The sequence below is a fragment of the Phodopus roborovskii genome, unplaced genomic scaffold (genome assembly GCF_943737965.1).
Source record: "Phodopus roborovskii unplaced genomic scaffold, PHOROB, whole genome shotgun sequence".
Lineage (NCBI taxonomy): Eukaryota > Metazoa > Chordata > Mammalia > Rodentia > Cricetidae > Phodopus > Phodopus roborovskii.
Genome location: NW_026126424.1, coordinates 2725767 through 2796924, shown reverse-complemented (window position 1 = coordinate 2796924; position 71158 = coordinate 2725767). Strand labels below are relative to the sequence as shown.

The 71158-nt window shown below is 43.5% G+C and overlaps 3 protein-coding genes across 4 annotated transcripts; 2 read left to right on the top strand and 1 right to left on the bottom strand.

The window, feature by feature from the left end:
* Positions 1-153: 153 nt before the first annotated feature.
* Gar1 (GAR1 ribonucleoprotein) lies at positions 154-7942 on the bottom strand. The gene is made up of 7 exons (XM_051185517.1): positions 7830-7942; positions 7267-7492; positions 5714-5868; positions 5184-5243; positions 1976-2126; positions 796-864; positions 154-443 (listed from the first exon to the last, which is right to left on the bottom strand). The coding sequence occupies exons 2-7, from the start codon at positions 7478-7480 to the stop codon at positions 430-432; spliced, it is 663 nt and encodes a 220-aa protein (XP_051041474.1). The 5' UTR covers positions 7481-7492; positions 7830-7942; the 3' UTR covers positions 154-429.
* A 7887-nt stretch (positions 7943-15829) lies between these two features.
* Cfi (complement factor I) lies at positions 15830-47721 on the top strand. 2 transcript variants are annotated; one of them, XM_051185516.1, is made up of 14 exons: positions 15830-15898; positions 23128-23407; positions 24824-24977; positions 28436-28617; positions 31975-32088; positions 32378-32488; positions 36039-36065; positions 36212-36238; positions 38902-38949; positions 41271-41374; positions 41540-41643; positions 45243-45520; positions 46868-46972; positions 47314-47721. In XM_051185516.1, exons 1-14 carry the CDS (start codon positions 15845-15847, stop codon positions 47529-47531), a joined length of 1806 nt encoding a protein of 601 aa, XP_051041473.1. In that variant the 5' UTR covers positions 15830-15844; the 3' UTR covers positions 47532-47721. The 2 variants fall into 2 exon arrangements, with proteins under 2 accessions (XP_051041473.1, XP_051041471.1); XM_051185514.1 differs by lacking the exon at positions 36039-36065 and having other exon boundaries at positions 15833-15898.
* Positions 47722-51614: 3893 nt separating this feature from the next.
* Pla2g12a (phospholipase A2 group XIIA) lies at positions 51615-67682 on the top strand. The gene is made up of 4 exons (XM_051185513.1): positions 51615-51850; positions 61056-61132; positions 62430-62595; positions 66787-67682. Exons 1-4 carry the CDS (start codon positions 51634-51636, stop codon positions 66903-66905), a joined length of 579 nt encoding a protein of 192 aa, XP_051041470.1. The 5' UTR covers positions 51615-51633; the 3' UTR covers positions 66906-67682.
* The last annotated feature ends 3476 nt before the right edge of the window (positions 67683-71158 follow it).

Here is a 71158-nt window from a genome sequence, read left to right as displayed (position 1 = left end):
TGTTCATTTGAGTGTATCTGGTACTTTTAGAATCATGGTATCTTTAAACAAATTTCACCCACCCTACCTTTTCTCTCTGTAATCCAACATGGGTTTAAGCTTTGCTTGTTCCTCTAAATTTCAAAAAATAGGTTTGGTTCAATAAACAGTAAGTTAAAGAAATAAAACATTTATTTAAAAAAAGCCAAGTATGCTTCAAATGAAAAGTCCCGTTTTCTTTAAGCACCCACAGAGTGCCAGGTACTGTACAAAGCAGGGTTCTTCATGCTCTTTCTGAGCAAAAGCGACTGTTCTGTCCCAAGTGTTTCCACCCAATGCTGACGATTCAGCTCCACCGACAGAGCAGCATCCTCCGGGTTGCTCCAGACACAGCCTTCAATCACAGATCATACAGCGAAAACACAAGTGGTGAGTCTGTCACTGCCACACCTAATGTCCTCTTCCTGAGAAAAGGAAAAGCAAGGCTTGTAACAGAGCTAGTATCCAAATCTCAACTGTTGAACATCAACAGTTCCTATAATGTTTGATACATTTACATTACCAAACACAATTGCTATTCAAATATCCATTTTTTTTTTTTGGTTTTCAAAATATTAATACAGCAAAGAAATTTGGTGAAAAATTAAGAGAAATCAATAAAGAATGGTATAGAATGGAGCCATAAATTAAGGTAAAGCCAAAAACACCCCAATGTCTGCCATACTTGTTGGGAGGGAGATGAAACATGAAAGAAATCAACAGACATTATCAATCGACAAATCCAGTCAGACAGCTTTTCCCACACACCACACTCACCTCGGAATCCACCACCTCCTCTTCCTCCTCTGAAGCCCCCACCTCCACCTCTTCCTCCTCTAAAGCCACCTTGAAAAGGAAATACGTGTTAGATAATGAGCTGCTCATTTTCTCTAAGCTATAAAAATTGTGCAATTCCTATGAAAACTAAATATAAGTTCACACACTGTATTTTACAGAAACTTTGAAAAGATGAAGAAATAGCAGGTTCCCAAGTGAAGCAGTAGAGTAAGCTCAAGACCACCACCTTTTCCGTTTTTTACATTTTCTCTCTCTGTGTGTGTGTGTGTGTGTGTGTGTGTGTGTGTGTGTGTATGCGCGTGTGTGTGTATGCGCGCGTGTGTGTGTCATAGCATCCACATGGAGGCCATTGGAAAACTTGTTGGAGAAATTAAAAAAATATGCTTGGATATTAAGTAGATAAGACCAGCTCTTGGCATATTATCAAAATACTTGTTGATAACTAAGAAATCACAATTAAGTTAAATTCTTACATAGCCATATAATACATAATAATATTTCATGTGTAACACATCAGTCTCCTAAAATCATAATGGACCTGGAAAACTCTACTATCTCACACTGTAGAGCAAGCGACCGCTGGCACGCTCACAGCACTGTTGGAATACCTAAGTCCAGGCACCCGAGAGCACAGCACATACAGTTGTATACAGCACCCAATGCCCGACAATGGTTAAAAACAACTGTTACCGGTTTGTCTGTACTTCCCATTGTATCGAGACTACCCTTTCACAACAGGCTGATCATAAACAGCCTGCCCCATCTCTCCAGCATTAGCTTCCATCTCACTACTCTTCACCACACTAAGAAGCCATGCTGAGTCACCAAGCTTTACAAGAGACCTGTGTCAGTGCACACAACGAAACTGCCCAACACTGCATTTCTTAGAATGTATCTGCCATTTAGCAATGGTTGACTGCCTCTATTGAAATCTTCATTAAAATACAAATAACCCAAGGGTCTGAAATTCTGCAAAGACAACGTTAATTTTTTTTTCCTCTCTCCTATTTCAGCTGTGGAAACAAAGCACTTCTCCGAATATGGGCAATATGTAAGAGAAACATGGGTAAGGGAAGTCTGGGTACATGCAAAGCTAAACTGCACTGTATAAATCATCTATGGCTACAGAACATCACTAGAAACCGGCACAGTAACTTACCACCTCTTCCACCACCTCGGCCACCACCTCCTCTTCCTCCTCCTCGACCTCCCCTGCCGCCACCACCTCCGCCTCTGGGAGGTCCTTTCTCACCAGGAGGACGAGGCAGAAATCTCTGCAGTGGTAGCAGCTTATATGGATCTATATAAAACTGAAAGTTGAACAATAGTAGTTAGTGAGCTAACTTGAAGGGCAGTACTCAGCCCAAACTACTGAGGTTCAAATCCCACACCTCTCTGGGCAAGGACTTTTCCCCTCCCTCTAATTACCTAGTTTTCTTATCTGTAAAGCTGTAGACAAAAGTAACTATAACAAAGTTCCAAGAATATCTTAAGATATATAATCAATGCGTTAGATTGTATACATACAGAAACACTAAGGTCAATATCATTTTTTTAGAAATATGTGTCTCCAAAAATCTACATCTTCATTTAAGAGAGCTGTCAAGAGAAAAGTTATCAGACATGTAGCACTAAAATTCAAAATTTTAGCAATTAGCTATTTCAAGAAAGGATTCCATTAGTATTTCTCGAACATGATATTTAAAAGCTAAACCCAGCCTATATTTAGGGTTAAATAGGACATTGTATCAGTATTGAAATGTAAGGAGGTATACAGTTTTCTAGATCTTCTATACAAAACACAAATGAGGAAGGGCTTCAAAACAGAAATAAATGTTACTAAAAAGTAATTTCTATCACCATCTACAGGACCCCTTGTTAACTTCTCACACTCTATCAACTCAAAAGCACTGTGTGAACCTGCATTGCCCAGTCTACACACAATACAGACCTATTTACATTTAAGTCAGCGATTAGACATGGGATTAAAACTTAAGGTCATGAGACATGTCGGGCATTCCTTGTGTCCAGTGCTTTGTGTGACTACCTGTTATTGGACTGGTCAAGGAATTCCATCATCATAGAAAGTACAATTAGGCCAAAATGCTATCTTTAGACTTTGTAACCGCCTAGGCTGGGTAAGGGGAACCTAAACTCAAGGACAGCAGTGGTCTGGAAACCCAAACAGAAAATGGGCGATGGAGGTTGGGGAAGATATATCATTAAACAAATCTTCAAATAATCCTGCAGGGACCAGAATGACTTCAAGGGCCTCTAACAGGTAACTTCCCTTTTTAAGGTCATACCTCATGAGATGCCCTCCTCGGCACTGCTTCTCTCTAGGCTCTTCTGCTCCAAGCACACCTTTTCAGTTATCTACAACTGGTGGCCACTTGCTATCAGCAAGTTAATGTCTCCATCTAACTTCCTGCTCTGACCTGGTTTGTGGAATTACCACTCTAGCAGCTCTTATACACCCAACTACCTTGTTCCTGAACCCACTGAATACTATGTGCACCCCCCCCCCCGGAAACCACTCTACTTTCATGTCTCTATCTGTCTGGCATACTTGCGCCCCTCCCCTTTTACTGGCAATTGTGTCAGCCTGCACTAAGACACTTAAATGTGGGAAGGTGTCTGAAGCTCTCATAAAAGCTCACTGCTTCCATTCTTCCTAACCTCCGTCTGTGCACCAACAACTTCCCAGTTTTGTCTCTAGTCTACTTCTGTGAAGTCCCGATCTTCTGACTATCAAGTATCGTAACTTACTGTGTCCCAAATGAAATTCACTACCTTCCCTTAACCTATGTTCTCTAATGCTGCCCAAGTCAGTGAGTGGGATCATAACCCCCAAAGACGTTGAAATCAAACTTCTAAAAAATGGTTGGTTGAGTTAATGACCAAGTCCCTTTGACTCCTCTTCCTGTATGTTCACAACCCCACCTCCTTGTCTCCATTTCCATGGGACTCTACATCCTGCCCCATAGCATTAATGGCTTTGTACAGCCTACATGGATGAACTTTTCCAAGAGTCCTGATCCCTTTCCAATGGGCTTCTCTGTTTCTCCAGTGTTCTCTCAAAGCCCACCCTATTATTTAGAAACAATGCTAACACTAAAATCTAATCTCTTTCTCGTGGCTTATGAAGTTCCTTTCTGATGGGAGATGTCATTCTGTATATGTTTCTTATACTGGTTAATGAATAAAGCACTGTTGGCCAATAGGAAAGGAAGACAGGAGGGACTAGGAGACGAGGAGGAAGAGGAAGTAGGAAGGAGTCAAGATGGAGAGTCTGGAGAGAATAGGACGCCAGCCGGCTCTCCGGTAAGAGCACATGGAAATATTAGATAAACAGAAATGGGTTAATAATTAAGACAGAGCTAGCCAATAAGAAACTAGCACCTGGCCAACAGCATTGTATCAAATACAGAGTCTTAGTGTGTTCATTGGGGCTGGTGTGGAAGCGGGACAAGACCAGCAGCGGGAGGAAAAACCTTACTCCTTACACCTTCCTACTACACCAGCCCCTTATTTCAGAACCTTCCACACCCATCCTAAATGTTTTATGCCCATCAGGTCCTCCTGCAGGTTGCCATCCTGCTCTGTGGCTAGTCCAGTGCTAAAGTACTGGCCCAACTACACCAAAATTCTCCAGCTTTCTTTCCAAAACGAATTGTAGATGCTACTTAAGAGCAACCGAGTCAAGTTTATAAGAGGACCTAAAAGGATGTCACCTTAAGAGCCGTCCTCAAGTATCTGTGATGTAAGACTCTTCCCTGGCTATCTTTTGGCTTTCAGTTTCAAAAGCAGCACCTCAAGGAAGGCTAGGACTAAATCTGATCCCACTAGAGAGTTTCAGGGCAGCCTCTTACTATTTCAAACAGCATATACCATGTTAACAAAATACCTGTGAGGCCCTTTAGTATCTCATCTACATCTGTGACTTATTTGTTTTTGAGACAGATTATTACTATGTACCTCAAGATGACCTGGAATTCAATATGTAACCCAAGCTAAATTCAAAGCAGCCATCCTCCTGCTTCTCTGCCTCCAAGTGCTGGTACTATTGGCTTACAATAGCATGCCTGGCCAAAACATTATTTTTAAAGACTAGTAAGCTTAGACTGGGTGTGACAGCACATACCTGCAATCCCAGCAGATAGAGGAAATTAGAAGCCAACCTAATCTCAGTAAACTCTGGGCTACAGCACAGAGACAACTGGGAAAGTAAACTCAATGCCTGGGTACTACTCATCAGCTTCAGAGCTTCACTGCAACACAGTGGAGGGCTGCAAGTGCCTCAAGAGTACCCTAAGGCACACACCACTCTCTTCTGAATCTAAGCTTCAGTTGTAATTTTGACTCACCTTTTGTAGTTTTTTAAAGGAAGATGCCTTCATGTTTTCTGACAACTTAACTGAAAAATACTATTAATTACATTAAGGAACAAGTGAGAAATAATGACACAAAAAGATTTTAACTATTGAGTTTAAGCATTTTAAAAAGAATGCCTGGCTAAAAGAAATCAAGAAATTTCCTAGAGGAAATTATATTTTCTTTAAAAGAACACAATCAGTATCCTCCAATTATACCATGATATTCCTGTAGAACCATCATATGTAAAGCAACAGCAGAGACAATACAATTCTGTGGCATTTATACAAATGGCCACCACTCACAGAACTTTCCAAAAGGACAGTCACCTCCTCTTGGCGCAATACTTGTAAATGTAGATGAATGCATTCTCGCCTACAGATTCTCTTTATGGCCTGTCTGTAGCATTGCTATCTACTAAATGAAGCAACGGGTTTGCTTTAACTGATATTTAAGTGGCGGGGAAGGAGAGGGACAATAATTCCTCAATGAGATCACTGGCTCATCCCATTAGAAAGGATACAAAATCTCTAAGTTGTCCAAATATCTCATCCACTTTCCCGATCTGTTCTTTGTTTTCTAAATAAACAGGAGCATTGAAGTAAGGCACCTTGTTCTCATCTGTGGTACATTTACAAACGATGTCATCTTCACAGGAGTGCATGAACTCTCCTAATACTGAAAGAGCACAAGAAAACAAACATGGAACCATTTCAGATACTGATCAACTGTGCCAGAAGCATCCTTGACCACTTGGTCCTTACCCCTATCTGGTCTCTAAGGTAGAGCTTAGTTCTCAACACTGTGGTCCTAAGTTAGCACACCATTACTGTGGGACCTAGAAGAGACACACTCCCCTTCTCTCTATACCCTTGTACACGAAGCCAGTCACATCTAACTGCAGCCACACCTCGTACATGAGTACCCAGACAAATGAGTCACTGAGAACAGTGCCTGGCACAAGGAGATCATCCAACACATGCCAGTTACCCTGCCACGGTTCTTACAATTGCACTATCTATTTCACTGACTCCTTTCTCTTCCCCAGCCTATGAACTTGAATCAGTCTGTGTTGATGGTCTCCTCCTTCCTCAGAACTCATCACCACTATTACTCCTTCATCAATGACTACCCTCTCAGGGAAGTCTGGAATTACAAAATAAGTACCACTGTTTCTTAACCTAGAATCAAACACCATTTGTCTACAAAAGTCACTCTCCATCCTTAACAACTAGAGCCTTTTATTCTCAGTATTATTCCTTTGAAATTTCTTTTCCATCCATATGTCCAATGCATGGCCTGCAGGACAGCTATGAATGTGGCCCAACACAAAATGGTACACTTACTTAAAACAAACACACACACACACACACACACACACACAAATTAAGCTGTATGGCTCTGTAGTGTGAACTTTGTAGAGGGCAATGTCAAGGTACAATGTCAAAAGGTTGGATACATCTCCTACCTTTCCACTTTTTCTTCATGTCTGTTTATTGAACATGGCTGTCAATGTCTCATATATGGCTTACTCCAACACCCCCTTGACTTTAACCATTTTGTCCAGCAAACCAATCAAGTATACAGATCCACCCCTCACCTCTTCCAATGACTTCCATCACACCTCTCCAATAGTTAACTCAAAATTACTTTAGGTAGGCATTTTTATTGCCTTCTCCCAAGCAAATCTCCCCCTCCCCACTTTCCCTTACCTTTTGGTAACCGACAGCACAGACTAAGGAGACTAAAAACTTGGCTTTGTATTTCAACTGTATCACTAGGGATCACAGCATTCACCTTACTACAACAGCAAAGAAATTAACCCTGAGTCCTTTTCTCTCTTTCAGAACGGTCCAGGCACTCAATAGTGTCTAACTCTCATCTTTTCAGTCCAAACTCAAGCTCACCTCCAGACTCTTCTCCCGACCACTTCAGCTACCGCATGATTCTTAAGTCAGCGTGGCCTGCAGACTTGCCTTTCCGAGACTTACCGTCAGACTTGCTGGCAACACAAGCTCACTACCCGAATCCACTCCCACTGCAAAGTTAGGAGATGAAGCTCTGAAGGCGACTTACAGACGACACGCTCTGGAGGTCCCTGATCTTGGAATTTATTAAAGCCTCCACGACCGCCGCCGCGCCCAAATCCTCCTCGGCCGCCACCCCTGAAATTGCCGCCGCCGCCGCCGCCCCCTCGGAAGTGGTTGTTGCCGCCGCCGCCACGGTTGAAGCCGCCGCCGCCGCCGCCACCGCGACTAAAGCCCCCGCGACCTCCGCCTCGGAAAGACATGCTGTCTCCGGCCTGGCGAAAAGGAAGGGCCGCTCCTTCTGGTCACCGCGGGCTCTGGGCACTCAGGCCACCACGGAGGGCGGCAGTGACGCTGCCCTGCCACTCGCCACGGCCAGGGAGGGGCGCCCCAGCCCCGCGGCCCACGCCTCCCGCATCCCCGCCGCCCCCCGCATCCCCGCCGCCCCGCATCCCCGCCGCCCCCCGCATCCCCGCCCCCCGCATCCCCGCCGCCTCCCGCATCCCCGCCGCCCCCCGCATCCCCGCCCCCCGCATCCCCGCCGCCCCCCGCATCCCCGCCGCCCCCCGCATCCCCGCCGCCCCCCGCATCCTCGCCCCCCGCAGCACTCACCGCGCCACGTGCGCCTCCAGCCCAGCTAGGCGCGAGCGCCGGCGAGCACTTCCGGCGCGCTCAGACCTCCTCGGCCACCGTACCGGCGCAACCTTACCAGACTAGAAGCGCCGAGAACTGGTCTGCGGGGGGAGCGGACGCAGCGGTCCCAAGGCTCCCCTAACCCAGTGAGTGCACAGCACCGGAAGAGCAACTGCCCCGTCTAACGTAACCCCCGCCTCACCCTGCACAGCCCCGCACAGCCCCGGAGTGGCGGAAGTGACGCGAAATAGCCGTGCCCCCCCCCCGTACGCGACGTTTCCGGAAGTGTGGTCGCGCGTTGCCCTTGGAGACGGCGGGCGTGTGGATCCTTGCGCTCCAATAGCTGGCGAGCCGCTCTGTCCCCGAGATGAGCTCGCTTGGCTGACGTCGGGGCCTGTCGCTTCTCCACCGGCTGCGAGGAGGGCCCGACCTGACTCAGCTCCGCGGAGGGTGGGCACTTCCTCGGGTCGAGCGGAGCTACGTCCGAAGCTGTCACCGCCAGCCGTGGGTCCTTTGCAGCTTCTCCCCTTCTCTCCCAACCCACAAAAAAGTGTCTGTCTGTGCTATATTGGTTTTTGTTTTGTCCTGTTGTTATTAAAATAGGAAAAGGGTGTGTGTGTGTGTGTGTGTGTGTGTGTGTGTGTGATCTGATAGAAAGGAACCACCTTTTAATATTTAGTTCCAGATAGTTTATTCATTCATCAAACGCGTTTGAAATTCCAGATAGTTTATTCTTTCATCAAACACGTTTGGAACACCGACAGACTGTGTACCAGGCTATAGATGCAACTCGCCTTCTGTCTTCTTGGCCTTACCTCGATTTCCCCACATCACTAAAACATAATAAAGGAAGTGAACTCTACTTATTAAATTTGATTGACTTATATCCGAATTGTCTGAAACATCTCTTGACAATATCAACTTTTCTGTGAAAGAAGGCAAAGACTGATCACCAAAGCAGAGGATATTGTGAATAAAACTTTAAAAGATCTTTGCAAAAGATATAGAAACATTAGGAATTAAAATATGTCATTTACTCTAAACTTCTTGAAGTCCATACTAACCCCACATATAAAAAAAATTTGGCAAGGCTGGGCGTTGGTGGCACACGCCTTTAATCCCAGCACTCGGGAGGCAGAGGCAGGAGGAGCTCTGTGAGTTCGAGACTAGCCTGCTCTACAAGAGCTGTTCCAGGACAGGCTCCAGAGCCACAGAGAAACCCTGTTTCGAAAAACCATTTAAAAAAAACAAAAAAGGAATTTGGCAAATATATTTTAAATGCAGCTGAATATATATGCATGTATATACATACATCATGGGAGGTTAGAGTTATTTGTAATTCATTTTGACATCATCATCACCCATTTGATATCCTACTGTTGTCTCCAACTCAGTATGACAGAATCATTAAACTTGTACAAGACCTTTAGGAACACCTGGCAGCTGGTCATTTTATACACAAGGAACTGACATTCAGAGGAGAGATGAAATCTCCCTAGCTGGTGAGGGGAGAAACTAAAACCTCAAATTCTCATGAGGTCTTCCTTTTCCCTCTCCCTTTTTTAATAATTTATTTTTATTTCATTGCATTGGTGTTCTGCCCGCGTGTGTGTCTGTGTGAGGGTGTCAGGTCCCCTAGAACTGGAGTACAGACTGTTGTGAGATACCGTGTGGGTGCTGGGGATTGAACCTGGAAGAGCAGTCAATGCTCTTAGCCTCCGTGCAGCCTCTCTCCCCTCTTTCTTTCCAACCCCTATTTGTCCTTCCGGTAGCATCAGACCTTGAAGCACACTCTGCTGCTCATCAGCATCCTCAGCACCATCCCTCCCCATCCTAGGCTGGCCCTTACTAACGTGATGGGTCTCTGTTGACCCCTTGTGAAGTAACTCTGTATTGTCTTCAGCTTCAGAGTACAGGCCTTTTGACACAGCCACTTATTTTATCCCCATCCCAAACCACTCAATATATTCTATAAGAATTCAAATGCCCAACCAAACATCACAACAGGCAACACCTCAGACTAAATAAATACTTGCAGATTTCTTCCATCTGTACTGCATTTGATGATATGGTGAACTTGGTAAAATAGCTGTCTTGTAGCCTCATTCCCAGCCCTCCTCCCCACCCATAACTCTACACTTTCTCTGAACAGTATTGTTACCTATTACCGAAGCCTTCTATATGATTACTAATCTGTGCTTGCACACATCATCCCTGTGGCCCATCAGGCCAGAATTACTGCCTGTGCCATTATCTGCCTTTGTCAAAACATTTCCTCTTTCCTGAAGAAGCTTCATTTTTCAATCCTCTAGAACAATCCTTTATTTTGACCATGAAAGAATGCTCTGAATAATTTTACCATTTCCAGGGCCACTTAATAAGTTACATGCACACACATGCGTGTGTGAATGAATACACGAGATAGCACAGGGAACAACATATAACCCAATATTGCTGATGCTTTTTTTTTTAACTGTGGCAAAATATAGATAACATAAATGTCACCATTATTGTTCTTAAATTGTTTGGTGGTATTAAATTCATTCACACAGCTGTGCAATGGTGAGTGATCTTTTGAATAGAAAGTGGTGTCTCACTGTGAATCTATGAGGCCATGGAGCTAGCTCAGTAAGAGTGCTTGCTATACAAGTAAGAAGACCAAACATACAACTAAAACTTGAGCTTTGCCTGGGTGCCTGTAACTCAGCTTTGGGTAAGGGAGACAGGTGGGGCCCAGGAGCTCTTCAGCCAGCCAACTTCATCAAAAGAGTGGGCTTCAGCTTCATCAAGAGACATTGTCGCAGAAAAAAAAAATCCTGTGGAGAGTGATAGAGGAAGACATCCGACATCTGTGGCCTCGACATACACATCCGTGGGTGCGTATACCCATATGAATGCACGTGAGCAGAGCGCGCGCGCGCGCACACACACACACACACACACACACACACACACACACGGGGGTGGGGGAGAAATACACACAAAGGAGAGAGAATTTGAAACTTTATTTTTGTTCAACTTGTTATCTACTCTAGGTAGGCTTTAAGAATGTTCATTAACCATAACTAATACAACAAGTAGGAGAGGAAAAAATTCCTTTTAATTGAGCAAAGATTGCAATTTCATCTTAAGGAATGGTAATTTCTTCTTACATGTCAAAATATACACATAAAAGTAATAGTCTAAAACAAAAAGAAAAAAGAAATTTACCGCACATTATTTGCTGTGTATGTGCTCAGCCTCTGGTTGGATGTGAAACTGGCACACAGATTTCACTTTCTGTTGAAATGACCTGGGATCCCCCTTTGCATCTCATGCTTGGCCAGAAATGACAGGAGGAAAGGCTTGCTTGCACAAGGAAGACTTTGAAAAGCACAGTAACATGTCTATTCCACTCCTACGAAGGGCAGAATGAGTCAAACAAGTCAGGACAGCACATCACCTGCTGAGTCACAAGCTTTCCCAGTGCTTCTGGTCTCTCAAAGTCAGGTGCTGAGGCTGAGGAAGTGTTGGGAAAGGGGCTCTCATCCAGTCACATGGACGTCCTATCAAAGGAAAAGGAAAATGCTGGTCTGTGTATGCTACGATTCCCCCCACGTGGATTTTAATAAGCCATGAGACCTCCTTGCTTTCAAATCTAAGCAGGGTTAAAGTGTTTTTAAATTCCTTTGTAATATGACTTTTTTCGAAGATTCAAAGAATCCAGAGATTTTCCCAGAGGTTTGGAGATACTTGCTGAGCTGGTTCACGTGGTGAAAACTGTCTGCAGCCATCTTGCATCGGCAAGTCACATGGGAACCTCTGGCCGGCTGTTTTCTGAGAAGTGTTCCCACACTTCACTTTTCAACTCAGAAATGCTTCTAAGAATCAAACCTAACATTTATCTTACAGAGTAATAAGTTACACGGATGTTTAGTGGCCTCTCAGAAGTCAGCTGTAAGATTTGTGCAAGTAGCAAAAGATTTATATGGGTTTTGACTAGATTTTATTTTTGATAAATACTGTGTTTTCATTTTGAACTATTCCATACAGGCCCGTGTATTGAATGCTTGAACACGACTGATAGCACAGCTCTGAGGGGTGAGGCCTGAAGAGGAAGGGGGTTGCTCAGTCCCTTCCTCTTCCTTTGCTTCCTGGTGACCATAAGGTAGACTTCTGTGCTGTGCCATGCTCTGCCATGCACTCCCCACATTAATAGACTAGTACTCTGAAACCATGGTCTATAATCAGTCTTCCAACCCTTAAGTGCTTTTTGCCAGGTATTTGGTCACAGTGACAAGGCAGCCTCGTGCTATAGTTCTAACTGACATTCTTGGAACACCACATTTCACTACCAAAAGTTCTTGACATCAACATTTCCCTGCAGGGGAAAGAGGGGTAATGAGGGGCAATGTGTTGTGAGTCCATCTTTCTGATGCAGGAGTGGAAACCACCCGGGAGCCTAACCTTGGCAGGCACCATGGGTACCACTTGCTCAGTGGAATTTCTTTTACAAATGGGAACCTTGATTCTAGTTTAGCAATATTTTAAAGCATAGTAATAAAAAGTAACCTGAAATTTTTTTTCAGCAGCACTGACATGATCAAAACAGACAAACAAGTGATGGTTGCAGAAGATTTGATAAGATATGTGTGCTCCCAAGGACAGGAGAAGCCAGGGCAATGGAAGTAAAGTCATAATGTCCTCTCTACGGTGAAAGACAAGATATTTCACAACAACCCCCCCAAAGAAGCATAAGCCTCAAAGGGTTTCTGGGACTCTTTAGACTCTTGATTGGAAGCAAATCCCAAGGTATCGTGAAGGTGTCAGCAATGGAGAAAAACCAGTGTGTTGTATTTGAGGAAGACTTGTGAGAGAAAAGTAATACAAAATTGAGGTGATAGGACAGGCCCAGTTCACCAAAAACAGAGAACTATGGCCATTTTGAGAAGCAACTTGAACTCTTCTGGCTCCAATAAATGTGGACTAAGCCAAGGATACCATGTTATCTTGTGTCTAGAACTGCGTGTCATGAAGCTTGGGGGTTTACATACAAATCTAATTCAACCAGGGAACTGAAACATTAGTTCAAGCAAGCCTCCACAAACAGAGCCAAAGGTCACAAGCAAGGTTCGCTTGTGATACATCCAAACAGTTGACCCAATGCTCTGTCTATGACTGTTCGAATGTGTTCTGAACAGCTGAAGGAGAGGGATTGTTTACAGATGGGATGGAGGTAAAGCCAGGAGTAGAGCATTTGACTGTAGATGGACTCATGGGGTGTGTAGGTATGGATCGAAACCAAAGAGCATCTCATTACATCCAACCGTAGGAGTAGCTCTGAAAGATAGTGGTCAGGCCATGCTCAGAGGTGTCACCGCTGATCCCAGCACTTCAGAGATGGAGGCATGAGGACTGTGGGCTCTGGGGTCCCAGAACTGTGAGATTCTACCTTAGAATAAAAGCCATCCCAGTAGACAGAGCCTCAAATGCTGTGCCTGGTCAATCTCGGGTCTGGAGAGAGACTTCGACTATTTTACATATATTTACACTGCTTGCCTAGCCATCTTTCTTCCCTGGACTACAACATACTTAAAGATCAATAATGAAAGAAATCTGGAGTAGAAGCATGTGGGGGGCACATAGGCCAATGGGATAATGTTTTCAGGTTCTGGCAGCATCTACAAGAAGCATTCCAAGAGAAAAGACGCTAATGTTGTTAGGAGAGTGTGATATTACCTATACCCAGCTATCAGTCAGCCTAATGCTGGCATACTGAGCACAAGATAGATGCAGCCTTGGAAGCAGAGAAGGCAGTTAACCATGAGGTATTTAGCCACTATTTATTTAGCCATTGCCATCAACAAATGCTCAATCCAGTAGCCACAAGCCTAACACCTTGCCCACAAGATGGCACACTTCATCAAGGAGACCAAGCATCAAGGCAGCAACTGACTGACTACATCTGGATCCCTTCAGTCCTAGAAACAAGAGTCGCATGTGTATTTGAGACATGGGTATGCCTTTTGCGCCTGCGGGCCTAGTTAGTACTATGAGCCAAAGGTTCTGTGAGTATTCACATCGTCCAGCAAGAGAGCCCACACAACAATCTGCCTGGTAGCAAAAGAGCTACACAAGGTGGCCTATGCTGCCATGCATTCCACTAATCATATTACATACCACACCCACAACAGTATAGCATTGGAGGGTGTGCTGAGTGCAGAACCAGGGTTAAAGGAATGCGGAGAGGACTGGTACTATCATCTAGGAATCAATATGTGCATTTAACCACAGCATCTTGTTAACATTGTGTCTGTGATAGGAAGGATACACGGGTCTGGAGACATCCAAGGGATGTGGGCAGAAATGACCACACTTACCATCACCCAGTGGTCATCTGGGTGTCCAATACTTCCTGTTCTTACAACTGTCTACTCTGTGGAGTTTGATAGAGGTCTCCAATCTCAAAGTACCACTCTTCCACCAGGGGTACAGTCAGGATCCAGAAATGGTAGCATAAACCTTTAATCCTAGCAGTCAGGGCACAGAGCAAAGAGGATCCCTGTAAGTTTGAGGCCATCCTGCTCTGCATAGTAAGGGCCAGGCCAGCCAAGGCTACACTGGGAGACTGACAGGCTGCCTCAAAATAGTATCAACAAAATCCCGTTAAACGAATGAAAACTAAGGCTGTTTCCTGGTGCACACTGGGCTCTTTGTGTCTAGAGACCAGGAAGAAAGAAAGGCAGCCTTGGTCTTGATGGCGTAATTGGCCTTAATAACTCAGAGGAAAGCAGAGCTCCTGTTATCGCAGCGGGGGTGAAGGGGGTGGAAGGATTATGTGTCACATGACTGCCGGAGTGCCTGTTTTGGGAGTAAAGGAATAGAAACAGCAACTTTGAGCTGAGAATGGAAGCCAGAACTTCAGCCCACGCGTGAAGAGGCTGTGGCTTGTGCCATCAGGTGAACGGCTGAAACCACAGCGGTCGAGATCAGAGGGAAAAGGGTAGGAAATCGATGAAGAGACATCGGAGAAGCATCAGCGGTGGCCTCAACACCAACTGCGATGTCTGAGTCAGCGGTGTTTCCCCAATGACTCCCTCCTGTGAGGTTTCTCTCAGGAGGAAGAGGCCTGTGGGAATTTTGCAAAAACTGCTCTTAGAGGATAACATGGAAGGAGTTCAAAGGGTATCGAAAGGACCAGAAGACACGGGTGAGTCCCCAGACATGTCCTTCAGGGAAGGACTTGGCCAGCTGTCTGTGAAGAGTGCCAGAAAACACAGGACAACAAGAACTTGGCAGAACCTTCAGAGTTTGCATCCGCTAAAGAGAACTGCTTCACCAAAGGGCCTGGCGTCCCTGAGCAGCACCTGTGACTGAACAAGTGGGATGCAGTGGTCCAGTCTTTTTCTCTGAGGCAGGGAACCGGCCAAACACAGTTCTCCAGAGCACCCCATAGGCAGGCCAAGGCTTTGCTGAACCCACACAGAAGTTCCATTGCTCTCCCTTGCTCTCTTCCAGACTGAAGCCTGATGGGAATCTCACAGCCGACTGTCGTATATCTGCCTCTAAGGATCGCGGATCTGCCTCATTTCAGTTGCCACAGATCTCTCCTATGCAATCTTAAAGCAAAGAGTGTAATTTTATTTACCAAATGACATAAAAGAAAAAAGATCGCTTCCATGGTACTTTCTGTGTTCACTGGAAAACGGAATTAGGGCATTGTCAGGGCCAAGATGGAGCAATCAGGCTTGCCTGGTCCAAGCACTTCCTATTGGTCGCCTGCCTCAGATCTTTACTGAGAAGGCTGGGTTCCCCACATCCCTCCCACCCCACCCCCCCTTCGGTTACGGTAAAACTCTGGATGTTAGTCAAATCCTCCAAGAGTTCAAAAGTACAAAGCTCTGTGGGAGGCTTTTCCTTTTTAAATATTTTTTCAGAGGTTAAAAATTAAATTTCAGGGGAATATCTTGAATGGACAAAAGGCTTCCGTGGAGACAGCTCTGCACACCTCCAGCATGAAAATCACTCATCTCCTGTTACTTTTCTACCTCAACTTGAGTTCTTCCAAGGTGAGTGATGCAATCGCTACAGAAATTCTTTTAAGAAGCTATTTAAAGATAATGAAAATCCAGGAAAATCCTTAAAGGGTGTGACTTAGACTTAAATATTAGGGTTTTTGTTTGATTGGTTGGATTTTTTGTTTGTTTGTTTGTTTTGTTTTTCGAGACAGGGTTTCTCTGTATTACTTTGGAGCCTGTCCTGGAACTCACTTTGCAGACCAGGCCGGCTTGAACTCACAGAGATCCGCCTGCCTTTGCCTCCCAAATGCTGGGATTAAAGGTGTGAGCCACCACTGCCCAGCTACTTTTGGTTTTTTAAGAATGCAAATATGCAGTAGCAGTATCTTGATAAGAGGAGTTAATTAAGGAAATAGTTTTCACATGCTTGAACATGCTCATTAACATTGAGCCAAATAAGAGCTTCGTTGATTCACTGCTATAAGCTATTGTATTAAATCAAAAACATTCACTATGCTTCTGCATGTAAGGTACTGTGATAGGAAAGTAAGACTGATTCTTCTTTTGGTATCCTTTTAAGGAAATTGTAGAAAGATGATTCAATAAGGCAAAGGGAAAGTAATAAGCAAGACTTAAATTACATTTGAAAATACAAAACAGGGAACTATTACAAGACCATAAAGATATTCTTTATTTGAAACATCGGCTATCACATTCTGATGAACGCATCATATATTTGACAGTATTGTTAAGTGGGAAATGTATTGAATGTGACTGAACTTCATAGTGTAGCCTAATTTAATCATGCGCAGAGCACACTATCCTCAAGTTGGACAATATCACCTAATAAGAGCCCATTTTATGAGCACTAATTATCTTATACAGTGTGTTGAATGCCGTTCTGAGTACTGGACATTTTATATACTTATCAAGGTGTCAAAACACAATATCTAGGATATACTGCAAGATTATATTGCTCATCTGATGATCTTCTGGCAGAAGGGGAGTTGTGGCCCAGCCTTTCATAAAGATTTCACCACTATCACATCCAAGAAAGATCAAATTTTGTAGCATATTTTTCTCCTAAATATGTATCATTTCCATTGTATTTTAAAGAAAATGGTTATAAAGTATCTCTATACTCCTAATTGGCAAAATGGGGGGAGAGGGGAGAAAGAAAGAAAGAAGCCATTTGGTAAGTGACTTCGATGAGAGGACAAGATGAGAGGACAAATCACCGGAAAGCTCAGAGTCAGGAAGAGACTATGGGATGAGAGGGATTTATGCTGGATCACCTGTTTGTAACTCCAGCTCTAGAGGCTCAGATGCCCTCTTCTGTCCTCTACAGGCACCTGCATTCATGTACATATACATGATTAAAAAATAAAATACAATAAAATAGTTTTTGGAGAGTTCTGTGTAGGCACGACATTCCCTTTTCTTATTCTTTAATAGACCTCGAGCTTGCTAAGTGTGCACTGGATGGGTTCCACAGTAGGGTGCCCCACCCAGTGTGGGGATTAGACAAGGGCTTCCTATCTTAGCTCTAGTTAGTCCTTGTCTCAAGTCACAGAGTGGTCCTTGAATCTATGTACCTTCTAATTTCATCTTTTGATGCTCCTCTCCTTAGATCTGGTCCTTGCTACTGAAAAATGTCACAGGCGATTTTGACCAGTTGAGAGGCTGGCATCCCTAGGGCTTCATCTACGCCTTGTTACTTATTTTATCTTTGGGGGAGTACTCTGGCAAATTCATGATAGTTCACCTTGGTTGCCAACTTGACTCTGGGAAGTGGAACCCTCGATTGAAGAATGTCCTCCAACAAACTGGCCTATGGACATGTCTGTGGAGCATAGTCCTGACTGTTGATTGATGGGGAAGGGCTCAGAGGATTGTGGGAGGTGAGCAAGCCAGTAAGAAGTGTTCCGCATGGTCTCTGAGTCAGCCTTCTAGGTTCCTGCTTTGAGTTCCTGACTTGGTTTCCCTCAGTGACAGACTGCAATCTGTAAGTCAAAGTTGTTTTGGATCTGTTTTATCACAATAACAGAAACCAATGAAAGTCAGCTATGCAATTTCTGTGTTTCTGCATCTCTGTATGATCTATTTGCTTCAAAAACTGTAAGAATCCCATAGGGTCCACACTATGTTCTTATTTAGCTCTAATTGTTTAATCTGCTTTTCCTTGGTACCTGTATTAGGTACTTTTATGGTGCTGTAATAAAATACCATAACCATCAGGTGATGTGTTGTACACCTTTAATCCCAGCACTTGGAGGGCAGACGCAAGTAGAACTCTGTGAGTTCAAGGCCAGCTTCATCTCCATAGTGAGTTCCAGGACTGTTGTTTTTTCGTTACCACAGTGGAGATGCTTTAATCTACTGCTATTTAAGCCAGCAATTGAGACCCCACAATCACCAGCCTGCTTCTCTGAGAGTGACCTTACTATTCAGACTGCAGCCTAGTAGGAATTCTATTCCTACAGGAACCAGTTCTGTTGCTGCCACTAAAGGAAGCTTCAACTAAGTCTCTTCTGTTCTGTTTTTAAATAAGACTCGAGATTCAAAGGCTGGGGTGAAAACCTGTTAGTTCACAGAAGTTGAGTAATGACTAGCTAACATCCTCTCCTTTCTGGTGTTTCTCAAAAAACTCAACCTTCCCCGTTAAAACAAAAGCCACCCAAACTCCCTCCCCCCTACTTCTAATGCATCTCTCACTCTCTCTTCCAGATGCCCTCTGATGCTCTATGATTACTTTCTGTCAACGAGTTGCTAACTCAGCTTCCTGACCCAAGGTTAATTCATTTAATTACCACAAATGCAAACTCGTGGTTCACAGTGTGATGGAATATCCCCCAACCCAGGATAGCCAGACTATATAGTGAGATCCTGTCTCCATAAAAAACAAAAACACCAGGACCAAGGCAATCTATAAAAGGAGGGACTTACTTGGGCTTACAGTTCCCAAGGGAAAGAAGTCCATGATGGCAGAGTAGAGGCATGGGAATAGGAGTTCAGGCATCAGGCATTTCTTGAGAAAAATTGGGTAATGCCTTCCAGTATTAAAGTTGTTTATTCTTTGGATTGAGTCATTTCACTCCCAGGTAAGTGTCTGGCGGATGTAAGTAGCATATGTGCACTAATAAGGAAAGTTATTGCAGTATTATTTCCAGTAGTGAGACATGGGAACTAATTAAATTGCTTTTCAGAGTCTGGCTATGGCGCCATTAAATGCAAATTACAATGGTCAAAGGCAATGGAGAGTAAACAGTGACTCATATATGCACTACTGACCTATGGGAAACCACAAGAACTGAGCCAATGATTATTTTTATTCCTATGCAAAATAATAGAGCTGATTTCAAAACACTATTTCCAATCTCTTTGGAGCAACTAGAGATGAGTATGCGGGATGCCCTCTTCTTGCCCATACTGTGCAGCCATTTCCCACAAGTTCCAGTTGCATTCTGATTCCGAGGAGGGAGGAATATCCACCTTAAAAAATAATAAGAAAAAATTCCAACCTCAACAATAAAGACTGTGTTGATTTTCTATGTAACCTGAAGTATGTTGTTATTTAGTACTAATGAAGAGACATTCTACTTTTGAATCTAATCAGAACAACAGCTGGGTAAGAAGTTGTGGGGTATTTGGAACATGACTTCCTATCAGACGCAGGGCTCTCCCCTAAGGATGAGGCGAGCTGAATGGACCAATCACACCAGTGAGAGAACTTACAATTAAAGACCACAGTGAGGGGGTTAAGTTGTAGTGGCCATAACATTCTTCCATTGGGGATGACCCTGGTATGGATGCTCACTCCTGGGATCCAAGTCACTTGCTCCTTCAGGAAGAGAGAAAGCTTCACGCTGCTTCTCACTTGACCCTTCCTTATTTTCCTTAGTGCTTTCCAAGGAGATCGTTGCGTCAGTTGTATAATGCTGTAATTATTAAGGCACCTCAAAATACCATTGGTATACATTTTATTTGGTACACAAATCTGTAGACTGAACAGGGACCAACTGATCTATGATGGGCTCATCAAGGAGGAGCCTGCCTCTCGTATTGGTGGTCAACTTCCCATTGGTTAGCCTAAGTCACATGGCCAGGCCCAGAGTCCAAGGGTAGGAAACTACCCTTTCCCCAGGGAGAGGGACTGCTAAGGAATGATATGAAAACTAAGGCTATATGCTCCATATCACAATTGTCATCGTGTCACTATTTGCACAAGACCAGAAATGTTTATTTGTGCCGTCTCCTGTATGTTTGTCATTTTCTTGCCTGTTAGCTCCTCTGTGATCTGTTTCTCTATCGAGCAAAGAATTAGAGGTCCAGAAATTTGCAGCCCACCAAGACTTATTTCAGCAAGGATAACACAAGAACATACACAGCTAACAAAGCCAGAGCCCCTTACATAAGGGATGGGGGTTTCAGAGAGGGAGCAACATCTGCCCCCTTCCCAGGAGTTGTTTTTTAAAAATAGGGTGTGGTGCAGAGCATCTCTCCTTCTTGGACCTGGCACAATGCATTTAGCTTGTTGGATCACTTAAAATGACAGCAGGGTGCCACAGTCCCTTCGAAGTCCTGGTTCAAGTCCTGAGATGAGGAAGGGGTGTTGGCACAAAGAAATGAAGTAATGTCCAACAACTAGGTGAGTTTCACGTCAGTGGCCAGCCCAAATATCTCAAACATCTTTACTTATACTTCAAAAGTAAACACGTTTTTCCCACCCTCCAACAAAAAGAAATATGTCAAATATATTTTTCCCCAACTTTCACATCAAAACATCTCTTAAACCAAAAACAACGCTTATCATTTTGCTAGCTTGACCAAATGTCAAGCCAGGTACACCCTGTCATTACAAAGCTAAAAGCTGATTGACATAGGCACACATTCTCAAGAACAACAATATCATTCAAAACTGAACAACCCACATTTACAGAAATAGGGGTGATCTGTCTCCAATCCTGTCGGCACTGACTCAGAACAGCTCCCAGGGGCTGGAGTGACAACTGTCATCCCCAGACAACAAACCTGAGAAACATCGGATTCCAAAAAATTTTAGGGGAAAATATTTGGAAAAAAAAAAAAAAAAAAAACGGCTTTCCAGGAATGATGGCATCTGCCCCATGCGTGGCTGACAAAGTGACACTAAAAACCTCCAAGAGAAGCATCAATATTATGAGAAAGGATGCAGCGTGCATGCTGCGTGGTTCCGACAGTATTCTGTGCTGTCTGTCCTGAAGCCCATTGGTCCTTGTCGAGTGAGACTGTCTCCAAGGGCTTTGGATCATAAACTGATCCAAAACTAGGCAAAGCTGTGTTGCGAGATTGGGAGTAGGGACCTTTGAAATTCTCAAGAAGAAAGCCTGCCTTGCCTATGCTCACAGGTTACCCAGCCTTAGCAGGAGTTCCTTTGAGGCTGGGGAGTTAGCCAGGAAGGATCTAAATTGGAAATGGCCGGGTTAGTCTGACCCAGGACCTCCCTGCCCACCCATCTACCCATTTAATCACCAATTAGCTATCTCCTGTCTTCCCTCATTTGATCCTTTGCAACCAAGAAAATTATTTTTATTACGCAAAAACTGGATGAGAACTTACCAAAGCTCACATAGCTAGCCAGCAGTAGAAGGGAACTTACTGGCAGTGTCTCCACAAAGGACAAAGTGAGCACTTGCAAGCCAGATACTTGAGAAGCTAAGGCAGTGGGTCAGGAGTTCAAGGCCAGCCTGGGTCACACAATGAAATTCCATTTCAAAAGAAAACAGAAAGTTGAGAGATGAGTGGTGGCCTTTGTCTCGATTTGTTCAGGGCTGATTATCACTTTGTCACTTTGCCTTTTGTTTGCCTTTGATTTTTAGTCTATAAACAAAGAAAAAAGTGATAAAGAAACCTGAGATAAGCCTGTGTCTCTGTATGATACAGCCAAGAGGACTTTGCTTTGGATCTTGTTTGTTTTCTAATGATGATTTAAAAGGGTTTCATGCTTTGAAAAAAAAAAAAAAAGACAAAGTCCACAAAAATTGCTATATCATTATAAATATTAAGAACAGGATGAAGAGGGCTGGAGAGATAGCAGTGGTTAAGAGCATTGACTTCTCTTCCAGAGGACTGGGGTTCAAATCCCAGCACCCACATGACAGCTCACAACTGTCTGTAACTCCATTTCCAGGGGATCTGACCCCCTCACACAGACGGGCATGCAGGCAAAGCAACATCAAACATAAATTTTTTTTTAAAAAAAAATCAATCATTTAAAATAAAGTTAAGAAGAAGAAAAAAATAGGATGAAGAAGAGAGGGGGGAAAAGGCAGAGAAGCAGCAGAAATGAAAGGAGATGGAAACTCTCTTGTAGCTGACAAACTGTTGTGAAGCAACTTCTTCCAAGAGACAACCCTCTGTAAGGAGTAAGGTTTTTCCTCCCGCCGCTGCTCTGGTCCCGCCGCCGCTCCAGCCCCAAATAACGCACAGAGACTCTGTATTTGATATTATGCTGTTGGCCGGGTACTAGTTTCTTATTGGCCAGCTCTGTCTTAAGTATTAACCCATTTCTGTTAAATATAAGTACTTCCACGTGCTCCTTTCCTATTGGCCAACAGTACTTTGTTCATTAACCAGTATGAGAAACATATTTACAGAATGACATCTCCCATCAGACATGTTTCCACCCTGTTCTCCCAAACCATTATGTAGACTTTGAAGCTCAATTATTCCATCCACCCTCTGCCTTCCTTCATGCTAATCTGCGTGTCCTTATCTTGTTATCATCAAATAACCAGGCCCTTAAAAGACAAAGACTGTCACACTCCATTTAGTGTGATTTACATGTAGTTCATTAAATGGTTTTGCATTTAATAACAACTAATAAATGCCAAGCTTCACATCATCCTAGGAGACTGTATTCAGTACCAGGTTTGTTGCTCCCTGAAATTCCTTGATCTCTTCCAAGGCCCACTTTTATGCCGGCCTTCTAGTAGCCCAATCAGTTGTATTCCTGGAACTGACTACTGGAACCATTACTGATATTGCTTCTAAGCCTTCAAATGAAACTGCTAAAAGGAGGAGATATTACCTTCACGCTACAGATGAGAACTTTTACTTTTCATGAGGATAACTTGCCCAAAGTACCCAAAACTGGGGCTGGGAGTCAGGTTTGCCTGATTCATAAAACCATCAGCCCATGGTCTCATCTACACTGCAGGCTGGGGCTGTCCTTTGCTTCCTTCACTTCCTCACATTCTGAGACCATAGATAACCTGCCATTTGTTATTCCCTGTTCACAGTGCGTCTCAGTATCGGATCCACCTCCACAGGATCTGGTGGACCAGAAGTGTTTACTGAACCAATACACGCACCGCTCCTGTAACAAAGTCTTCTGCCAGCCATGGCAGAAATGCGTGGATGGAAGCTGTGTCTGCAAACTCCCTTACCAGTGTCCAAAGAATGGCACCCCAGTGTGCACCACTAACGGAAGGAAATACCCCACTTACTGTCACCAGAAGAGCTTTGAATGTCTGCAACCACAGACAAAGTTTTCAAATAATGGAACATGCACAGCCGAAGGTAGGAAAGATGTGTGTAACCAAGTTACTCTGAGAGGGCAGTGATATGCCATCCTTTCTGTTACAAAGTGCTTTCACTGGGAAATATTCTAATGGCAACTTAAAATTCTTTAGACCAGGGCTTCCCTCCCAACCCCCAACACAGGGTTTCTCTGTGTAGCTTTGTAGACCAGACTGGCCTCGAACTCACAGAGATCCACCTGCCTCTGTCTTCCAAGTGCCAGGATCAAAGGCATGCGCCATCACCGCCAAGCTAGACCAGGGCTTCTTAAACTTTTTTCCATTCATGATCCCCTTTTCACTCAGGAAAACTTTAAGTGATTCTGAGGATATGAATGTATGAAATAGGTGTACAAATCAAACATTAGTCAATGATTGTAAGTGTATATGGTTTTACCATTTATTAAACATGAAAGCAGATTTGCATTCTAATGAGATGGATGAACCTAATTTTACATGAGTTAATCTTGCCTGGATATTTGACATCGTAGGGCACAATCTTCAGTGTTTTTCAGAGTTGATCAATAAATTGATTTGGGAGTCCCTCAGTGCTGAGAATCTTGCTTCACATATAGACATGGTAGTAAGTGGCAGATGTATGTTTAAGACCATTTCAGAAATTGTTGGAAAGTCTGTACTGATCTCAAGTTAATATTCAAACCGCAGTTTTAAAAATCAAACATTCTGATCCAATCCAATCCAATCCAAAGATACTCACTAATCTGAGGTGCATGTGTTGAGAAATGATGGTAGGAAAAATACTATGAGTCTTTGTTTTCTGTCATTATGTGTCTATAGGAGAAAAAAATCTTTGTGTGTACAGTAAGAAACATTCCAGTAGCCTCAGATCTGAGGCAAGGTTTTCCTCGTAGTGTTCCCCCACACTGCACGGCATGGCGGATGCTCAGTGAAAACCCGAGTGTGCTGTGTGTTCGGAAAAATAGCTGCTGTGAAGTCACATGAAGCAACAGGCCACAGAGGGACAGCCTATGGCAGTGCAGTTGAGTAGGAAGTCAATGATAGATGGTTAATTAAAAGCAAACTAACACATTCATTTGGAAAGCACCAATTTCCCAAAGAGTTCCACCAACCAGGGATGCACCGTTCGTATGTGTGAGCCTCTGGGGGCCATGCTCATTCAAACCACCTCAGTTTATAAAGCAAGTTCAAATCCGCAGCGTCATGTCTTCAATTGAAGGTGAATTTAACTTTATCTTTAAGGGTTGGGATGAGAATATGGTGGCTTTGCCAATGAACAGCACGGCCACTGACAGGGTTAGGACTCACAAAATATTGGCTTATCGTGTGTAAAACTCATTATGGTGCAAATTAGGTGTTTTAATAAAGACAAGTTAAAAGGGGGAGAAAATAAATACTGAAATATTGTCAGTTCATCCTTTTGCTTTTTTTATTTTAGGGAAATTTAATATTTCCTTAAGATATGGAAATACAAAAGCAGAGGGAATTGTTCAAGTCAAACTTGTGGACCAAGATGAGGAAATGTTCATATGTAAAAAAAGCTGGAGCATGACGGAAGCCAATGTGGCCTGTGTTGACCTTGGATTTCCACAGTGAGTGCTCGTCTCATAGGATTTGGACACAATTAATTTCATTGTTGCAGCTGTTTTTGTTTTGGCTGGTTAAGCTTCCTATGCTGTCATGTCCTTATATATAACCCAAGAATGTTAACACCCCACCTGACAGCACCGTGTCGTGGACGGACTGTGTCCGAGTTTGCCCTGTGAGCGGAGAGCACCTGTCAGTCCATGCTTCTGAACAGAATCCTGTGGGGACTTTTACACCCTCAAATACACTTCCTACTGTCCATTTTTATGCATCTAGAGTGACGTCCATCTTTGCAGATCTCATATTGTTTATTTACAGCCTTTTTTTCTCCTCTGTTGGCCTTGCAGAAATGTATTTGACATTATTTTTGTACTTATAAATGCACTTATTTCTTTATCCTTACTCTTTGCTTATCCTTAAATCATGTCCCTATTTAAGTTTCCTCTTTTATTATTATATTTTTTATTGAAGGGGACAGTGCCAGGGATTGAGCCCAGAGCCCATGCGCATGAGTCAGTACAGCCCCAGCCCACCCTTCTGATTTGTTTTCTAGCCACTTGGATTGAATGCTTAACAATTTAGAGCTGCTTGCTTGCTTGCTTGCTTGCTTCATTCTTTTTTTTCTTTTTCCAGACAGGGTTTCTCTGCATTGCTTTGTAGCCTGTCCTGGAACTAACTCTATAGACCAGGCTGGCCTCAAACCCAGAGAGACCCACCTGCCTCTGCCTTCCGAGTGCTGGGACAAAAGGCGTGTGCCACTGATGCCCGGCTCTACAGTTGCTTTTTCTTTACAGACAGATGTACTGCAGATAAAATTTCCCTCTGGGAATGCTTCGTCTGTTCTCTAAGTTTCCATAAGTGACATTTTATTTATTGTTATTTGTAACATAAATAACATTTATGTTTATGTTTCTATAAATAATGTTCTATTTGTAATTCATAACATATCCCAATTTTCCAGTATAATTTTTGATGCGGTTTTTGAAATTTCTTCTGTGCTCTCTAAATGAATATGTTAGTTTGCTTTTAATTAACTATTTATTATTGATTTCTTCGTTAACTGTAGTGTCACAGGATGTCCCTTTATGGTTATTATTTTTAAGTACTTGTTGAAATTTGGTTTTTAAAATTTTTTAAATACTTACATTCAGAGGTCTATAAAATAAATATCCAGTACCATAAGCAACTGTTAACTGTTTTTCAAATCTTTCCATTTCTTTTTTCTGTCTTTATCTTCTTTAGATGTATTATTTAATAAACTACCTTATTCTTTGATGATTTCATACATGTGTACAATATATTTTGGCCATATCCATCCATACTATCCCTGTATCACCTGCTCCCTCAACATTTCTTTCTCCCCAGTGCCATATATTTTTCTTTTTATTTCTCCCATTTTTTTTATAACCCCGAGTCCCTTTAATGCTGCCAATATGTGCATGGCCATGCACTACAGCTTGAACAACTTAACTAGTGGCCACACCCCAAAGAAAAATGACTCCCACTCCTCCAGTAGCTATCTATCAATTGCCAATAGTGAGTCCCTCCTGCACCCATTCTGAATTTCATCCTCACTTGACCTCATGTGGATCTTGAGCAGGAAACCACAGATGCTGCAAGTTCATGCCTGGGACTTTATTGTTTGACAGCCTCAGCATACTTCTGAGTTTTCACAGTTGTGGCCTGCAACCTATCTTTTCTACTTAGTCTTTAGCCACATGGTAACTGTCATTTGTCATATGCCTCGGTTCATGGACAGATTTCTGTGATTTTTAGCCAGTGGAGACTGTTGGTATCTAATATATCTTCTTTGCTTTGTTTTTAAGGCAGGGTCTCATTTAGCCCAGGCTGGCCTCAAACTCACCAAGGATGACCCTTCCACTTTTGTCCCTCCTGCTTAGACTTCCAAAATCTGTGTCACCACACCCAGTTAATAATATAGTGTTGGAAATGAAATCCAACTAGGGAAGAACATAACCAATAAAACTACACCCCAGGGTAGCTATTGACCATATTTTCTGTAATAATTATAATTTTAGATGTGAGGTTTTTCATATTTACTTCTCAAATTGTTGCCCCAATGGCTCTTTTGTTTATTTTTTGTATGCCTACTCTGTATCTTCATTATGAACTCTGAGAAAATATGAAAACTTTCTCTGTTCTCTTTTTACCTTTCATTCTAGTTAATCTGTTTATTGCAATGGGTACTTTATTTCTATTTCCATTTCTGATGCATCTTTGCTCTGCTTTTAATTTTAATCTATTTTCCTCTATAAAGAGAAGCAGGAAGCAATTGAATGTCCTAGAATAACAGTTCACTGTGAGTCATCATCTGTGGGCTGTTGGGTAACTGAGAAGGCTGCTTCTTTTCACATATTTTGAACAAACTGAGAAGTCAAATAATAGCATTATATTAATTACTTTTTGCATTGCATTGACAAAAACATGTGTAAGAGAAAAACTAACAACAGAAATTATGTATTTTGGCTTTCGGTTCCAGAGAATTCCCTCTGTCGTGACCAGGTTCATTGTTTCTAGGTCTGCAGTGAGGCAGATTATCAGGGGGGTAGAAATGTATAGCAAAGAATACGGGCGATGGACAGGAAATAAGGAGCCAGAGACAAGATATGGCCCCTAAGCATATGTCCCTACTGACCCACTTCCTCTAATAAGACTCCACCCTTTGTCCACCCAAAATAAGGCTATCATAATATGAACACAGCAAGCGATTAAATTATTCATTAGGTCAGAACCTTCATGAACTAGTTCTCTCTAGAAATGTTTCTTCTCTCTGACACAGCCAGCTGAGTGCTTTCCAAAAAAGAATGCTAAAATTGACAACCCAAATCCACCTCCAAAGAGATGCCAGAGTACCACCTCAATAGTATCAAGGCTCAGACAAAGAGGTAGCTAATTCTAAAAGCCAAACAAAACTGTTAAGAGTTCAAACAAGTTGACCCTCCCACATCTTAAGCAATAGTGAGGTCAACCAGGTAAGGCTTCCAAAAACTGGGAGGAGAGAGGTGTGAAGACTCCTGAAAAGAAAAGATGGGAAGTCTGTGCTGATATTTTCTGGCATAACTTCCAGAATTCTCAGGTCAAGGCAATCCACTCTCTTTTGTGGAGAAGAAAATAATAATAATAACATGATAAGGAGAAGTCAGGAATGACCCTCTGAGGGGTAAGAAACATCCAATGGAAAGGAAGCACTCCTCCTTAATAAGACCTGAAAAACAATACTTGCTGAATGTTTGCCATGTTTTCAACCCTGATTGGTTGGTTGAAATTGATTATTTTAGTTCATCTCTACAAGACCCAAATTACGTCTCAAGGGGAGGTGGCAAGGCAAATGATCTGTAAATCATTTTGGGGAAAACTGCTGTAGCCCCTCTCTTCCTCTGATACGGATGTAAACACAAAGTTGAATCGCTCTTCCCTCAGGTCTCACTCATTCTGTTCACAGGGGTGCTTTTGTCATACGAAGAAGGTTTAATATACCCGGAAATCTCCGTATAAACACCACCAAATGCCTGCATGTACATTGCCGGGGAATAGAGACCAGTTTGGCGGAGTGCACCTTTACCAAGAGAAGAAGTAACGGTTACCAGGGCTTAGCTGATGTAGTGTGTTACACACAGGATGAAGGTTGGCAGAGTATTTCCATCAAGGTTGCTTATTTCATAAATGTCTATACTAAGTAGACAATGATATCTCTATTAAGTAGTGGGGTTTAGAACTGTCTTAGGGTTTCTATTGGTGCGAAGAGACACCATGACAATAGCAACTTTTATAAAGGAAAACATTTAATTGGGTGGCTCAGTTTCAGAGGTTTTTAGTCCATTGTCATCGTAGCAGGATGCGGTGGCATGCAGACAAACATGGTGCTGGAGGAGGAGCTGAGAGTTAATACATCTTGATCTGCAGATCAAGTGGTCTGAGACACTGGGCATGGCTTACCTCCACAGTGACATACTTCCTCCAACAAGGCCATGCCCACTCCAACAAAGACACATCTCCTAATAGTGCCACGCCCTATGAGCTTATGGGGGCCAATTACATTCAGACTGCCGCAAGAATTAATATTTGTGACCCCCATTGTCCTTTCTTTGTCACCCAAAGGTTCCTGTGCAAAAGCAAAATTATCCGCCCCCTCTTTGCTTCCTTGACTATGTGGACTCAAATAACTACAGCAAATAAGTTGGCTGAATATAAAGAGACATCTTGCACCTCTTTTGAGCATTAAATCTTATGCACATTGTGTATATTTCTATAAAATGCTTAGGTGATCACCCCTATTACCTCAGTTTCCCCAGAAACCGTGAAGAGACATCATGACCAATAAAGCATTTAATTGGGACTTTGCTTATAGTTTAGAGGTTTAGTCTGTTACCATCATGGCAGGGAATATGGCAGCATGCAGGCAGACATGGTGCTGGAGAAATAGCTGAGTGCTACACACACACACACACACACACACACACACACACACACAGAGAGAGAGAGAGAGAGAGACAGAGACAGAGACAGAGACAGAGACAGAGAGACAGCCAGCAACCTGGGCCTGCCTTGGGCTTTTGAAACCTTAAAGCCCACACCCAGTGACACACTTCCTCCAACAAGGCCACACTTTTTAATCCTTCTAAGCCTTTCAAACTGTTCTATTCTCTGGTGACCAAGTATTCAAATATGTGAGCTTCTGAGAGCCATCCTTATTCAGACCATTATAAGTAGGTTCTCCTCTAGGGCCTATGAGTGCTCCAGTCAGAGATTTTCACCTGGCGTACAGTACCAGGCATGTAGTCCCTCCCACAAAGTTGGCCTCATTCCAGTCAAAATTGGTTGACTATCCCCCAAACAGTCAGGCTACTATTACATTTATATCTTGTCCAGAAGGTTGGCATTAAAGCATGCAGGGTCCCCCTCTAGGTAAGACTATTGGTAAGTTTTCTCCCCAGAGATACTCTCTCAGCCTAGACACATGGGGGGAGGGCCTAGGCCCTGCCCCAAATGATACGACAGACTTTGAAGATTCCTCATAGAAGGCTCACTCTCCCTGGGGAGCAGAAAAGGGATGGGCTGGCGGGGGGGAAACAGGGGGGGTGAAGGAACCGGGATTGACATGTAAAACAACCTTGTTTCAAATCTAAACTTAAAAAAGGAAATAAAATAAACCTAAAAAAGAAAAAGGTTTCTCCCCAGCAGCTTTGGTACCACTTTCTGGCGCTGTGTAAGCTAGCCACCAGGGAAGCTCACAGGCAGCCTCGCAGCTTAGTTCCAGCTTGACATCTATGCGTCTTGCAGACAACATGCGTGGTCTCTTCAGCAATAGGGCCTTACAATCTAGCTATGATGAGCAGCCAAAAGTAACAGCAGTAGCCTTTACTATTTTGAGAGCTCCTTGGAACCTCTCTGACCAAAAAACATGTAGGGAGGTGTCTTACCCTTAGTGCAGGGATTTTCATTTTTAAAACTTCCTAAGTCTGAAAGCAGCATTATCCACCTGTATAGGATATCTTTGTCCCAACTTCTTTTAAAATTACTGTATTTTTAACTAGCTTATAACGCATGTTTCCATAGGGCTTTTTCATGGCTCTTGGTTTTTTCCAGTCCTTCCCCACCCTGACATCTCCCCGCCCTCCCACGCTTGTCTGTTCTAACCCGCCTGTTGCCTTGTGCCCATGCTCACCTTCATGGCCCATTTATTTTACTGGGTTTTTCTCCTATTACCCCCACTCACCTCATGGTTCCTTCCTCGATTCCTGGTCCCCATCAACACACACCAACCTCCACACAGAAATCTAGAAACTCACAACTAGAATCTACATTTGAGAGAGAAGATACAGCATTAGTCTTTCTGGGCCTGGATCACCTCATTCAGTATACACATTTTCAGTTCTATTCATTTGCCTGCAGACTTAATTTGTATGACTGAGCAAAATTCCATTGTGTATGAGTACCACATTATCCATTCACCAGCTGATGCACAACTAAGCTGATTCCATTTCCTGCCTATTGTGAATAGACCAGCAAAGAACACAGATGTGAGAGTATCTTTGTCATAAGGTATAGAGTTTTTTGGATATATGTATGAGACTGATCTAGCTGAGTCATATAAAAATTCTAATTTTAGCTTTTTTTAAAGGAACCTCCTCATTGATTTCCATAGTGACTGTACCAATTTGTATTCCCACCAGTGAATAAGGGTTCCCTTTTCCCACATCCTCACCAACACTTGTCATCTGACTTTGTTCTAATAGCCATTCTGCTGGGGCAGAGGGGGGATAGAATCTCAAAGTTGTTTCAGTTTGAATTTTTCTATGGCTAATGATGTTTAACCCATTCTAAGGTGATTATTAGCCATTTGAATTTTCCCTTTTGAGAACTCTCTGTTCAATTCCATAGCCATTTCTTCCCCCCTCCCTTTCTCCTTCTCTCTCTCCTCTCTCTCTCTTTCTCTCCCTCTTTTCTTTTTGGTTTTCCAAGACAGGGCTTCTCTGTATTGCTTTAGAGCCTTCCTGGAACTAGCTCTGTAGAACAGGCTGGCATCGAACTCACAGAGAACCACCTGCCTCTGCCTCCTGAGTGCTGGGATTAAAAGCATGTGCCACCAATGCCCAGCCCATTGCCCATTTTCTGATCATGTTGTTTTCTTGATTTTCAAACCTTTCTTCTATATTCTATATATTAATTTTTTGTAACATCAATATAATATTTTTATTAAAATTAATCATATATATGGAAAATATTTTCCATTCTGTAGGCTTCTTCATTTTATTGACTTAGTTTTAATTAATGTATTCACTTATTTTTGTTTTTATGGATGGGAACTTTCTATCTAGTTCAGGTTGACCTCAGGTTTGCAATGATTCCTGTTTCAGCCTCCAGGGTGCTGGAATTACCCATGCATATTTTTATCTTAGTTACCCCTGTATCTCATAATGTGTTAATGATGTTATACCACACATCCATAAATAAATTTCACAGACCATCTCTGCTTTCCAGGTTCTCCTACAAATCAGTCCTTCCGGTGTGTGAATGGGAAGCACATTCCTCAGGAGAGAGCCTGCAATGGAGTCAATGAATGTGGGGATCAAAGTGATGAGCTGTGTTGCAAAGGTAGGAATGAATCAGCCTTTCAAATCCCCCATATTCATTACTCTGACTAAAAATGTCGAAACAGCTTCAATGATAAATATAAGATCTCATTTCATATGTGTGCATACATATGGTGCATGTGTGTATACATACATGCACATCTGCACACACAAGTGTATGTGTGTGTGCTGGGGATTGAACCCAGGGCCTGTCATGTGATAGGTAGGCATGCTACCGCTGAGCTACTGCCTCAGCTCATACCTCTTTCAATGGAAAATAGTGGCAATAACTTGTACTTGTGTTTATACAGATTGCCAAGGTAACGCTTTCCTTTGCAAGTCGGGTGTTTGCATCCCAAACGAATATAAGTGCAATGGTGAAGTGGACTGCATTACAGGAGAAGATGAGACTGGCTGTGACGGTAATCCAAAAACTCTGTCACTTTATTCCATTATCGAACCCTGAAGTACGAAACTTCTCTTTAGGTAAATCACAGCCTAAGTAGGACTGTGGCTGAGGCATTTGAAGAACAGTGGTCTAACCTTCTCTTTATACCTACTTGTTATTGCAGCACTGTTCATTACAAACGAACATATGTAAAAACGATACACTATTAGCATGAGCCTCTAAGAACTGTCTTCTAACTGTGACAGCTACTACTGTTTGCTAGCCATGTTCATTCTATCTGACAGCTTGTTTGTTGCAATATTTAAAAAGCTTCAGATACCATGTCACTTAACATATACTTCTCTCATGATAAGAATGCTGTGTGTGTGTGTGTGTGTGTGTGTGTGTGTGTGTGTGTGTGCTTGTTTGGTTTTTTGAGACAGGGTTTGTAGACCAGGCTAGCCTTGAACTCACAGAAATCTGCCTGCCTCTGCCTCCTGAGTACTGGGATTAAAGGTGTATGCCACCACCTCTAGCTAAGAACACTATATTTTAAGCTACTTTCTCCTAAGTAACAGTAACACTCCTTAGCATCACTTAATAACAGCCATGTTCAAATTTTCCTAACTCAAATGTTTCCTTTGAGTTAATGTGTACAAACCAAGATACTCAAGAACTTGAATGTTACATTCATTAGCTTTTAAAAAAATATCTTTTTTATTTGTTATCCTCAACCTCCTTACTCCATTTTTTTTTTTTTAAGACTTATTTATTTATTATGTATACAGCATTATGTCTGTATGTATCCCTGTAGTCCTGAAGAGGGCACCATATCTCATTATAAATGGTTGTGTGCCACCCTGTGGTTGCTGGGAATTAAACTTGGGGCCTCTGGAAAAATAGTTAGTGCTCCTAACCTCTGAGCCATCCCTGCAGCCCTCACTCCATTTTTTTTTTTTTTAATATCACTGAGATTTTGTTTTTGTCTTGATAATCTTCCTATAGAATGCTGCTTACGCTAGACTCATAGAGTTGGTTAGACATATGACTGAATATTTTAGGCTTCGATTCTTGACGAGGTGTTAACAGTGGAATCTTTTTTGCCTCATCACCTCACTTTTGCTAACGCTAATATTGGCCCGAGTGAATTTGATGTCTGCATCGAAAAGCTCCACTACAGTCATTTACCTATAGACTTAGCAGACTTGAAACTGTTGTCTACATCCATTATGTCAGCAAGAAGCTATAAAATGTTTGTTACTAATTGTGTCATTATTTCTGTATTTATGGACTGTTTTGTTTCCATAGGATATAACTCATAGTAGAAATGTATAATAACGTGTAATGCTTTTTTGCTATTCGCTGAGTCTCAATGGATCAGTGCTCTGGACAACTCCAAATGATTAAAAAGTAGTTATTGTGTACCTATTCTGTGCCACACACATTGACTTTTTATTCTCATCTATTAGTTTCAAAGGAAAAATGTCAGTATTACATTCATTCTTTCCTAAGTGAGTACTTGCTTTACATGCCTGGCCCTGATCTAGAGGGTCACAATAGTGCATACCGTTTAAGAATCCCTACCCAACAAGACATGGAATCTCAGCACTCCGGAAGCAGAGGCAGAGGGATGCTTGTAAACTTGAGGTCGCGTGGCCTACTCAAGCAAGCTCTAAAACATTCAGGGCTACACAGTAAAACTTTGTCTCAAAAGTAAATAAGTGTCTCTAGTTACCGATTTTAAGTCTCAGTGGAAGAAGAAAGACAGCAAATAAGAGAAACCTGTGAAACATTAAGTGAAATCGAAAGCGTTATGAGAAGGCCAGCGGGCTGGCACAGGGGTAAAGGTGTTAGCCACTAAGCGTGATGACCCGAGTTCAGTGCCCAGGTTGTCCTGTGGTTTACCCAGTAATGCCCCGGCATGTTACTCCTTGGGCGGCATCACGACTCAGTCTGGTGGGCTCACTCTGCTTACCTTACCCAGAATTCTCCTCAATCCACCTATCTTCCTGCCTCATTACCGGAAGAGTGTTTATTCATTATCCAATAAGAGAAACATATGTACAGGAGGACAACTCCATCACCATTTCTTTTTATTTTATTTATTTACATTTTATGTATGAGTGCTCTACATGTAAACCAGCATGCCAGAGATCCTATTATAGATGGTGGTGAGCCACCATGTGGTTGCTGGGACTAAAACTCAGGACCACTAGAAAAGCAGCCAGAACTCTTAACCCCTGAGTCATCTGACCATTCTTTGAAAGAGCATCTGAGAAGTTGAGATAAAGTACCTTTATTTTTATTAAAATTTATATTTATATTATATTTAATAAAATTTATTTTTATTAGTTTAGTCCTTTAGTAAAGGGAGCAAGAAAGGAAACGGTTGTAAGCAGGAGAATGGTGAGCCATGCTGCAATTGAAGCCGCATAGCTTCATTGCCAAGGAATGTCTCAGCCTCTTCTCCATGTCTTCCTCTTGTTTCCTCTCTTCTCCCCTTTAAAGCAATAAGGATTAAGGTCAAGGCATACAATTTGTTAGTTTTTATGGAAAAAATCTGCAATAAAGTAACTACGTAAAACACAAAGCTTATTTTCCTACACAATTTTAAATACATATGTATATATATACATACATATATAATGCACTTAGTAAAATATCAGGTAGTTCAATTTCCCAACTCTGGAAGAAGTACCACATTTAGCTTCCAGAAATGGTTCTGTTTCCCTTTTAAAGAAAGTAAAAGTGATAGCAGAGATGTAACATGCTCACTGGCTATTAAGTGGCTATCAAAATCACTAAATCAAAGCAAGTTTGTATCATCTCTGGATTGTGTTTACCTCTTAGAAGTTCCGTCACAGTTGAGATTTCTATTGATAAAGCACCATAACCAAAAACAGCATGGGAAGGAAAAGGCTACAACCCCCACCCTACAAATGCTCCAGTCACACTGAGAATGTCAAGGCAGAGACCCAAAGGCAGGGACGGAATCCCTGGAAGAACGCTGCTCCACGGCTTGCTTCACCGGCTTGTTCTCTATGGCTTGCTCAGCCCGTTTTTCTTATAACTCAGGACCTGCCCAGGGTGGCACTGCTTCCAGCGGACTGGCCCTCCCATGTCAACCATTAATCAAGAAAATACCCACAGACTTGCCTACAGCCAATCCCCCAGAGGCATTTTCTCCACTAGGATTCCCTCCTCCAAGATAATCTTGGTTTGTGTCAAGTTGACAAAAACCAACCAGGGTATCCCCTCTTTGTTAGTGCAAGTTAAAAATAATTGTAACTTCGTAGAATTGTATACTGAGTTTCCTTTTGAGTATGTGTGCAGATGTATCTAAAATACTAATCTTTTTTTAAACTTAAAATAATTTCTCTTGCTGGAGTGAACTTGTGTTTAAATGCAAAATAAAAATCTTATTGGAATTTACATTAAGATAAAATAGCATGCTATTTGACTTTGTTTTTCAACCTTATGTTTCTATTAATTTTAAGTTGTTACATTGTTTCTGAAATGTTAATGATTTGCATGTTTTTTACTTAAATAAAAATAATCTCTTCATGCCAATGCTTTGTTTTTAGAAACCAGACATCCTCAAATTCGTGAAAGTAAGTCCATTTTTTAATAGAAAACTTACAATTTTAGTTTGGGGTATATGTGTAATAATATGGTATGAGGTTCTTTTTTCCCCCCGGGGGTAAAAGCTAGTCTTCACTGTGGTAAAACTATGCCTTTGTGTTTTGTCTTTCTTCAGACCTTGCACGTTCAGATCAAGATCAAGGTAAGCGTTTATTAAAATCTTGGGATATTGAAAAGTAGGTGATAATTGTTTCCTTATATTTTAAATAGGCTGAGCATGATATGGGCGTGTACAAGAAAGGCCCCAGTTTTCTCATTAGTTTGGCTAGCAGAGGCTTTGTTCATTGTGCTAAGCTTTCCATCACACCAATGGGGAAAACCGACCGTGGGAGCTTCCCTGAACATGCCACCTTTGCTCATTACCTTTCTAGTCTCTTTCCCCCTCAAAACCAAGCTTTTAAAGAAAGTGCCACCAGAAGAAATAGAAAACATTTCATATTTTGATATTTATTTCATAAACCAGGTATCCCCAAATCCTGGAGCCGCTTAAAAAAAAAAAAAGCATACAAAGTATTAGCTATCATTATATTTTCAAACAAAGTGTGATTTAGCAGATTCTCCAGCTTCATCTCCAGCCCTACCTCCTCCAGCCACTCTTAGTTATTCATATAAAATGACTCAAGTCCCCAACACACATGATGCCAGAAGTTCATGGCTTTCCTTAGGATTTCTTAGGAGATGCCATCTCAGAGTTGACCCTTGCCCCAAATGTCGATTCTCAGTTAATGCCTTGTGTTCCATCTCATTTGACATTTTTGCCCCTCCCCCCTGAAGCTGCCGTCCGCCCCTCATTTATTCCTCCTCCTTTCCTTTTGTCCCGTCTTCCTTCTCTAGCTTCAGACATCAGTGACAGGGGTGAGGGAGAATTAATGATACTTCGCACGTCTTTTTATGCGATCACAGGCCCCTCTTGCTTATCTCTTAGCCCTACTTCCCATTTTCCTGCCAACCATTCTAGTGTGCTTGAAAGCACATGTCATTTTGCTTGTGCGATTTCTTCTCCCTTGCACACTGCAATCTCGTGATCACCCGTCTTCCATTGTGTTGTAGATCTTATGTTTCCTTTACCTTTTTTTTTTTTGTTGTTGCATTTGAAGGCTGTCTATGTTGCCCTGTGTTGCCCTACTCTGTTGCTTCTAGCAGCTGCATAAAATGCATGCTCACTTTCCAATTTACTCAATCTTTTAAGCAGTGGACTAGCAGCCCACCACTGCACTGTGATAAACATCTCCTTCAGAATGTTTAACTTCCTTTGAAACATCTACCTGGCAAGGGCTTAAGTCTTGTGGTAAACAACTCCTTAATTGACAAGTAGCACGTGAATGTTCTTTGCCAGAGCCATTAAGTACCAGCTCTCATATCCAGCTATACTGTCTGAACTTTCTCTTCACCCACCAACATATAGCACTATCCAGCTTCACACTGAGCTAGCTGCCAACTGCCAAGTGATGGCAGTGTTAATTATTACCTTGGACTCTCGTGATAACCAATGGCTCAGGTCAAATTCACACAGGTCTAGTTTTCTGAGAGTTTTTCCTCCCACCTTTTCTTTTCTTTCACATCTTCTCACCAGCTCACATTCTTTTCTTGATTTTACATTTCTTTCACTGCAGTCTTCCTTCTTACCGATGTAAAGGAATCTGGATATTAACGCTTTGCCAGCTTTAGACATTACAAATATCATCTTCAATCTGTCACCCATCTGTTTATTAGCTCCTTCTGCGATGATGCCTGTTGAAAAGAAATTCTTAGTTTTGGGTCAGCAAGATGGATTCGTGGATAAAAGCAGTTGCCATCACACCTGACTACTTGAGCATAACCCAGAGGAACTTAGTGGAAGGAGAAATGACTCCTTTAAATTGTCCTGACTTCCACACATGTGCTAGTCACACACCCACACAATACTCAGACACTGTGTGCATGTGTGTGTGCATGCACACAAAGAAATCAATGTAAAAAATGAAATCCTTGGTTAGTACATCACCAAGGACGGCCACCGTTTCCCCCATGGCTTCCGTTTTTTTACAGCTTCACGCTGCTCTAATGCCCAGAACTCTTCAGCTGCACTGGGCTTTCCTTACTTGCCTTTGCTGGGCACTGAAGGTTAATAGTCGAGTCTTCTCTGACTCATACATGTACTCATGTGACTATCTCTGAGAAAAACCCTTGGTACCCTGGGACACAACCCCTCTATGTCTATTCCAAGGAGAGCTTGAGAAATCCAGGAACAAAATACAAGACCACCGTGTCAAAGTGAAGTTGCTATGGTAAACTGTCCTGCCCCCAGCTTTACCCGCATCCCAACAGAGCAACATGCTGGTGGGGATTCATCTCTGGATCTCCAGGCCACAGGGACTATGGTCTTGTCCACCAAGGCATGCTGGGATGGCAGGGTGGAAAGATCCATATAAAAGTCTAAGGAAGCAGGGCACCCTTTTCTGAGATTAAAATGCTAGCTAGCCATTCCTACAGGAAAATCATTAAGGTATCTCTAGGTGCATGGGCCCTGATGGCTGTTCTCTTCCCCGTGCAATGAGTTGGAATGAGAGAGCAGAAGGGAAGTTCTCTTTCCGGAGCCAAGTATTTTGTCTGCAGAACCTGAGCCTTGCCACTCAGTTGCACTAACAGACACCCCATCAGCAGCAGGGATTTCTATAGGGTTCACCTCATCTTTGCAGTTGTCCGGCTATAGGAAGGAAACCAGAGGGCAATATTTAAAATTACCAGAGTTAAGATACTTTAACGATTGAATTTTCTCTAGAGACATAATATTAATTACTTGGATTTTCTGTTGTTTTATCACAGGAGGAGAAACTGAAGAAACAGAAATTTTGACTGCTGATATGGACACAGGTGAGTTAGCTTTTTTGGTTTTTTGGTTTCAGCACTTTAGTACCAAGTATGTACATACCATGTGTAATATATACATACTATGTATAATGTATTCATGAATTAAATGTACAACCAATTCAAGCAAAGAACAACTCTGTTAAAAGTTTAAGTTAAAAAAAAGCAGCTTGTTCTACTTCCCCATTGCTTTTAAGAAAAGCAAACATAAAAGCAAACGCCTGTTATTATTAAGAATTGCTCTTAAAGCCAGGTTAGTTCACATGACCAAAGTCAAATGCTACTATAGTTCTACATAAAGTTCTTCCTAACAGAGAAAAGCTTTGTCAGTTTAGTTTTTACAAAAGTAACTTGATTTCAAGCATGATATACAAACCATCTTCTGAAATGGAAGATAATCCACATTAGTTGACTGACTTGTCCTTTCTCTGTGTTATAAATCATAGTGACAGGAAGCCTCTGACACCCTGTACCCTGAGCGGCTGTGCACCAAGAGCCAAACCGAGTTAGATAGAAGTTCCTGAAATGGCAGTGATTTATTCAAGTCAGCAAGACTGACTTTCCATCGTGACTCCATCATTTTTATTAACTATTTAATTTTATCAACTATCTCACCTTAGATTACACACCAATAGGTTTGGGGAGACTTTAAGATGAAATTCATGTGATATTAACTTCTAATTTTCAGGGTCTCACATTAGTAAACAACATTCTAAATAAAACGAGTACAATATTTATATCTCCAATCTAGAGGTGCCAGGCAAGAGGGATTTTCACATACACACACTCACATACACACACACACACACACACACTCTCTCTCTCTCTCTCATGTACTCACACATGAACACACACACGCATTCGTACACACACTAACATGAACACACACACACATACCAATATTGTCTACTGAAGACGACATTTGTTTTCAGATTCCATCTGTCCTGCTTTCACAAGCTTCAGTGAATGAGGATCTAATTTCGAGAGTCTAAACAAAACCTTCAGATCATCACACACTTTCTTCAACCCAGTTGGTAGGATAGGTGAGAGATTTTACCAAAGTAAATCTTTCCATATTCATTCACAGCTTCTCTTCCTTGGGATACTACCTCCTGTTCATAGGCTCCAAATAATTATCATTAATATGAGTGTCCTTTCTCATTTGATGAAACGAATTTCTTAACCTTTTCATGGCGTGGCAAATATAAGAACAAAGAAGACATCTTTACACTGCCATTTTCTTCCTTTCTCATGCATTCTCTTGCAAATTCATGCCTTGAGCCTTGCTCTACGGTGGTTTTTGGTGACAAATACTGCACACATACACACTCACCGGGGAGGGAAGCAAATGTAAGATGAGGCCTGCCGATCCAATCATCCAAGGTTCCTGGCATGTGGCTCTCTGGATTAATATACTGTGACAAATTTATTAACTATACTAATTAAAATAATGAGGCAAATATACATATGGGATGTCCATATGAGCCCATACACAAAAGTACTTGCTATCATAATGCTAGCATTAGTATGACTGAAAAGAGATTTCCTTTTAGAAAGTGAAAATCACAACAATGAAAGATGCATCGCTCCATACCTTCAAAATGTGATACACATGCTACAGTGAGTTCTCATTGTAGCAATTCCTGGGTATGTGGCATCTCTCATCTCTCAGAGGATGGTAAATGTTTACCCTCCAAACCAGCTTTCCATCCCAAGTCACTTTTAGACAGAACTTCGGAGAACAAGTCAATTTGCATGCTGAGCCAGAATTTCCCATTAAGGTAAACAGTCCAGTATAATCTCCAAAGCTTACTGATGAATGTGGCCTGCTCTGACACATACTATATAATATGTATGTATGTTTTACATATGTAATCTATTCATGAGTAGGAGGACCTAAGTTCAGATCCCAGCACCCATTTAAAAGACCCAGTGGAGGTGCATGTCTGTAATGGCAGTATCCAGATGAAAAAGGCGGGCAGACCACTGGAGCTCATTGGCCAGCCAGCCTAGACAATTAGTGAATCCCAGGTTTATCGAGAGACGGTCTCAGAAAATGAGGTGGAAAGTGAATGAGGAAGGCATTTGATGGTTGACCTCTGGTCTCAAATAGACATGTGTGTATGCACCTGTGTAAACATCACACACATACACACACACACACAGAGAGAGAGAGAGAGAGAGAGAGAGAGAGAGAGAGAGAGAGGAGATGGGTAGACGATAGACAATAGATAGGAAGGTAGATAGATAGAAAGAACCAAGAAGTGTCTATCCACAAGATAATGGATTCGAGAAAAATAATGATCCCATCTCTTCCTTTCTTGAAGAAAGACAACGGATAAAGTCCTTGTTGCCTAAGCTATCCTGTGGCGTCAAAAGAAGGACACATATTCTAAGGAAAAGAGTGGTTGGAGGGAAGCCAGCAGAGGTGGTAAGCCTGCATGACCTCACAACCCCTCCGAGGATCAGCCTGGTCACACAAAAGTGAGGGATGGTGTGCTTGCAGGAGACTGAGACCACATGTGGACATGTCCTAGGGTTGCCTGTCTGTGACCATCCAGTAGAAGGGTGGTAACCACACAAATGTCTCTTACAGGGAGACTATCCATGGCAGGTGGCAATTAAGGATGGAGAAAGAATCACCTGCGGGGGAATTTATATTGGTGGCTGTTGGGTTCTGACAGCTGCACACTGTGTCAGGTAAAAATGTCTTCAGTATGTTTTAGACTTCTTGAAAATAAGTTGTAGAGATGGTGATAGGTAATAGATACAAGCTTACATAAAAAATGAGTTTTACTCTGTTATCAGGGTTATTTTTCTGGTACTCATGCCTGGACTCTAGTGTTCTGGTGAGGGCGGAACTTAGGTACTATATGACTCTTTGGCTCACAGTGCTAGGACAGAACTGTCCAGAAGAGTTTATGACTGAGCATTTATGAAGGAGTGATACTAACCTGGCATCCCCTCTGGTCTTTCCATAACAAGGACATTAAAGAGCTAGTTTGACTTCACAATCACAGATGGCTTTTTCAAATCCATATACCCCGAAGTGAATTTAATGGAGTTTTGGACAATAAAGGACATGTCCAAGGCTCAGTGCTACTTATGTGGTATACTGACCCATTACTGGCTGGCTCATTCTTTGAGTCTGTCTAAATTATTTACATGTGTCCATGACTCGAAGCTGCTCTGAAGGCAAGGCATCGTACCAGGTAGGGCAGCACCTGTGCTGCTATTGGGAAGATTCTGAAGAGCAGCAGGCTATTTCTGACAGACTTGCAATCACTAAGAGCTGACAGGGAGTCAGAGGAAACCCATCTACAGAAGACCAGTCATATCTGGACCCCTTTGACAGATTTCCCAGGTAAGAGAAACAGGGGGAGGCACAATGTGGTCTCAGCTTTGGCATGTGACAAGTGAGAAATACAAGTCTGGCACTGGTTCTACAGGAGCGTTATAAGTGGCTGTATTAGTTTGCTGACAAACACCACGGAGCAGTTGGCCTTAAAACCGACAGGTCTAGTTTTCACCGTTCTGGAGGCTGGAAGGCCAGCGCCAATGTGCAGCAATGCTTGTTCCTGGGGCTTCTCTTGGCTTGAGCTTCGCTGTGGCCTTCAGTGTCCTTTCCTCTGTGCACATGTAGCTCTGAGATTTCTCTTTTCCCCCATGCATACCCCTGTCTTACTGGATTAAAACCCAACCCATACAACCTCATTAAACCTTAATCCCAGCACTTGGGAGGCAGAGGCAGGCGGATCTCTGTGAGTGGGAGACCAGCCTGGTCTCCTCCGAAGGTATTGCTTGTGTTAGGAACTAGCAGCCAGCTGACCCCCGCCCCGACGATGGGCGGACGCTACTTCAGCCTCACCTGGCTGTGCCCACCCCCCCACCACCCCCCTCTCTCTCCTGCTTTCAGTTGGCCACCAGCTACCCCCTCTTTCTCTCCCTTCTCTCAATAAACTCCACGTGGGCGCCGAGTCTCGTGTTTGTGTTTCTTAGGCATTAGCTGCAGCAAAAGAACAACAGCTTGAGCTTAGGATTCCCCCCTCAGTCTGGACTTCAGAGTAAATAGAGTTGTTTGGTGAACACTGCTTACACACCGGGTCCTAGGTCAGGCACGTTTTACAGGTTACCGGTTTAGTATTCTCATCAGTGACCAGGATCCCTCCCACTGTGTAGATAAGCTTCCTAACAAGGAAGCTAAATAACGCCTTAGCTGACACCATATAAGCAGCCAGTCGGTAGAGCCAGGACAACATCCAGCATTTGCTTGCTATTAAGATGAATCCCTTCTTAGCAAATTCTCAGGTGGCCTAACTTTCTGAGAAGTGGCATTTGCACTGAGTGACGAAGTGTGTGTCCTTGTGATTGGAACAGCAAACACCCTCTTTTCTCTTTCTCCTTAGAGATGCGTCTCTGTTTCTGTGGCCCAGGATTTCTGCCCACCCCTGCTGCTGTCCCTCCTCAGCTGTCCCGCCAGGTTTCTTCTGCGCTTGCGTCACAACACGGCTGAAGAGTTGAGTTCAATGCTCAGCCTAGCTTCCTCTTCTTATTCATTATTCCTAAAGTTATCTGTGCTCCGAAATCCCACTCTAAGGGGACTAAATGGTAACCACAGGAGAGCCTTTCCTCCAACCACTGCCGTACAGCCAACATCCATCCAGTTCCTGGCTAAGTCAACATTACATGGAGAGCTAGAGAGATGCCTCAGTCAGGCTACTGCTTGCTGTACATGCATGAAGTCCTGAGCCTGAGCCGCAGAGCCCATATTACAGCCTTTTAAAGCTGAGTGTAGTGGCATTCAGTGCTTGTAATACCAGCACTGGGGAGGGAGCTCTTTGGGGACTGGACAGCCAGTCTGGCCTTCTTGGAGACCAATGAGAGATCTCACCAGAAAAACAAGGGAGGCGGTGCCTGAGGAACAATACCCAAGATTGATCTCTGGTCTGCACATGCATACACACACATGTGCGCCTGCAAACGTATTTTTGCACCCCCCAAACACACATGAACATGAGCACATGCACACGCGTGTGCATGCATGCATGCACACTAACACACACACACATACATACACAGCATTGAATTCCAGATGCCCAAGACCTAGTTTATATGGGACTTCTCTTAAATACTGTCCTGTTCCACTGTTTCCTGTCTTAAACCTTCACAGGCATTTTTTTTTTTTTCTTTTTCTTTTTTTTACAAGACAGGGCCTTGAACTCACAGAGATCTACCTTCCTCTACCTCCTGCGTGCTGGGACTAAATGCAGGCACCACCACTGCCCGGCTCCACAGGCATTATTAATGTTAATTTTTCACCATTCACTTCTCAAACTCTATCTCCTTCACCATCACCCTGCCTGCTTCTACCTGTCATCTGGAGCACGTGACTTGCCTCCAATGGCCTTACCTACATGCACCTGTCTACCCACTGGCCTACCTGTCTGTTCTCTACTTTGTGGCCCTGTCAACGCAAAGGCTTTGTAGTCCTCTCCAGATAAGCATCTAAGCAAATGTCAACGCATGTAAATCATCTAAGGCCTTGTATGATTTGGCTTTCCTCTCCTTCAAGAGTCTCGTCCACCCAGACCAATTAATCTACCTCCTCTGGGCTTCTTCAGATGCTCAAAACCAATTGTTCCCTCTGTGAAGGGGCCTTCATGTAGTCTTTCCCTGCCATGACCTCTTACCTAGTTAACTGGTAAGGATCTCAAGTCACCCCTTTATCTCCTTATGGAATTTCCCCTGAAGGCTCTCAATCAAAGCCCTCCTGGTAAATTATTAAAAGCCACTCCTCTCACTGATGCATGTTTTCTAGATGCTTTCTGGTTTTGCTAACTTCTGCACCCCGGTGCCCCGAACAACATCTAGTCTATGCTGTTGATAAACTCTATATATGTACCCAGTAAGCCATATTTTAAAAAAGCTAACTTCAAGAAATATTTATGCTCCCTGAGCCTATGATACAACCTATTATATCTGATGAGAAAACAGAAGATTATATAATTTAAGAAGATGTAAATGTTCAAGTTTTTTGATTATGACATTTCATTTTGTGATATACTTTATTATTCGGAGAGGTTAGATAACGAGGTCATAGAACAGTTGGGGAACCATCACTCTCTCCATTTAACACTCAGCTAATCCTGCCCCAACTAAAATCAATTTTATAGCATCATATAAATGAGAATAAAAATGTTCAGAAAACTGTCCTTTAAAGGGAAGAATACAGGGATGAAGTGTCAAAATCCTTGCCCTTTGCTTTGATATATTTCATTTCCCTTTGCTTTCCCTTACAGACCCAGTAGATATCACAATTACCAAATATGGACAGCGTTATTAGACTGGCTAAAGCCCAACTCTCAGTTGAGAGTTCAAGCAGTGAACAGAGTTATTGTTCATGAAAAGTATAATGGAACTACCTACCAGAATGACATAGCTTTGATTGAAATGAAAAAGTACTCGGGCAAGAAAGAATGTGAGCTGTCTAATTCTGTCCCGGCCTGTGTCCCATGGTCTCCATATCTATTCCAACCAAAAGATAAATGTATCATCTCCGGATGGGGTCGAGAGAAAGGTATTTGCTCTGAGGATGGGACATGGATTAGAAACATACGGGAACCACTCTAGTACTCAGAGAAATAGTATGCATAGAAAAGAGAGAGCCCATCCAGGAAGGGCTGCCTGCCTGGGCTCACGCAACCTGAGCAGCTAGCTGCCCAGAACTCCAGCGACAGAAGGATCTCAAGAAACTGGAGTTGTCACATAATTCTAGAGCATTTGTCTAGCGGGTGCACGTTTCTGGGTTTGTTCCCGGGACTGTAAACAAGAAGCCAAATGTATTCTTATGGTAGTGCACACCTATAATCCCAGAAGCAGGAGGATCAGGAGTTCAAGACCATCTTTGAGGCCAATAAGATTTGCTTCATTTTTGACCTAGAGAGGTGTCAAGCAGTTTCCTTTCAAATGGACCTCCTGAGAGAGTGGGGGGGGGGTCACAGTTCCATACCGTGTTCCTCAGCACAGTGCTGAGACACAGGCAGGAGAGTAACTGGGCATCAGACATGTATAAGATGTCTGTAATTAAATTACTGCGATTGTATGCAGTCACCAACTACATTATTTATTAAGCGTTGCGTAAGAAGGTTCTGGGTGTTGGTAAGGAGTGAGGCAGGCCTGATCCCTGAGCATTTTGGCTAGTGAGTAAGCCGACACTGAATGGAAAACTGGGTAACAAAATTGCTGTGAGCTGGAAAACGGAAGAGGGGAGATGGGACAAAGCCTTGCTCTCCACCCTGTCCATCTCCCCTGTGTGCTTCTCTCCTCTTTCCCCATGGTCCATCAGTCAGTAAGGAGCACACGGCCCTTCTCTTTCCACAGACCAAAGCTGTTCCAAGCCACAAAGCCTCACTTAAATGTGACGGGATTTCTACCTCCTTGCTCATCTCTTCAGGTCACTTAAACAGGCACTTCCTCAAGCACAGAAACATGCACACACTGACAACTTCAACTTCTAACTTCTTTGAGGCTGCTTTCAAGGAAATTACTAGCTATGAGAGAAGATCTCAAAGATGTGCACAGGAGAGCCCCATCACTGACTTCTACATCAATCCCCCGCTGAACCCAGGAATAGGACAGGGCTGGACCTCAATCATAGGGTCAGCTCTGTACTGAATGACGTGATTTCAGGCCAAGTGTTCAATAACCTTCCCTGACTGTTCATTAAATTTAGGAAGATAATCCTAGAAACTAGGGCTATGGAGAGAATATGAGGTAAATATGCTAAGAATCCTCCATAACTAATATATGTAATAATTAATAGTGTATATTAACCCATCTTCCTAGTAGTTTACTGAGTTATGACCACTTTTATTTAGATTTCTCATTTGTGGCTTCTAAATGTCTGTTTTCTCACTTTGTGTAGATAACAAAAAAGTCTACACACTTAGGTGGGGCGAAGTTAACCTGATAGGCAACTGCTCTCAGTTTTACCCAAATCGCTACTATGAAAAAGAAATGCAATGCGCAGGTAAGTGCCAAGTGGTTAACCTGGGGTTTGCACTGTATTAGTCTGCTTTTGACACTTCCGGTTCACAGCTGCATCTCCTTACACAGTGCTGTAAAATATAGATGCCAAGGAGGACTATGCTAACTCAGGGAAATAAGCACAAGGTCCATGAATTATTTCCTGTGCTGCATCCCAATCTGCAATCTCAAGGGTGACCTAGGGCAGCCTGTTCTTTCTTGCCAGGAAAGTTTATTTGTTTGTTTGTTTGTTTTTTAGTACAAGTCTTTCCATGTGTCAGTGTGGGAGGCAGGAAAGCTGCATGGTGACCCTGACAAATGGAAGGAAATGTGATTCTCTTTCAGGTACTGATGATGGGTCCATCGACGCCTGCAAAGGAGACTCTGGAGGTCCCTTGGTCTGCAAGGATGTCAACAATGTGACTTATGTTTGGGGCATTGTGAGTTGGGGTGAAAACTGTGGAAAACCGGAATTCCCAGGCGTTTACACCAGAGTTGCTAATTATTTTGACTGGATTAGCTATCACGTGGGACGGCCTCTCATTTCTCAACACAATGTCTGAAGCTATGACCCCCTTCTTCCTACAGTTATTAATCTAGGAGTCATGCTTTAATTAAAGTGAAACTGTGTGATGAGTTCTCAGAGCTGGCAAGAAGCAAGTCTTACTGGCCAGTTCTATAGGTTTCTTCAAAGTACATGCCATTTTAGGATGCTGCTGTATAATTCCCAAATAAATATTCTGCTTAAGCATACAGGTCTTTCTCTTTTTCTTTTGGTCTGTTCATTCTTCAATGCTAGCACCGCTCAGCTAAAGCTCTCTTCCACCTACAAATATGATATACAGAAAGTCTGGCTAGATTAGCTCTACCAGCTAATGATACTTTGACTACTATAAAGGCTGAGGTAGTTCTGTGAAACTGGAAATCACACAAGACCGTTCAAGCCACAAACCTGCCACCTACTATGTTAGACCTTGAGTGATTTTCTTTTTTTTCTTTGTGTCTTGTTTTCCATCTGTATTTTGTGGTTTTTTTTCCTCCCTGGGGAGGATATGGACAAGTGTCTATTTGTCCCAGATAGGACACCAACTGGAGACCAAAGGAATTATTCCTCCCAAGTCGAGCTTGGTGACCAGTGGATATAGTATGATTCCCTACAAGAAGATGGAGAAGCAGATACTTAAGGTAACTGGGTCACCAACAAGCTCACCCAGACATGGCTGACAACTCACAGAAGTTGTGTCTCTGGGGCTCCCACACAATTTGTAGGCAATCCCATGAAGAACAGTCTCCTCCAGTGTTTACCTGCTAACACTACCTTGGAGAAGGACCTAGTGAATCCCGTTCCTTTCTGAGCTCCCTGAGTCTGGTGAGTCTCTACAGTGTCCTGACCTTTATGAACCCCTCTCCTTCCTTAGGAAGAAGGAAATGCTACAGACAATCCACAACTGTCCGTATCCTTAACCTTCACTGGCATGACACAATAAACTCAGAGTTGCAGGTCAATCTGATGACCATTGGTCTGGTACCCTTGGTTCATATGTAACTGGGCTGTGAATAGTCTGTCACAACCAAGATTCCTATGTCATATGTGGCTAATGGAAAAATAAGATATGAAGTTGTCCTTTTCAGGAACAATGGTAAGAGAACTCAGTGCAGATCAGCCTGAGGTGTCAAAGAGGGCTTCCCCAAAGCTGAGTTTAACCTGACTGATGGAATGTGATGGTTATTTTTAACTGCCAGAATATTGTTAACTTGCCAGAATCTAGATGGGCCTCTGGACATGTCTGTGCAGAATTATCTTGAGTTCATTAATTGATATAAGAAGAGCTATCTCAATAGTAGGCAGGACTACTTCCCAGGCAAGGATCCTAGACTATATAAGCTGGAGAAAGTGATTCATTTGCTTTTCAGTTGTGATGGGACCAGCTGCTTCAAGCTCCAGCAACTTTGTCCTCCTCGCTATGATCAACTGGACCCTGGGACTGAGCCAGAAAAATAAACAGAAAAACCTTCTCCCTTAGGTGTTTTCTCTATATTTTATTATTATTAATATTTGTGTGTGTGTGCATGTACAGTCAGAGGACAACTTGGGGACTCTCTTCTCTCCTACCTTGTGGCTCTAGGGATCAACAGTTTATCAGGTTCATGCAGCACACACTATCCTCCACTGAGCTATCTCACTTGGTCCTTAAAGTTGCTTTTGTCGGAGTACTTTCTCACAGCCACAGCAAAGAAAACTAAACCATGGATGAGCTTTCCAAGCAGTAGCACAGGCTTGGGGAGCCAGCCACACACAGGATGGAGAGCAGCTCAGTGTCCCTGGCACCCAGGGTGCATCAGAGAAAAGGACAAGGTGGCTGTGGCCTCGTGCCCAAACTTGAAACCACTTAAAAATTCTAGAAAGTCCAAGCAGGAGGCACAGAGGAAGATGTGTGGTGGAGGGTGGAAATGAGACATGGAAGACAGGAGAAGCCTAAGAAGAAGACGGGCCAAGGCAAGGATGGGAAGACCGGCATTGACGCTAGACAGGTTAAGAAAGGAAAATACGGCTTCTGGGGACAAAACATGGCACCTGGGAGAGGCATTTGAGTCTATGGCAATTATGAGGTTTTTCTCTTAATTATGAGGTGATTGGTGTGGTCATGGATGACAGACTTGGGTGGGGGGAAGAGTGAGGAACTAAAGTGTATTTAACCAGTGGGGTTACTTTGAATTTGAATTTGTGATGTCATATGGGAGCTCAATGGACTGCACAGTGTGCAATATAAGAGCCAAGGCCCCAGGGAATCTGGCATTTGAGAAGACAGCGAACTGAGTCCTCAGAGCACAGGCTATTGCTAAGGTAAAAGACATTAGCACACCAAGATGTAATTGTGTAAGACTCGCAAAAGAGAGAGGCTTGGAGCCAATCCTAGTACTCAGAGACCTATATAGGAGCATGGTGTGTTTAAGGTGAAAGACCCCCAGAGACCCCAAGAGTTTGGAGCCTGTCAGGGGGAAGGCCCTTGCCCCCAAGAGATGAGACAGACCACTGGATGTAAGTGCAAGAGGTTGTTTATTGTTTACACAGGTACCTGTGGACGCTTCAGTCTTTCGGGGGACTGAGCGTGCCGAGGTTAAAACTCAGGCAGTTTATATAGGGTTGGGGTGCCAAGAAGCAGGCTTACAGAAGCAGAAGCATGGTTACAGGGATTTCATTGTTTCATCTAAATGTAGCAGTTGTAGTTAACTAAGGACAGTTGGTTATTCGGGTTGGGCACAAAGAATACAAAGAATTCAGTTATGACTCTCTCAGCATCCCGGATACCGTCTTGCTGACCTTGCTTTAGTCCAAGTTGCAGACCACAGATATCTGGTTGGCGTTGGATGAGAGCAGCACCTGGTTCCCTCCTGTACTTTTCTCATAACTTGACCTTGGCAAATTAGCAAGAGCAATTTAAACAGGCAATAAGCATAGTGAGGGTCTTTCAAAGGCAATTCAGAGGGCAGCCTGGGCTACAAGCCAAGATCCTGTCCCCCCAAAATAAAGAGGGCCTTGGGTTTTAACTGTGGGCAGGTTCCACAAAACCTTAATGCATTCTTCCCCGTTTTGGAAGACATATTCCTGAACCACGATATCTGTCTGATAGAAAAATTAAATGAGCCAAGCCTTGCTTTAAAATTCTGGTGGTAAAGATGGTTGGGACCTCAAAGATCAGTTGGCCCAGTGGTTCTCAATATCAACCTGTTAAAAATCACTGTATTCTAGAGCAACATCCAATGATGTTGCTTCCTTTCCACCTAATCTATGGTTATCCTTTCATTACAGTATTTAGAATTGTAAGGAGAGGTGATTGTGAATTTCCCCTAGAGAAGTGCTCCAGCTCGGCAGTTCTCAATCTGTTGGTCGGATCCTTGGATTGAAAGGGGGTCGAATATCGGATATCCTGAACATCACACATTTACATTACGATTCATAACAGTAGTAAATTACAGTCCTGAAGTAGCAATGAAAATAATATTATGATCGGGGGTCAGCCAACAGGAGGAACCGTATAAAGGGTCACAGCAACAGGAAGGTTGAGAAGCCCTGCTCCAGTTGAGAAAGAGGTCCATCCTCAACCACTCGCAGACCGACACGCTACTTACAGTGCTAATATTGCGGCAGATCATGAGGTCCCCATGAGGACCCAAATTCCGTGGAGTACATGGCTCAGACAAGCCCCTGCACTGGACCCCAGGCCAGGCTCAGAAAAGGTCAAGACGGCAGAGCCCCACAGGTCGGGCTATGCCATTGGGGTCGTTCTTCACTGTGGCTCGACACGGGGAGAGCTTAAAAAAACCAAAACCAAAACCAAAACCAAAAAACTCACTAGGTGCTGAACCAAAGCAACGAACACGCCTAGGGCACGGTCGTTTCTATGACTCCATAGAGGTAGGACGGGTCCCAGAGACCATGTGGGCGGGGAAGTCTTCAGCTCAGCCTGGGGCTCCCGCGCTCCTGCGCAGGCGCACCGTGCAGGACGCGGCCCCGCTGGGCGGCGCGCGCGCGCCCGGGCCGGCCCCTTTCCGCGCAGCTCAGTGACGGCGCGCGCGCGACCCCGCGAGCGCGGAGGAGGCCGGGACCCGAGCGGAGCGCGCGCCGCTGCCCAGCCGCGGCAGCCCGGCCGCCCGGCGGCGCAGATGGTGGCCCTGCAGCCCGCGCCCGCCCGGGGGCCGGCGCTCCTGCTGCTGCTCCTGTTGGCTGCCGCGCGAGGCCAGGAGCAGGGCCAGACCACCGACTGGAGGGCCACCCTCAAGACCATCCGCAACGGCATCCACAAGATCGACACGTACCTCAACGCCGCGCTCGACCTGCTGGGCGGCGAGGACGGGCTCTGCCAGTACAAGTGCAGCGACGGTGCGCCGCCGGGGCCGCGGGGCGGGGGCGTGCGGGACAGGTGCGGGGCGGGGCAGGGGAGGGAGGGGCAGGGGCGGGGCAGGGGGGATGGAGGGAGGGGCAGGGGCGGGGCGGGGGAGGGAGGGGCAGGGGCGGGGCAGTAGGGTGGGAGAGAGGTGCGGGGCTGGGGGATGGAGGACAGGTGAGGGCCGGGGCAGGGGAGGACAGGTGCGGGGCAGGGGGATGGAGGGGCAGGTGCGGGGCAGGGGATGGAGGGGCAGGTGCGGGGCAGGGGATGGAGGGGCAGGTGCGGGGCAGGGGATGGAGGGTCAGGTGCGGGGCACGGGGGGTGGAGGGGACAGGTGCGGGGCAGGGGATGTAGGGGCAGGTGCGGGGCAGGGGATGTAGGGGCAGGTGCGGGGCAGGGGGGATGGAGGGGCAGGTGCGGGGCAGGGGATGGAGGGGCAGGTGCGGGGCAGGGGGGATGGAGGGGCAGGTGCGGGGCAGGGGATGGAGGGGCAGGTGCGGGGCAGGGGGGATGGAGGGGCAGGTGCGGGCTAGGGGATGGGAGAGAGGTGCGGGGCAGGGGGGATGGAGGGACAGGTGCAGGGCAGGGGGATGGGACACAGGTGTGGAGCATGGGAATGGGGGGCAGGTGAGGGGGGTTGGGAGGGCATGAGAGGACAGGAGCGGGGCGGGGGCATAGCGCTGCAGGTGCCAGACCGGGGGGGGGGGGGGAGGGGGTGGACAGTTTCCGGACAGAGATAGATGCTGCACTGGGGGACAGAGGACAGAGTGATAGGGAACAGGTGCCAGGCAGACCTTGGTGTCCTCGGGTGTGGAAAGAATGAGTGGCGCTTGGAGCGTGCTGTCCTTGGGATTGAGCAATCTGGAAACAAATCTGAGAGGTCGCCGGAGTGCACACTCTGCTCTCCATTGCTTCTGTCCCCTCCCCCCTCCCCTTTTTCTTTCCTGGCAATTGCACAGAGTTGCCTAAGAACTTACTGATGTACGAACCTGGAAGTGGAGTGGAACGTACTGATTTTAGCGCGGGTGGACACACACTTGCAATTGAGTCAGCGGAGCATATAAAGCCAAACTAGAATTTTAAAGCCAGCCGTTGATATTATGCAGTGCTTTATTTGTTATCTTAACAAAGCTAAGGAAAATAAATAGTGTCTTTTTGTACAGATTTCTGGTGTGCTTGGTTTTGAGGGAGGAAATATTTCTGCTAACTTCTAGAAAGCTATGTATTAAAACTCGAAGTTTTGTTTTGGTATTTGAGAGCCTCGGTAGTCCACACTGGCATAGAACTTGGTGTAGCCGAGGCTGACTTTGAACTCCTGATCCCCTTGCCTCAGCCTTTCAGTTGCTGGGATGACAGACACCCACCTTGTCCATTTTGTGGCTTTCTTTCCTTGAATATCAGTGGCTCCTCTTCCTTATTCTCCATCACTATTGCAGTTTTGTGATTACTCCTTTCATGATTTTAGACTTTCTATTTGAATCTAAGAACTTGCTTTATGGCAGTATGGATGGTAATACAGTCAGCATAATAGGGGTTTTTGTTGTTTGTTTGAGTGGGGTTTTTTGCATTTGAATTTTTTTTGAGGGTGTTGGGCTTCTTTTTGGCAATTCAAAATGCTAGGATAGAACTTGAGAAATCAAATTTCCTACGGGATTAGCCAAGGCTACCAGCTAAAAACAATAGGGAAATCTAGGACTTTAGCGAGAAATGAAAACCTCTATCCTGTAAAACTGTGGTGCCACCTGTAGCCCCAGAGCCTCCGGATAACCTCTGCTTTTACGTTCATATAGACCTAACGATCTTCCTTTGCTTCTAAAATTTATTCCTAAAGATCTCCACCAGTGAGCACCAAATGTGTTAGGGGGACTTTGTGAGTTACAAGGCTTAAATGATAAATTTGCTAAGGCAGAAGTTCTAACTTATGCAAATATTAGTCTTGAGCACGTGTCAGTGGTTGATAGACTGGGGATTCAGGTGCAATCCCTGTTCCTGGAGTTTATGTTCTGGTTGGGAGAAGCAGGCAGTTGAATCAAAGAGCTGTGTGCTCACTGATCCACTGTGAGCCAGTGCCTTGAGGCAATAAACGGGAGCGTGGCCCTGGGAAGTATTAGGAGCTGTTTGCCTTTAGATAGGATGTTCCAGGACAGAAGAACATCTCAGGACTGCAGAGCAGCAAACTGCTCTGTGATAATCAGGGAAAGATCATCCCAGGCCTAGGGAACAGTGACTACACAGTTCCAGAGGACAGGACCACAGGAAAGAAGTCAGTGTGATGCTGAGGGTTCTGCCTGTGGCAATGAAAAGATGCAGCTGTTATTTACAGAGATGAGGATGGCTTCAAAGTTATGGTCTTCATAAACAGCAGCGAGTTCCTAGTTCTGGGCTGTAGAATTGTTTACATTGAGAACATCTCAAAAGGACACCATTCCTCTGAAGCGGTTGCTTGAAACTTTCCTTTTACTTGTTTTCATTTTCTTCACCTCTCACAAAATTTGCCACCAAGCTCTTAGCTGAGGCAAGAACTGCTGTATGTAACAAATGTGTGTGCCTCCGTCTGTATATCTTCCCTCTCGCTGAGAGTTGAGTGCTACGGATACTTCTTCCCTTTTGGTCATCTTCCCTTGGATGGGAAAGGCCTGAGTGAGTTAGGTGAGGTTTTGGGGGGAACAATTTTATGTTTGCTATTTTCCCTTAACTCTTGTGTGCATGTCCATGTGTGTGTCCGTGTGTGCATGCATGCTTGTGTGTGGTGCATACATGTGGTGTTTGGGTGTTAGGCACATGTACAGGTCAAGAGAATGATGACTGACCTTTTCTGATACTCTCCACCTCATGCCCTTAAGACAGTGTCTCTCTCTGAAAGTGAAGTGCACTAGTATGCCTAGGCTAGCTGGCCAGTGAGCTCCAGGTACTTGCCCCCCAACACTGGAATGACAAACTCCTCTGACCAGCCATTTACCTGGGTACTAGGGATTTGAACCCAGCTCTGGCTCAATGTGGCATAACAACCACCCTTACCCACTTTTGAGCCAGCTTCCCAGCCAATAACTCTTTTTCTCCCTGACGTCAAAGGAAGGGACAAGTTTTCCATTTCTGTTGAAAAAACAGGAAAAATAGCTTCTAACATGTTTTTAGAATTTTGAATAAGTCATTCATTCCTCTAGCGATATATATGCTAACAGGAGCCTCTAAGTGCTGTACTGGGAATTAAGCTTCCGTCGAGGCGGGGAAGCCAGAATGAGGCTAGGCTGCTGTGTGCAAGGGTCCAGAGAAAAGGGGGCAGTGATTTTGTCTTAAGTTGGGAGGAGAGAGGGTTGAATTTGAGGTATAATTTGAAGGAAGACCCTAAAGGGTTTGCTGTTGGCTTGGCAGTAATTGTGACTAAGGCAGAAAATGATGGCAGAGGAGATGGAGAGTGTGGAGGGGGAATACTGGAGTCATGTCCCTGCACGGGAAAAGTGTACTTCCTCGTGTGTGGAGGGAGAGGCTGGAGGGAGCAGGCAGCGCACCCCTGTGAATAGGTGTAGGCAGCGTGTGGATACACGCGTTAGGTTCTGATTGCCTAGTTTTCGGTGGAGAAGGAATGAAGCCACCAGCTTCTAGAAGTCCTCAGAATGAAGGTGTTGGGAGACCTGAGGGAGATAGGAAATGAATCACCTGGGCGGGGTGGGCTACTCTCAGGGCCACATGGAGATGGCTGGTTTGTCTCAAGGGTTTAGCAGGTTGCAGATACCACCGTGTGTCCTGCATATGCAGAGAGTGGTAGGATCTTTGTGTGACCCGGATACCTACCATCCTCTAAGATTCTCACCTGCTTCCTTTTCCTTCCGGTGACATGAGTGAGTCGCTTGGGAGTATTTATTTCAAGAGTGGAAAAAATAATGGAGGGGGGATTATAAGTTTCTCAATTCCTGTAAATACTTAGGTTTTGGACGCATGAGGGTGTGAGAAAACAGTACGAAGTCCACCACTTAATGTCAGTGTTTCTCGGCCTTCCTCAGTGTGACCCCAACTTTAATACAGCTCCTCATGTTGTGGGGACCCCAACTATGAAATTATTTTGTTACTTCCTAACTATCATTTTGCTGCTGTTATGAACTGTAATGTAAACTGTGATATGTAGGATGTTCTTACAAATGACCTCTGTGAAAGGGTCATTTGACCCCTAGAGGGGTCTTCATCCACAGGTTGAGAACCGCTGACTTCTATCAAAAGGTGCAAGTAATGAATGGCCTTCCCTTGCACATATACTCTTGGATTTCGTTCTTCCTCCCATTTCTTTCGTTTCTTAGTTTTCCACATCTGCTTATGAAATCTGGGGAACTATGGCCATAACACTTCATAAGGCTGTAGTCCTCCCATTAACGAGCCTCTGATGCTTTGTAAAAGCCAGTAACAGTAGACATGTTGAAAGTTTCAATGTCCAGCATCTCTTAGCAGTACTTAAACAGCATTATAAATAATATTAGGACATAATTCGGCACCTGACTTGGCTCAATTTTTATTCTATTTTTTTTTTAATGTGTGCCTGTGTGTATGTATGCTCATGGCATGCATGTGGTACCTTCAGAGACTAGGAGAGGGCACCAGCCCTGGAGCTGGAGATACAGACTGTTGTGAGCCTCTGTATGGATGCTAGCAACCAAATCTGGGTCCTCTGCAAGAAAAGCAAGTGTACTTAACTGCTGAGCAAACTCTACAGGCCTCAGTTATCAATCCAGTTTTTAATACGTGGCTTTCTATTTAATTTGTTCTAAATAATTATCTTTTAAAATGTAATTTTATCGAGTATGTGTCCATGTAATTTTATTACGGGGGCAGAGAGAAGAGAATGTACACATGAACATGGCATGGTGTACATGTGGTGATCAGAGGACAGCATTTGGGGAATGGCTCTTGTCACTGTGGGATCTATGGATCAAATTCAGGTAGTCAGGTTGGCAGGGGAAGGAGCTCTTGCTTGCTGACCCATCTTTCAAGACTTGAATAAATATTTTAATATACAGGCGAATTTAGAACTTTAAAACACTGAGCTGTTTTAGCAAAATAGTTGCCTCTAATGTTTGTGGGAGGCTTTTATATCCATCTATTAAAAAAAAGTGTAAATATTTTCAGAGTATTTTCCATTTTTCTCAGCTAGTAATCGCGCTCATTACATGCTAGGCATCTCCTAGGAAAGGGGGACAAAGCTGTCCTCACAGAAACAGTTGTGCTAATTTGCCTCAGAAATGTAAAAAGCAAAACAACCAACCTTGATGTCCACACTGATAGAGAAGCGAAGACTCTATTTTTAGATGGGGTGAACTGGGAAGGCTGTTTGAGATAACTGACATCCGTCAGTTGTTCTAAAGAAACCCCCAGACTAACCAAACACAAGTGCACATGCCCCGTTCAGTGGGAGTATTAGGGAGTCGTTCCCAGCAGAGTATTCTTTCCCATGTCTCATATACAGTAGGTGTGGACCTTTCTTATTTAGCGCTTGCGTGTTTGAGATGCACTATGTACCATCACATCCTTATTTTGCCCATGGAGTTTCTCTACCATCTCTGCTACCCGCTATTCTGTGTCTCCAGAGTGGGCGTGTTTACTGGGGATTTGTTTTTTGTTTTTGTTTTTTCTACCTTCATTTGCTTCTGATCATCCTCTTGCTCAACAGCGATGATCTCTTAAGAAGAAAGTATGTACATGCATTAGTGGAATACTTACATGCCTGTGTTAGGTCACTGCCACCACAGTCATCAAGATGTCAGGAAGCATTTCTATAGATGGGGAATGGAGAATAATTAGAGAAGGTACAAAGAGAAGGAACGAGAGAAGCATTGTTGTATGAAAGGAAATACATTCCTAGTTCTTTAAAAAAGACAGTTAAGAGGATATGAGAAGCCTTCAATTACCTTCCCTTTTTTTTTTTTTTTTTTTTTTTTTTTTTTTGCTTTGTATCAGCAGTCTGAGGGTGGGAATGTTTACGCATGAATGGTGCCATGCCTGTAGACTTGTAGGTGGGAAGGGGAATGTACTTGTCATCTGAACAAGTAGAAACATAGGACAAGCTGTCATTTTCAAATGCTAGGCCCAGCCTATTTTCCTTCAGCTTCCTGACAGTTTTTTAGGCGATGTGCTTCTGAATTGAAAACAATTGTTAACCTGGAAAAACTATATAGTCAATGCCCTCTTTTCTGATTTGAACACACTATAGTGTATCTGTAGTGCATTTAAAAAGATTATTAATAGTCTGGCTCGTTGACTAATGTCATATATATCAGTGGTTCTCAGCCTTCCTAATGCTGCAACCCTTTAATACAGTTCCTCATGTTGTGGTCACCCCAACTATAAAATTATCTTCATTGCTACTTCATAACTGTAAATTTGCTACTGTTATGAATCATCATGTAAGTATTTGAAATGCAGGCTATCTGATGTGTGACCCCTGTGAAAGGGTTGTTAACCACAAGGGGGTTGTGACCCATAACTTGAAATCACTCGCTGTTAAAACCCATTCAAGAGAAAGCTTTCTACTAATGTTTAAGGAACCGGAGTGCTTCCCAAGAACACTTTGCCAGTTTAACCATTTTTCCTGCTATGGTGTGTCCCTTCCCAAACTGAAACATCATCTCCATTAATAGGTGCGATACTGAGATGCAGAGGACTCTGTCCTCATGATCAGTCTGTGTCTGCATCATGGATCGATGGCTTTATCTTGTGACTTGAGTGTGCAGTGGAAGCCTGTTTGGCTGGTTTCTCTCACACTGGTCTCTAGTCATGTGATGTTCTGCCCTTAGGATGAAGCAGTAGATAGCTAGCTGCAACTCCTGAACTCTGGACCCTAAGTATGAGCCAAAATAAACCTCCTTTAATAAAATTACCTCAGCTGTTTTGATATTAGCAGCAGGATATAGCCTGGGCTGGAAGTGTAGCCCAGGCTAGAACTCTGGCCTCATATTCACAAGGCCCTGAGTTCAGTGAGTCCCAGCACAAACAAACAAACAAAACAACAACAACAAAACCCTAAGGCATCTATCTGCCTTCTAAGTGGGGCTTTAAACCACAGGTAAAAATGTTTAGTTTTTCAGTCCCATGGGAACAGTAAACTAGCAAACACTTAAAGTCACGACTGGCTGAGTGGTCTCCCCAAAGGTTGGGATTAATAACATGGTAACTGCTGCTAGAGAGGACTCATCCATAGCAAGATGCTGCTTGCCTCAGTCCAGATTAATATCTATGGCTCAAGTTTATGACTCCAGGCAATACTAGGCAAATAGTAAACTTCACTAAACAATGGGGGATAAAACAATGGTAGATGGCAAATAAAGCTAAGAAAATAGAATTCAAAAAATTCTGTAACTGATCTAAAAAAATTAATTACAGAAATGCTTGAAAATCTAGAAGCAGGATAGATATTTATTTATGTTTTGATTTTTTTTTTTTTTTTGAGACATGGTCTCTCTGTGTAGCCCTGTGTAAACCAGGCTGGCCTTGAACTAAGAGAAATCCTCCAGCCTCTGCCTCCTGAGTGCTGAGATTAAAGACATGCACCACCATGCCCGAGTAGATTTTGTTTTGTTTTGTGTTTTGTTTGCTTTTTTTTTTTTTTTTTTTTTTGAGACAGGGTTTCTCTGTGTCTTTGGAAGCTGTCCTGGTAACAGCTCTTGTAGAACAGGCTGGCCTCAAACTCACAGAGATCTGTCTGCCTCTGCCACCCGAGTGCTGGTATTAAAGGCATGGGCCACTACTGCCTGGCTAGGAATAGATATTTTTAAAGCTCAATTTTAGAAAGGACTCTTTTGTTGCTACCATTTGATAGTTTAGTCCAGATATAGCTTCCATAAGATGTGTTAAAGTGAATATTCTATTGCCTCAAAAAGGGTCTGTCATATAAAATTATGTTAAGTTTGGGGTGCCACATTTTACAGTTTGTGGTGTGTGTGTGTGTGTGTGTGTGTGTGTGTGTATGATGTATGTGCATTGGTGCAGGCATTCCACAGTGGAGGTCATGGTAATCTGTTCTCTTTGTCATCTGGGTTGTGGAGAGATTGAACTCAGGTAGTTAAGCTGGGTAACATATTTTACCAGCTAAACTATCTTGATGGCCCCTGGCTGCCACATTGTAAAGAGATGTAACAAGCTAGATGTGGTCAATCTTTGGAGGTCAGTGAATGAGGTCCCAGGCAACTTAAAAGACTAAAGAGTAAACCGCAATAATACATATTGATCCATAATGAATATTATAGTTGCCATCGGGATTAATCTAAGTCTACCCAGTGTTCATTGGTTTGACCCTTTGTCAACAAGTATCCATTGAGAATGTAACTACATGCCAGAAACTATGCTAGGCACAGGCTTGTACAATAGAAAAAGTCCTGCCTTGGGTTTACATTTCAGTATGAGGAAACAAATAGTAAATGAAGTAGGCAGACTAATGACTTGGTGTGTTAGAAATCATACAGGTCAGAAGCATCACCAGGAAAAGCCACTCTGAAGTTTGAATGTTAGTCTGCCTGGGCTATTGCAACAAAATGCCATAAACTGGGTGGTTATGGAGAGACCTTTCATTAGCTGCATTTGTGAAACTTGGCTGTGGAGAATGGAGGCAGAGCATATGGTCCTTCAATGTCCTCTGGCATACTAAAAGGGTTAGATTATCATCACATAGCCTCGTCTTTCAGAGATTAGGCTCTAGCCAAGCACCTGGCAGTTGATAGTTATTAAGCTTTTCGTGTATGTGTGCGCGCATGCGCGCACGCACGTACGTATACAATGGAAGGTTTGCTGGAGGTTAGAACAGTACGAGTGCCTTACAGGTTTTTACCTATGAGACTCAAGCATTAGCTGTGTAGGAGGACAGGCTGTCATGTGATGTCATATCACGTGCCCTGCCCGTTGAGATCTCCAGTGGTCCAGGATAAGCTATAGCACGTTTTGACAGTTATGCTTATGAATAGCAATTATCTTCATGAATGCTGCAGATTTATGCATGTATATACACATTTGCATATATTTTGCGTTCTTCACAAGAATTAAATAATTCCATGGTCAATCATCCTACTACTCAGCAAAATAAATACATCGTTATTTATGTTTTGTCCGACTAAACATTAAACATCTTCAAGGCTAGCAAAACACATTGTATAACTTTACAAATATGTTTCTTATTTCTTCTGTATTTTAAACTAAATATGACATCCTTTGTATTTTACATAGGGTCGAAGCCTTTTCCACGCTACGGATATAAACCATCCCCACCAAATGGATGTGGCTCTCCGTTGTTTGGTGTTCATGTAAATCCTTTATGTTTTTCCTTTGATAAGTTTTGTTACTATTAGTCTGATATTTTTAGTAATGTAAGATTTAACTGTGTCCTCAGGCTCACAAGTATTTTTGCTTACTATAATGATTGTGTTTCTTATTGTTTTCTGATAAAACACATTTAACAACTAAATACTAAATGGGTCTAAAATAATGATTTATTTTTTATCTTGTATAGATATCACATAAATAATATTTTCTAAGTATCACAAATATAACTTGAATTTTAAAGTGTAAAGTACTACCACTTGGGGAGGAAAAGAGTAGATCAGGCATGCTTTCTATGTTTAAAAATAGAGCTAATGGGGATGTAGTTCTTACAGCAGTTGTTATTGGGAGCCTAGACGAGCCAGTAACCGCAGGTGGAGGGTGTTTATGAAAGCAATTCCTACCCATGAGGGTTGTGTAAGTTAATTGAAATAACTAAATATACATTATAGACTTATAGTAATGGTATCTCTAGAAAGTGAAAAGTTAAAAAACAAAGCAACATTTGAATTGTAGGCAGTTAAGAATTTTCTGCAGCACGTCACAGAAAGCACATCTCTTTGGCGGCGGGTGGACATGAAATGCATTGGAATATCATAAGATCCTAATTGTTTAGGCCCTGGAGAAGTCTTTTGATGCTCTTAAGCATATCCGTTATTTATGCTATGTCTTGTGGGGCTAGGGAGGTGGCTCCATGAGTAAGAGTGCTCCTTGCAGGATGAGGACCTGAGTTCAAATTCCATGCACCCATATACAAGCCAGGCATGTGCTTATGACCCTAGTGCTGAGGGATGGAGACAGGCAGATCCTGGGAGCTTTCTAGATAATCAATAGGCAAAACAGTGGCCTTGAGGTTCAGTGAGGGACGGTCTCAGGTAATGAGGCAGATAGCAATAGAGGAAGACTTTCCACACCCTCCTCTGGCTGTCCTCCTGTGTGTGCTCACCCTGTTCCTTACACACAGACCCCCCCCCACACACACAAATACACACACACAAATAAAGTTAGTTGTGTCTTGGACAGCTAAAATTTGTGAAAGTCACTGACAGTAACTCTAACATTGCAAAATGGAGAGGAATGTGGTATGGCTAAAACAGTTCCATGGCCAAGAATGGGTAAGAAGAATTGGGAGATTATAACACAGAAAGCATTTATAGGTAGACATGGGTCTGGGGATTGTCTTCAGCAGTTGTCATTTCTTTCTATGAAGTCGTTTGATGCATTTCCAGTGCTGCCGGTTTGCATCTCACTGACAATAATCCATGAAAATGCATCTCACAGCTGAACATTGGCATCCCTTCCCTGACAAAGTGCTGCAACCAACACGACAGGTGCTATGAGACCTGTGGTAAAAGCAAGAACGACTGTGACGAGGGGTTCCAGTACTGCCTCTCCAAGATCTGCCGGGACGTGCAGAAGACCCTAGGGCTTTCTCAGAATGTTCAGGGTAAGGATGGGCCTGCTGGCCGGGATTCAGATGGTTTTACTATTGCCGTGAGTACATGCTCAGCATAAAAGCATACCAAAGGAGCTTTTTCATGTTCGTTAGCTGTCATGATACAGCCTTTTCAGTTGCCTGGAGTGAGGCGCTAGCAGGCAATTCTGTAATCTAGAACCATATACAGTTACAAAAGCATTGTTCAGAAAACTTGGAGAAGTGTCTGAGGCAGAGAAGGGAAGAATTCATGCCCTGGAATAAATAAATAAATGAATATATATATATATACATATATATATTCATTTAAAAACTAAACGTTGAAGCCTTGAAATAAGTTGTCATAGGGATGCTGTAATAAAATGTAATAGACTAAAGTTGGTTATAGGCAACAGAAATGTATTTCTCGTCGTTCAGGAGGCTAGAGAGTACAAGTTGAAAACATGAGCAGTCATTGTCTAGCAAGGTTTCTCTTCTGGGCTCATAGACCACACCTCCCAGGTGTATCGTGGCATAGGGAAAGGACTAGGCAGCTCCCTGGGATCCTGTCTTGTTTGCCTGCATTTTTGTTGTGTTGCATAGTGCTGGGATTACACTGAGGATCTTGCATATGAAAGTAAGTCCACCTAACGGAATACCTTTCCTAATGTGACTAATCCCATTCATGAGCATACTACCCTCATGACCTAATCACTTCCCATTACTTCCCAAAGTCCTTAGTATCTTAATTCCTTTACCTTGGATGTTAAGACTTCAACAATTCTTAGAGGAACATAGACCGAAGCGTTTGCTTATCTTGTTCTATTATTAAATAATGTTGCTTATATTGTTCTATTACTAAATAGTATTGCTTATCTTGTTCTATTATTAAACTCAGGAGTCAGATATGGGGTAATAACCTGATTGAGCAGACAATAGGCAGAGAAGGGACCAGTGACCGCTTCTCTCTCTCTCTCTTTATCTTTCTCTCTCTTCCTCTCCCTCTCTCTCCCTCCCTCCCCTTCCTCTCTCTCCTTCCCCATCCAAAAGGACCAATGAATCTTTTTAAGCCCCTTCCTCCTACTTCCTGTGTCTCTCTTTTTCCTGGGTCCTCTATGGCCAATTCCGGTCAGCTACTTGCTAACTGTACCCTCTGATTCAAGGTAGACTTTATTGTCAGCATCATAGTGTCAGTGCGAGCAAATATCCCTCAACAGTAGACATCCGTAGCACCAGTGAATTTAAGAGTGCAGAGCTGCTAGAGTGACAGCTCATGCCCGTGATCCCAGAACTCAGAAGGCTGCCTGTTGCATGACTTTCCTGGGGATGTGTAAAGAAACATCTGGCCATACTAGATAGGACACCAGGAACAGACCAAAGAGACAATCCCATATCTATTTAACAAAACAGTAGTAACACTTTTCACAGTGCTGCATGTGATTTCCCATGGCTTTTGCCTTGGCTTACATACCAAACATGAGTTCCCTGTGTGTAACAGGCCTTTAGTCTGATCAGAAAAGTAGTTGGTTGTACCCATAACAAGTGTAGAATAGTGCATCGATGGGCACGTCTTGCCTGACCTGTTGATGGCATTAGCATAGAGGGCCATACCAAGGCAGAGCAGTTTTGATAACACTTCCCTAACAGGCTATCATGCCCCTGTCTACACATGTTAGCCACCAGGGAAGAAGCTTCCAGATTGCTCCCAACCCGATTTCATCATGTCCTGTAACCCCAGCAATGGGGCTTACTGTCCGGTTATGGTATGTGACAAAAACAGTGGCAATAGGAACGATTCCATCCAAGTCTAACTTGGTGAAGCAGTAAATGTATTGGTGTAACTTTTACAGCGACATGAGTGTGTCTAAAGCCCCGGCCCTACCTGAAGTAGACGATGACTCACACAAGCTGTTTCCATGCAGTCCCAAGCTCCAGTCAGCCTGTCATAAGCCAAACTGAAATGTCTGTGGAAATGTAAATCACTGTTCTAATATGAACATTTATAAGACTTTCAACTATAAACCCAAAGAATGTACTGTACACTCAAGTCCAAAGTGGCAAACAGAAAGAAAACTAACATTTTTATGTATTTTCCTTAAACGACTGTGCTAGATAATGTATTCATGGTTTCTTTTGATACTCACGAGAAACCCCTGAGTGCTAGACAGGATGCCTATCTTTGAGGAAAGGGGAGCAAGGCCGGGAACTTGTCCAGAGTAGGCCTCGATTGTCTGACTCTGGAGCCCATGCTGTGTCCACTGACTGCTCTAGACATCATGCTGTAGCTCTGATTCTGAAATCCCAGGAAAACTGTCCAGGAGGAGGTCTCTGCCGCAGATGACACCTGAATTCACTCTCCTACCCACCAGCCTGCTTTTGGCTGCAGTAACAAACTGAATCCCAAGTGGATGAATTTCTTGTTTTCTCACCTCAAAAAGACAGAGAGGTGGAGCCAAATTATATTCTTTCCATGCCTTTAGTTCAGTCTGTGTTTCTCTGGTTGATGTGCTCTGGAATGGCACAGTCTTTTGGAGGACTTTAAAGAGGATGAGTTTTAGAGTGAGATTCGCCCTTCATGTGAATATTTGAAAAATGGCCACTGAAAGCTGTTTTGTGGTTTAGCTCTGTGAATGTAGCATGCCTGTGGCTTCTTAGAATAGGAAAGGTAAGTTGATATCTTTATTACAGACTTAAAAAGTTTAAAACCTCAGGAGAAACTACTTTAGATTCCCATGAGCATCCACCCTGAAGCCAAACTTTAGAATAGGTCAAAGAAGGAGAATGGGTACCATTTAGTATGAGCATCTTTAATGAATGCGATCAGTTCTTAGAAACCACTGGTCGTAGTGATGCCTTGAGGTTTCTGAGATTTTTACATTTACTTGCTTTCAGTTGTTATTATTAATTGTGTGTGAAGAGACTGAAATGGAATCTGCAGGGTGTGCTGCTGGCGTGAGGGACTGGGATGACTTTGGCCTCCTATGTGGCACATTGGGTGCCCACTGAAGGGCATGGCCCTATGCTACAGCAGGTATAGAGGTGGTAACAGAGCAGTGCTTGACACTTGCGCAGCAGTAATGACATGTTGTAGTGATATTAAAGCTCGATTGAGGATTCAGAAACGCAAAGTCAGCCTCAGGCTATAGAGACAGGCAGTGGTGATACACACCTCTATCCCAGCAACCAGAAGCTAGGAGGTGATGATACACACCTGTAATCCCAGCAGCCAGAAGCTAGGAGGTGGTGGCACACGCTTCTAATCCCAGCAGCCAGAAGCTAGGAGGTGGTGGCACACGCTTCTAATCCCAGCAGCCAGAAGCTAGGAGGTGATGATACACACCTGGAATCCCAGCAGCCAGAAGCTAGGAGGTGATGATACACACCTGTAATCCCAGCAGCCAGAAGCTAGGAGGTGGTGGCACACGCCTCTATCCCAGCAGCCAGAAGCTAGGAGGTGGTGGCACACTCCTCTAATCCCAGCAGCCAGAAGCTAGGAGGTGGTGGCACACACCTGTAATCCCAGCAGCCAGAAGCTAGGAGGTGGTGGCACACACCTGTAATCCCAGCAGCCAGAAGCTAGGAGGTGGTGGCACACACCTGTAATCCCAGCAGCCAGAAGCTAGGAGGTGGTGGCACACACCTCTAATCCCAGCAGCCAGAAGCTAGGAGGTGGTGATACACACCTGTAATCCCAGCAGCCAGAAGCTAGGAGGTGGTGATACACACCTCTAATCCCAGCAGCCAGAAGCTAGGAGGTGGTGATACACACCTCTATCCCAGCAGCCAGAAGCTAGGAGGTGGTGATACACACCTCTAATCCCAGCAGCCAGAAGCTAGGAGGTGGTGGCACACACCTCTAACCCCAGAACTCAGGATTAAGAAGTAGATGGCTCTCTGTGAGTCCAAGGCCACCGAGACCTACACAAGATTTAATCAGTCTAAAAGAGTTATAGTTCACACCTTTAATCTCAGAACTAGATGGGTATAAAAGACAGGACAAGGATTCAGTGGAGGCATTCATTATCCAGCCACGCTGAGGAGAGGTTAGAGTCTGAAACTTGGTGTGAGCTCGTGGAGACAGGATCAGCCCGTTCAGCCTGAGGTAGAGGTGGGAAGGTAGCGGCCCACTGCTTTGCTTTTCTGGTATTCAGCTTGAAGCTTGAGCCCCAACATCAGTCTCTGGGTGTTTTATTATTCGGGTTACAGCATGTCTTTCCTCTGCAGCTTGTGAAACAACGGTGGAGCTCCTGTTTGACAGTGTCATACATTTGGGCTGCAAGCCGTACCTGGACAGCCAGCGAGCCGCATGTTGGTGCCGTTATGAGGAGAAAACAGATCTGTAAGGAAGCCCTGAAGCTGGCGAGCAGACGGAGAACTGATGCTTTCACAGCCTGAAGCTGCCTTGTTTTTGTGATGGGTCATTTTAAGACCTTCAAGATTGTGCTTTGATTTTAACCTTCATTGTGAAATGGAATGGGCATTGGGAAGAAACAGAAGAGCATGCTCAGGACTGGGCATGAGTAGAGAGGGGAGCATGCTTGCCTTCGTGGGCCTTGCTGTCTCTCTCAGTGGGTCCCCAAAACGAGGACTGTGAGACTTGGTTTTCATAGCTGTACTTAATAAAAATGAGAGCAGATATAACATTCATTGTAAGGGTTTCTCAACGTTATTTTGAAATCTAGGGCAATCTTCCCTTAGAAGTATTATTTACTCTGAAATTTCAAATATGCACTTACGCTGAGAGGAAGTAAGTACCATTTCTCTGGAGTCTTCTGAGACAGGATGTACTGTGTTGGTCACAGTAACAAAGCCTCCACGTGTACATTGTTTGTACAGCTGGAACCACTGGCCAATATGTCTCTGTAGGGACAGCGAGTACATCTAAGTATTAGGATATGAACAATATTCAGAAACACAGCACTCCTGTTTCACAAACCAGTTCTAACAAATGCCATCTTTTGCTATGAATTCTAAAAAAAAGATGGATTTGATGAGGCAAATCAGAGCATTATATGCTGTTGTTTATTCCCTAATACCTGTTTCTCATCTTAGATGCTGGAATATTTTTAAAAGACTAACCTTTTACTAATGGAGGTCTTAATAAAACTTATTCTTGGTAATGTTTTCTTCTTGATTATTTCTTGAGTGTTATCAAGTCTTTAATTGTGGAACCAAAGTGGGTGGGAAAGGCAAGGTAGGAAGACCTGTCCCTTGTGACCCTCTTACTATACACTGACAGTTAACGGGCATGCAAGCAGTCCCAGAAAACCTTGGCCGTCTCTTAAAATGTCTGTGAATATTGGGATTGCCTTAGTGGCTCCAGAATGTTCAGCTCTACTAGCCATTGACTGCTGACTTTACCCATCCCAGACACTAGACCATGTTTATTTTTTAAGTAACTCATAACTGGAACTGGAAGGTAAGCTGCTTGGAATGCCATAAAGGAGCACAATGCTAAGTGTCTTTGTAAGTCATTACAGGTAGCACTGGGCAGAAGGCAAAGCGTTCTGAAGAAAGGGCTCCATTCCTGCTGCTCTGGTGGAGTCTCTTCTCTCAAAGGTGATACATCTCTTATAAGAGATATATCTATTAGAAAAATCAAGGGTGTGCCTTGAGGCTAAGTGAAACCAAGCTGCAGTAAAAATGCATGGGACCCTTAGCTGCTACTTTTAGGAGAGGAACAAAACAGGCAAAAATCTTTCTACACACACTGTGTTGAATTGTTCAGAAGTCACAGAAGTTAACTGCAGTATATATATATATATATATATATATATATATATGTATGTGTATATATATATATATATATATATATATATATATATATATATATAGTGAGTGAGGAGTGAAGTTAATTCTTGTATTGCTGTTTTTCTACACTTTCATCCTGCAAACCCAGCCAGGTCCATAGGTAACAATAAATTAGCATAACCAATGTATATAAAAACAAAAGGCACTTTTTAAATATCTACTTTTATAATTTATTGTATAACTAGCTTACATACTACATATGCAATATATGTACTTTTATAGTATAACCAATGTACATAAAAATAGTAGGTACTTTTAAATATTTACTTTTATAGTTTATTGCATAACATATATGCATAGATAGATACACTTTGATTGTATTGCCAATGTATATAAAAGAGTAGATGCTTTTTTAAAAATGTAATAGGGCTGGACAGGTGGCTCAGCAGTTGAAAGCACTCATTGCTTTTGCAGAGGACACAGGTTCAGTTCCCAGCACCCTCATGGCAGCTCACAACCATCTGCACCTTCAGTTCCAGGGGATCTAGCTCTTCAGACTTCTGTAGGCACTAGGCATGCAAGTGGTGCATACAAAATCAATCTAAACATTTGCTTTAAATAAAAATGTAAAGGTGATAGATGCTAACAGTAAAACTGCATCATGAATGAAAAGGAGTAAAAAGGAAGGACATGACTGCTCCTAGATACGGTGGAGGGGAAGATTTCTTGTAAATAAAAGGGAGGGAGAGCAGAGCCTGGAGGCAGGGACATCTGGGAGAGTCCAGACTGACCCTGAGCCTGACCCTGAGGAGAGGGGGAGGGGCCAGATAACCAAAATGACAGAGGGAAGCCTGGCCCAATCGCTGGGCTGGAGAAGTTTGGGGTGGGGAATACCAGCCATGCTCTGCAACAGGTAGGGACTGAGGGATGCTGGGAGAGAGAACCTGGTGGCAGGGTCTGCCTTGCTTTGTTAAATGGGCACCTCGGGTAGCCGTTTGTCTCAGGTTTGAGCCTAACAATCAGTCTTACTGTGTGTGGTAGCTATAGCAATATTGTTCTTTTCTGATTTTGGATTACCTATTCCTTTTGTTCTTTCATTCTGAAATTTTATTTGTTTATTTATGTGGATGGGTGTTTTGTGTCCATGGATGACTATGTACCACATGCATACCTAGTGTCTGCAGAGGCCAGAAGAGGGTTGGCAGTTCCCCTGGAACTAGAGTTACAGGCATGGTGAGTGGCCATATGGGTGCTGGGATTGAACCTGGAGCCTTCTGGAAGATCATCCAGTGCTCTTAACCACTGAGCCTTGAAAGATGTCTAGGGGCTCAGTGGTTAAGAGCGTCCCTTTGATTTCTCTCAGAACTCTGTGACGGAGAGGATTTCTGCCCCAGCCGCTGTTTCTGGGTCTGATGAGAGTATGAAGGTGGGAACTTGTGGTGGAACAAAGTGGCCCCCTTCATAGCCCCCCGAGGCAGGCACAGGAGGGGACTGAGGACAAGGACAGGCAGTACCCTTCAGGGGTGTGAGGAGGAAGCTCCGCCTTCTACAGTTTTCCATCAAATCCCAAGGGTTCAGTCAGCGGATACAGTTATCACCCTTGTGATCCCACAGCACTCCTTAGCAGCACCAGCCAGTGGCAGGCAATCTTTGGGTACACCACCCTTGGGAGGACATTCTGGATCCAACCGCAGTACGTGTTTTCTTAAGTAGATGAGTCAGAGTCCTAGAAGTTTAGTGGCTATGTGATTTCTATAAGGGAAACAGCTGAGAGAGTTGGTAGCATTAGCACTGAAAACTGACCAAAATTTGATTCTCAAATTATTTAGAATATGTGCCCTGTGTTTCATTCCTAGAGTAGATAACAAGCTAAGACTTTGGTGTAATTAATAATTCTATAACAGTGAGTCATCTTCGGGTATGGGACAGTCCATCCTGTCAATTAACTTTGGTCTCTGGTGTAGCTGGCTTACTTTACTAAATAGTTTGGTTTTTGTCTTCTTCCATCAACAGGGAAGGGAGCTTGCTAAGGTTCTACTTGGTGATTGTCTAGTAGGAATGTTCATCAGACTCACACTGACGTGGACTTCAGCTACTTATGGATAGTGCTTGCTTTAAAATTCTAAAATGACGTGTCTGCAATTTTTAAATCGGTTGTTACAGTTTGGATAGAAACACAGACCAATGTGTTTGAACACTTGGTTGCCAGCTAGTGCCACTGTCTGGGGGACTGTGGAATCTTTAGCAGGTAGGAGGGCTATAACTGGAGGAGGTAAGTCTGAATTGCTGCTGGATGAGCCCCTAGCATCACACCCCAGGCCTTAGCATCACATTCCAGGCCTTAGCATCATATCCCAGGCCTTAGCCTCACACCCCAGCCCTTAGCCTCACACCCCAGGCCTTAGCATCACACCCCAGGCCTTAGCATCATATCCCAGGCCTTAGCCTCACACCCCAGACCTTAGCCTCACACCCCAGGCCTTAGCCTCACACCCCAGGCCTTAGCATCATACCCCAGGCCTGCTTCTGGCTCAGTCTCTACTTCCTGACTCTGGCAAGCTACCTCTGGCTCACACCACCTCTAACAGGAATTGCTTCTGCTTCAGAGCCTTCCCTCTGAGGATGCAGGGTATTGTCTTAACTAGCACCACCATCATAAACCCATCCTCCACATAAACCCATCCTCCATTACCTTGCTTCTTTTGGGTGCTTCTGTCACAGTGATTAGGGAAGTGGCTCATTCCTGATACTTTGTATCTTTAGTGATGTTGGGATCTGTAATGTCCTTAAAGGTCCCTAGTGTTGAAGGCTCAGTCCCCAGCCCAGTACATTATCAGGGGTAAGG

Excerpts from the sequence above, each read along its gene's own strand:
- Gar1 (XM_051185517.1), bottom strand. The coding sequence starts at position 7,480 with ATGTCTTTCCGAGGCGGAGGTCGCGGGGGCTTTAGTCGCGGTGGCGGC. Across the intron at positions 5,869-7,266 it reads ACCTCCAGAGCGTGTCGTCT|TATTAGGAGAGTTCATGCAC; the intron begins GTAAGTCGCCTT and ends GTGCTCTTTCAG. Across the intron at positions 2,127-5,183 it reads CCTTTAAAAAACTACAAAAG|TTTTATATAGATCCATATAA; the intron begins GTGAGTCAAAAT and ends TTCAACTTTCAG.
- Cfi (XM_051185516.1), top strand. The coding sequence starts at position 15,845 with ATGAAAATCACTCATCTCCTGTTACTTTTCTACCTCAACTTGAGTTCT. Across the intron at positions 38,950-41,270 it reads GACTGCTGATATGGACACAG|AAAGACAACGGATAAAGTCC; the intron begins GTGAGTTAGCTT and ends CCTTTCTTGAAG. Across the intron at positions 45,521-46,867 it reads CGGATGGGGTCGAGAGAAAG|ATAACAAAAAAGTCTACACA; the intron begins GTATTTGCTCTG and ends CACTTTGTGTAG.
- Pla2g12a (XM_051185513.1), top strand. The coding sequence starts at position 51,634 with ATGGTGGCCCTGCAGCCCGCGCCCGCCCGGGGGCCGGCGCTCCTGCTG. Across the intron at positions 51,851-61,055 it reads CCAGTACAAGTGCAGCGACG|GGTCGAAGCCTTTTCCACGC; the intron begins GTGCGCCGCCGG and ends TATTTTACATAG. Across the intron at positions 61,133-62,429 it reads CTCCGTTGTTTGGTGTTCAT|CTGAACATTGGCATCCCTTC; the intron begins GTAAATCCTTTA and ends TGCATCTCACAG.